General features: G+C 40.8%; 1 protein-coding gene across 2 annotated transcripts; it reads right to left on the bottom strand.

Moving 5' to 3' along the window:
- Positions 1-15,770: 15,770 nt before the first annotated feature.
- TNFSF11 (TNF superfamily member 11) lies at positions 15,771-48,678 on the bottom strand. Of its 2 annotated transcripts, XR_008374606.1 has the most exons (6): positions 48,300-48,645; positions 41,379-41,546; positions 23,913-23,958; positions 23,736-23,834; positions 16,495-17,315; positions 15,771-16,142 (listed from the first exon to the last, which is right to left on the bottom strand). XR_008374606.1 is itself a non-coding variant. In XM_053563629.1 (5 exons), exons 1-5 carry the CDS (start codon positions 48,525-48,527, stop codon positions 16,894-16,896), a joined length of 963 nt encoding a protein of 320 aa, XP_053419604.1. In that variant the 5' UTR covers positions 48,528-48,678; the 3' UTR covers positions 15,771-16,893. The 2 variants fall into 2 exon arrangements, 1 of the variants encoding a protein (XP_053419604.1); XM_053563629.1 differs by having other exon boundaries at positions 15,771-17,315; positions 48,300-48,678.
- Between the last annotated feature and the right edge of the window lie 23,411 nt (positions 48,679-72,089).

The following is a 72,089-nucleotide window of genomic DNA, read 5'->3' as shown; positions in this document are numbered from 1 at the left end:
GACACGCAGAACTGGGGACAGCTTGGGAGCTTCATGTCGGAAATGTTAGAAAGGTGCTTTCATCACCCATGGTAACAAATGCACCCCCAAAATCAGTGTCTTAAAGCAGTACTTTATTCTCACTCACGTGGTAAGTGCTCCTGACAAGCAGATAGGTTTCCTCTACGTGAATATTTAGGGATCCAAACTGCTTCCTTTTTGTGGGTCTGTTTTCCCTTAGACCAGCAATCCCCCTCTTTGGCACCAGAGACTGGTTACATGAAAGAAAATTTTTCCACAGATGGGAAGGTGGGGGTGGAGTCATTGGGAGAGGATCTGACAGGAGGCAGAACTGGGGCAGTGCTGTGAGTGATGTGGAAGCACCTGTACATACAGATGATGGGGTGGTAGCTGTACATACATAATATGGGGGGGGGTGACTGTACATACAGACGATGGGGGTGGCTGCACAAACAGACAGTGGGGGCAGCTGCACATACAGACAATGGGGGCAGATGTACATACAGATTATGCAGGGCGGCTGTACATACAGACAATGGGGTGGCTGTACATACAGATGATGGGGTGGCTGCACAAACAGACGATGGGGGCAGCTGTACATACAGAAAATGAGGTGGCTGTACATACAGATGATTAGGGTGGCTGCACATACAGATGATGGGGGCAGCTGCACATACAGACGATGGGGGTGGCTGTACATACAGACAATGGGGTGGCTGTACATACAGATGATGGGGGTCGCCTGTATATATAGGCAAAAGACAGCGGTTGTACATACAGATGATGGGGTGCTGTACATACAGATGATAGGGTGGCTGTATATACAGATGATGGGGGTGGTTGTACATACAGATGATGGGGGCAGCTGTACATACAGAAAATGAGGTGACTGTACATACAGATGATTAGGGCGGCTGCACATACAGATGATGGGGGTGGCTGTACATACAGACAATGGGGTGGCTGTACATACAGATGATGGGGGTCGGCTGTATATATAGGCAAAAGACAGCGGTTGTACATACAGATGATGGGGTGGCTGTACATACAGATGATAGGGTGGCTGTATATACAGATGATGGGGGTGGTTGTACATACAGATGATGGGGGCAGCTGTACATACAGACGATGGGTGGCAGTGAATAAAGACAATGGAGATGGCTGTATATACAGATGATGGGGTGGCTGTACATACAGATGATAGGGTGGCTGTATATACAGATGATGGGGGTGGTTGTACATACAGATGATGGGGGGAAGCTGTACATACAGACGATGGGTGGCAGTGAATAAAGACAATGGAGATGGCTGTATATACAGATGATGGGGTGGCTGTACATACAGATGATAGGGTGGCTGTATATACAGATGATGGGGGTGGTTGTACATACAGATGATGGGGGGCAGCTGTACATACAGACGATGGGTGGCAGTGAATAAAGACAATGGAGATGGCTATATATACAGATGATGGGGAGTGCCTGTACATACAGATAATGGGTGGCTATATATACAGATGATGGGTAGTGGCTGTACTTACAGATGATGGGGTGAATGTACATACAGATGATGGGGTGGCTGTACATACAGACGATGGGGTGGCTGTAAATATAGATGATGGTGTGGCTGTACATACAGATGATCGGGTGGCTGTATATACAGATGATGGGGGTGGTGCTACATATAGATGATGGGTTAGCTGTACATACAGATGATGGGGGTGGTGCTACATATAGATGATGGGTTAGCTGTACATACAGATGATGGGGGTGGCTGTACATACAGACAATATGGGTGGCTGTACATACAGATGATGGGGTGGCTGTACATAAAGATGATGGGGGTGGCTGTACATACAGACGATGGGGTGGCTGTATATACAGATGATGGGTAGTGGCTGTACATACAGATGATGGGGGTGGCTGTACATACAGACGATGGGGTGGCTGTAAATATAGATGATGGTGTGGCTGTACATACAGATGATCGGGTGGCTGTATATACAGATGATGGGGGTGGTGCTACATACAGATGATGGGTTAGCTGTACATACAGATGATGGGGGTGGCTGTACATACAGACAATATGGGTGGCTGTACATACAGATGATGGGGTGGCTGTACATAAAGATGATGGGGGTGGCTGTACATACAGACGATGGGGTGGCTGTATATACAGATGATGGGGGTGGTGCTACATACAGATGATGGGGGTAGCTGTACATACAGATGATGGGAGTGGCTATACATACAGATGATGGGGTGGCTGTACATACATATGATGGGGGTAGCTGTACATACAGATGATGGGGGTGGCTGTACATACAGATGATGGGGGTGGCTGTACATACAGACGATGGGGTGGCTGTACATACAGATGATGGGGGTGGCTGTACATACAGACAATATGGGTGGCTGTACATACAGATGATGGGGGTGGCTGTACATACAGACAATATGGGTGGCTGTACATACAGACGATGGGGGTGGCTGTACATACAGACAATGGGGTGGTTGTACATACAGACGATGGGGTGGCTGTACATACAGATGATGGTGTGGCTGCACACAGATCATGGGCGGTGGCTGTATGTACAGACGATTTGGTGGCTGTACATACAGATGATGGAGTGGCTGTATATACAGATGATGGGGACTTCTGTACATACAGATGATGGGGTAGCTGTACATACATTTGATGGGGTGGCTGTACATACATACGATGGTGCAGCTGTACATACAGATGATGAGCTGGCTGTATATACAGATGATAGGTGGTGTCTGTAGATACAGACGATGTGGTGGCTATACACACAGATGATGGGGGGTTGCTGTACATACAGATGATGGGGTGGCTGTACATACAGATGATGAGCTGGCTGTATATACAGATGATAGGTGGTGTCTGTAGATACAGATGATGTGGTGGCTGTACATACAGACAACGGGGTTGCTGTACATACAGACGATGGTGTTGCTGTATATACAGATGATGGGGTGGCTGTACATACAGCTGATGAGGGTGGCTGTCCATACATAATATGGGGGGTTGAGTATACATACGGACCATGCGGGTGGCTGTACATACAGATGAAGGGGGACGGCTGCACATACAGCCTATGGGGTCGGCTGTGTATACAGACAATGGGGTGGCTGTATATACAGATGATGGGGGGTGGCTTTACATACAGATGATGTGGTGGCTGTACATAAAGAAAATGGGGATGGGTGTACATACAGATGATAGGGTGGCTGTACATACAAATGATGAGGATGGCTGTATATACAGATGATGGGGGTGACTATACATACAGACAATGCTGGTGGCTGTACATACAGATTGTGGTGGGTGGCTGCACATACAGACAATGGGGGTGGCTGTGCATACAGACAATGGGGGGAAGCTGTACATGCAGACAATGGGGTGGCTATACATACAGATGATGGGGGGCAGCTGTACATACAGACATTGGGGTGGCTGTACGTACAGATGATGGGGCAGCTACACATACAGATGATGGGGGCAGCTCTACATACAGACAATGGGGCGGCTGTACATATAGACAATTGGGGGTGGCTGTACATACAGATGAGGGTGTGGCTGTATATATAGATAATGATGGGCTGTATATACAGATGATGGGGGTGGCTGTACATACAGACGAGGGGATGGCTGTACATACAGATGATGGGGGCATTTGTACATACAGACGATTGGTGGTGGCTGTACATACAGATGATGGAGGTGGCTGTACATACAGATGATGTGGGGGTCGGCTGGAGGTGGCTGTACATACAAATGATGGGGGTCGGCTGTACATAAAGACAATGGGAATGGCTGTATATACCGATTATGGGGGTGGCTGTACATACCGACGATGAGGGGTTGCTGTACATACAGATGATGGGGGACGGCTATGCATACAGATGATGGGGGTTGGCTGTATATAAAGACGATGGGATGGCTGTGTTTACAGATGATGGAGGTGGCTGTACATACAGACTATGGGGGGGTGCCTGTACATACAAATGATGGGGTGGGTGTATATACGGATGATGGGGGATGGCTGTACATACAGATGATGGTGGTGGCTGCACATAACAGACAAGTGGGCAGCTGTTCATACAAACAAGTGGCAACAACTGCATAACAGCTAAAGCTTCCCTCACTCCTCTGCTGCTCACCTCCTGCTGTTGGCCTGGTTCCTAACAGGCCACAGATCAGTTCCTGTGTGCAGTCTGGGGACTGGGGCCTGAAGCCTTAGACCATGAAAGTCTGCTTCCAGCCTTCGTAGACAGGAAAGAGTGCAGCCGAACCCCCTTGATGTGGAGGTGATGTCTCACTTCTGCTCAGGTTTCACTGGAGAGAACATACCATATGGTTCCACAACATGACTCTTAAGAAATGTAGCCCTTGACTGGGCAACCAGTTCCCAGCAACAACCCCAGAACTAAAAAGCACACACTCTTGATATCTAGTTGAGTATCTCTGCAGCCTGAATCAACCAGAGAAAATTTTTAAAATCCAATTCTCATTCAGAGCCTTTCAACTGACTCAGTGAAATGGTTCAAGGACATACAAATGTGGAATATGTTGCCTACAAAATCCAAAGTGGTCACTGAGCATTGAGACTCTCTGTTTGGGATAGGGAATTTAGGACGTGGCAGTTTTTTTTTTTTTTTGGAGACAGAGTCTCACTTTGTCCCCCTGACGTGGCATCTTGTCCTTAACTTTGAAGACCCAGATGTTTGATACCAGGCACTGTACACAGGATCAAGAATGGAGACTTGACCAATTCCTAGCCAGTCAGAAATAAGAAGATATTATCTGGAATTCTTTAAGGAAAAGTTTCTCTGCTCCCTGAAAGCTGACATGAAATAAAAGTTCTTCTCTTTCTCTCAACATTGTGGTCCCTGAATTTGATGGCCGTGCTGGAGCTGCTGTCATTATTCTGCTACCATCACAACAGGGAAGCTAACACATGAAGGAGAACAGAGCAAAAAGAAAAATAAGAAGCAGATCTGGGGCCCTGACATATCACACTGGTAGCCTGATGGACTGCTGAGTTTCCTATTATGTGAGAAAACAAGTTTCCTAATTTTCTTTGTTTAAGCCATTTTAAGTTGGATTGTCTCTTACTTAAAGACAAAAGCATCGTAAATTATACCTCCAAACACACATGTGCGCACACACACTCACACACACGCGGATCCTTGCTTATCTGAAATGCTATTCCTTTGTGAATCATGTCTTTCATCAGGGAATTTTCTTTCTCCCATAACATGCATATCTCTGGAAGATCCCCTTTTCATTAAAAAAAGTTTAAATTTTGTTGAATAATGTGTTGAGTCTTTAGCAAATGTTAGACACTCCAGGTTAAGAACATGAATTAATAAATGAGGAAGAAGAATTAAATAGGCCACCATCATTTTTTTTTTTTTTTTTTTTTCAGTTTTTGGCTGGGGCTTGCTTTGAACCTGCCACCTCTGGCATACGGGGCTGGCGCCCTACTCCTTGGAGCCACAGGCATCACCCCAGGCCACCATGTTTTTGAACATCCCTCATTTTCATCATAAGGCTCACCACAGACGAATCTGCTCCACTAGGTAGAGAGCAAAGTATGGAAGTGCACAGTGGGGTGGGGGTGGGCGGCAGGATGAAGATGGATTTGGCCCCCAGACTCTAATTCATTGCTACCTAGAGGATGTTTCTACTTTGCAGCAAGGAGAAAGTGATCCATTGCAACTGTGATTCAAGGGTACTCTTTTCCCACCTTCCCCTTTTTCTTCTATTTTAGAAAAAGGAAAGATTAGAAAAGACAAACTCGTTCTCTAGAATGTGAGGCCAGAGCACAACAAGAGAAAAACCATTTGAAATATCAAATCAAAGTAGAATTAATTTGAATATCTGGGTCATTATGGAGAACAAGGCATGAATGGATCTCACTTCCCCCTCAAACCTGCCCCCCCTAAATAATCTCCAGTTCAGAAGGTAACGCCAAATCCTCGGAAATGACTCCTGCTGGTTGAGGGGGTGTGAATGAGCCACAGTGCGGAGGCAGCTCAGGAAGCCTGGAGGTGTTGATCTGGCCTCACATGTGACTGTGACTGGTCTGATCAACCTCAAGTGCATCTTACAAGGGTACATGTGAAACTTAGTAAATGTAGAATATAATTGTCTTAACATAATCACTAAGAAAATGCCAGGAAGGCTATGTTAACCAGTGTGATGAAAATGTGTCAAACTGTTTATAAAACCAGTGTATGGTGCCCCATGATTGCATTGATGTACACAGATATGATTTAATACTAATAAAAAAAAAAAGAATAGGGCTCTAGTCAAGTCACATTACATTTTATTCTCTATGGCATGTTTGCACACGTATTGTTTTACTTGAATGCCCGACAACTTTACAAGATCGGTTCTATGGATAAAGAAGTGGACACCACAAAAGGGTTTAAGGGTTGTACGCAAAGTCCTGAAATTATTATTGAAGAGCCTGGGCTAGAGCTCTCATCTCCCAACATCAAATCGTTCATCCCTTTACTCTGACCTATTTCCTTGATGTGAGATTACATGCAGAGGCACTATTTCTTGAAATGCTCATATGCTACCTTTTATAGAGCCAAATTAAATTGGCTGGAGTGGCAGTGCATGGAGCACTGAAACTTTAAGAAGGTGAGAATGGAGAGAGTAGATTTACTTATATACTTGCTGGGAAGGAATTCACTTTTTGGCCCCTAGAGTCGCCCATAGGGTCTGGCTTCTAATGGAGGTAAAAAAGATAATCCTTATAAGTTCTTATTTGGAATGGACCCTGCTACAAATGACCAAGAGAAAAACAGATGTTTATAAACATGTATATTTTATATATATATATATATATATATATATATATATATATATGAGATACCCCAATAAGGAGTAGTTCTCAAAGAGGTGGCTTGAATTCCAGCTTACATAGCATCTTCAACAAAGAACAATAAAATAAATTTTTAAGGACATGACAAGAAACAGGAGAAAAGATTGAGTCTCTACAGACAGACACTTGGGGGAAAGGCAAATAATGGAAGAGAAAGGCTGTTTAATAATGTTCACTAATGTAAGTTTCTCTGGTATTATCTCTAGGCTGGTGAGAGTCTTAATTTGTCTTCAGTGGTTAATCTTTGTTCTCTTTGGTAGAAAGACAGGCAGGATAACTGTTGTTTTTGTAAATCTAGGCAGATAGAGAAAGGGCCGAGGGCTTTCCTGCTAACTGCCTTCGGTTCAACAATCCTTTATATATTGGCGTGGCATATTCTGATCTGGCACAGAATTTTTATCAAGCAAAAGTGAACCGCTCAACTATCCAGGGGGAGCCTGAAGAATTCCAGGAATCCTTTTACAGAGTGGGATATGCAAGTTTGGGCCAGATCTGAACTGTTCAGGATGGCCACAAGGAGGTTCAATGCCGCCACCAGCAACACCCTTCTCAGTCCTTTCCTATACATCACTCTCCTCACTCCTAAACGAATCTTGAGCAGATAATTTTAAATATTCATGCATTTAAATTGGTCTGCCCCACATGGTTCAGGACCTGCATTCTGACAAACCCAGGACACTGAACAACTCATTCTTTGTAGGAACACCAATGACCACCAAAGCCTCTCTAAGTCCCCTAAAAAACAAGATTATGTCATAAAACAGACTTATAAAAATAATTTAAATACTATAGATGTTAACATTAATAGCACATAATAAATTCAAAAGGAACTTACTGTAAAGCACAAATAAGAAAATTTTCCTAAGCCCCATTTGCTGATTTCCCTCCCCTTAGCTGGCTTTGCTAATTGGAAATCTGAATTCCCAAAATGCTGTTGGGCCAGAGGCTTAACTCCCTTTCTTGCCAGTAGATTTCCTTCAGATATTACAGCTTTCAGGGTTGGACTCTACAGGCCAGTATCTCAAGCTTACAAAGGAATCCCTAGATTTGAAGCCTCAAAGCTTCTATTTTAAAAGGAAGCCTTTTTCATAAACCTTTATTCTATCACACAGTTGACTTTGAGTTCTTTTCAACAATCCATTAAACACACACACACACCTTATTAAACAGCCATGCCACAGTGATACTATCTTACCTGAGCATTTTACCTGTGATGGGGGCATTTCAAGTAATTGATCTCTATCTGCCATGCTTATTCCCTTGTTGATGGCAGAAAACAAGGTGAAAAAGTTATCAAATCCTCTTTAAAAAATTAACTCTGGGCCTCTTGGGTTTGTAAGGCATTTTGGAAACATTTTCCTTCTTTCAAACTGCACTGCTTCCTCACCTTCCTCACCTTCTAGATACAGGGAGCACATGAGAAGACAAGCGTTCAGAGGGACAAGCGTTCAGAGGGGACGATGGCCTGTTGGATGCCAAGCCTGCTCCTGGCAGGGTTGTCTAGCCCCTAATTCTGAGGGCAATCTGCGCCAGAGCCTAGAAACAATGAAAGTCAGGCCTGAGGAGAAGTCACTCCTTCCTCTTTTAAAAAGTGAGCCCCTCATTCCTCCAGCAAAAGCATTTCCCCAGTGCCTAGTGGATTCAATTTCAACAGCATACAGTCTGCAGCTCTGAGCCTGGATTCATTTAGCACCAAAAGCTACAATCTTATTTTTCTATTGAAAAGATCAGTTTTTAATGCTCTTTGTTATTGAATTCAATGGCCATGCAATGACAGTCAGGGAAATTTTGAAAAGAAGAAAATGTCCGTAATCTCACTGCCTTAACACAGCAACATCCTGGTGTTTGTCTGTCCCCTCCGGGAGAGAAATTCATAGATTTGGGAATTTGTATCATTCTGTGTTTTACTGTCAATTGTCTTCTGAGTCTCAGCCACCTTCCTGCCACTCTCTGGGAGCCAGGACCCCCAACGGAAGAGTATCAGGGTACCTGGACCCATTAACAGTTGGAATTGGGGCACAGCCCCTTAGAGGAGGTAGTAAGCTGAAAGGCAACCCCACAAAAATGTACCTATTCCTAAAGCCTTGAACCTGCAAATGAGGTTATATTTGAGGAAAAGGTCACTGGAGATGTAATTAAGGACCTTGAGATAATACCCCAGCTTATCAGGGTAGATCCTAAGCCCAATGACTAGTATCCTTTTAAGAAGCAATCCCAGAAAAGACACACAAAGAAGTGAGGCCACGAGAGATCAGAGTCAGAGGAGGGAGTGAAGCAGCGACCAGGACTCTCAGAGCCACCAGAGGCTGTAAGAGGCAAAGAAGGATTCTCCCTAGAACATTCAGAGGGAGCGTGGCCTTGCCAATGCTTAGTTTCTAGCTTCTTTTTTTTTTTATTAAGTCTTTTGTACATAATACAAATACATTTATGGCAATTTCAGTGTGTTGATTATTTGTACAAATTGGAGTGCTTACATCATACTAATCAGCATAGCTTTCACCTCATTTACCCAATTATAGCATTACGACATTCGTGTTCTACACATGATAGAACCAACTTGTTCTTGCAATGTGCTCCATAGTTGTGGTCCTCCTACTATCCCTCCTACTCCCTCCCCATCCCTTGCCTTCCCCTTCCCTCCTTCATCATAGACTAAAGTTGTGTTTCATTTTTCATATGCAAGTGTGAGTTATTATAAATTGGTTTCACAGTAGTACTGAGTACATTGGATACTTTTTTTTCCATTCAGGGAGCATGTCTGCCTTTCTGGCCCATTCTTCCCAAAGATCATGAGCACTTGGGGTTTCCTTCCACATCTGCGGCTCCCTGGTATCCTGGCAGGGCGCACCACCTGTACACCCCTCCACCTGAGGTCTGCCCCACTTCTGAGCATCCTGCCACTCAGAGATGAATTCCTGTTTGAGAGACCTTGACCACATGCCAGAATTGTTTCCATGTTCTTCAGGCCTAAACTGACATGAAGACTCAATCCCAAGTTACACTCCTGTCTCATTCCCGTATTCCAGACATTCCTTACCACTCATGTATTACTCACATGGGCCTGAACTCAGACAAAACTTGCCTTTAGATTGTGGACCACCTATGCGGGTGATTTGCTGGAAGAGAGGGAAGTGAAGGTGCTGCCCTGTCCTTGGTAGATATTTGATACTGGTGCAAAGGCATCTTTTCCCTCTGCTATTGTAATGTCTTTCTGAACCTTGGCAATGTAGGTAAACTCATCTAATCTTCTGTCTCCTACTTTTTATGACTTAATTCCTCATTTAGGTATTTTTAGAAAGTCCTGTGTATTATTTGTGTTTTCCCCTAGTGTTTGTATGAACTTTTCTCCTTTCATCTTAATGGATGAAAGAGCTTAAGATGTTTTCCTTCTAAATTTGCATTAGCTATTGTATTCCTCACTCAAGTGTTCTTGGTGCAGCAGTGTGGTTAATTTTATGTGTTAACTTTCCTGGGCTAATAGATGCCCAGATAGCTGGTAAAATATTACCTCTGGGTGTGTCTGTAAGGGTGTTTCTGGAAGAGATTAGCATCTGAGTTAGTAGACTGAGTAAAGAAAAACACCCTCCCCAGTGTTGGTAGGCTTCATCCAATCCACACCCCTACTAGAGATCTAAATAGAGATAATTATTTTCTCCACTTGAGCCAGGCCATCCATTTCCTCTTGCCCTAGTACTGTAGTACTGCTGGTTCTGAGGCCTTCAGACTCAGACCTGGACATATGACAGCAACGCCCCTGGTTCTCATGGTTTGGACTGGAAATGCACCACTGGTTTTCCTGGGCCTGCAGCCTGCAGGAGGAGGACTTCTCAGCCTTCATAATCAGGTGAGCCAGTCCCTCATAATAAATCTCTTTCTACATATCTCTATAAATGATATAGATTCAGTTTCTCTGGAGAACTCTGACTAATACCTACAGGTTTCTCTGCCCAGAGAAGTTCAAGACATCTGCTTCAAAGCACCAGCACCTCCACTCCTCAGGCTGAAATTATGGCCTTTCCACTGGTTGTCACCAGAAATGCAATGATGATAAACTCATGAGGATGCTGGTGACTTTACTGGAGATTCCAGAGTCCCAGGTATGCTTCTGTCTTCTCAGCCCCCCTGCCCTGCTGCCATCACCCTCCACATGGCTGCCTGTAGCTCCTGCAGGTAGGCAGAGCACCTTGCTAGTCACCCCTCCTGAAAAATCTCCCTAGGAAAAGCTCCATCGAGTTCGCCTACCCTCCTCTGCACTTGAACTGCATGAGAGTAATGCTTTTTTCCATCTTGTCCCAGAGTAAGGAACTCTTTCAAATCAGTTACTTTTAATTCCTCCTTCTTGAGCAAAATTACATTGACGATTAGAAGGAAGGAGCAAGTACATACCCTGGTAGCAGACACCAGCAGAGCCAGAACATCAGCTGTGGGGCAGATGTGCACGCACAGAGGAGAACTTCCTTGAAGGTAGGGTATAAGGGGGTTGATAAAGGCCTTGTTCTAATCCCAAAATAATCTTATGAAAACCTAGCCAACACAAGCACATCATGGTTATTTGAATGTCATCCAAGTATGGTTTAATTCATATTTTGATGAAAATAAACCCTTACTGAGTTAGGTGAGTCCAACAGCCTTAACATGGCATTTATTTCATTCTAGTTGTTTATGGCTTGGTTTTTTGAAATTTATGTTACTCCTAGGCTCTAAATTTCTTGATATCTGTTCTAGATTGAATACCATTCTCTCCAAATTTATTTCCAACTGGAACATGTGACTTTGACCTAATTTGGAAATAGAGCCTTTGCACGTGTCATCAAAATAAGATCATTTGGGTTTGGCTGGGTCCTAAATCCAACGTCTGGTGTCTTTGTAAGGAGAAAGAGACTTGGAGGCAGAGAGAATGCACAGACACATGAGGAGACGGGCCCCTGTGAAGAGACACAGGGGAGAAGCCACATGACCACAGAGGCAGAAGTTGGAGTGATGCAGCTGCCAGTCAAGGAATGCCTGTGGTTGCCAACAAACACCAACAGCTGGAGAAGCAAAGAGGATTGTTCTCTAAAGTCTTCAGAGAAGGCACTGTCTTGCTGACACCTTGGTTTTGGACTTTTAGCTTCTGTAACTCTGAGAAAATATATTTTCCCAATTTGTTAATGTGTTGTCTAGGCAGCCCTAGGAAATTAATACGACATCTTTCCTAGTATCTCTCACAACACTCAGCACAATACTACGCTTAATGTGGGCCCTGTGTTAAGGACAAGCTATGTGCTTGACCCTGGGTCTGAAGACATAGCAAATAGGCTGGAGCACAGTAATGGTGGCTTCTACTTGTTGAGTCTCTCTTGTGCCAATCCTCAGAACTCTTCAGCACAGACAGGGTAACTTACTTCGAAAGGAAGGAAGCTGAAGTCCGGCTGAGGACCACCTGCCCCACGTTACCAGGCAATAGAGATCAGATTCCAGCCCTGGATCTTATCAGATTTAGGTATCAGCTAGATCCAGGGCTCACATCTCACAAATAGTTTGTTTCCTCAACCTGAGATTGTTGACATCACTCTTTAGAGGAAACGAAGCTTCTGCAGAATCCCTAGGAAAAGGAAGAAAGTGGGTTTTGCCTAAAAGAGTGACATGTCATGATCCTAGGGCCCTTTTAAGGGAGACTGAAGCATCTATTAATATTTTTTGGAGAACTTATTGTCTCTAAAACCAGCTTTGATGCCTTGGTTCTGAGTTCTGAGTGCTGCTAATGGAGTAGCCAACTGGAATAGACAGCTCTACGGTATTTCCTTACACACACTCAAAACCTGTGAACAGCAATATGAATAATTCTGTAACTTGTCCACATCTGATAATATCAAAGAGATTGTCATGACCAATAGCAAGAGCACTGGCCAAGATGCAATAGTGACAAGCCCCTGCAAAGAAAATCAGTCAACAAAGGGGAAGGGAGGCAAGCACAGATGATTAGGAAATAAAAATTTTTAATTACAAGAGTAGAAGAGTGAAAGTATCATAAAAGTGTTATTAATCAAAAGGACAGATTTATGGTTTATAGCTAAAATCTAACACTCACTGTGTACATATTTTATTGTAAAAAGTGACACAAGGCTAAATCACAATAATGTGAATCAATAACTAATTAGCATTTATAAATGCAGCTACTGGGAAACTTCATAGCAAGGAAAAGGGAGAATCAATTAAGCTGAAAGTGAAGCAAGCATGTGCTTGGCCAACCTGGACACGGAACTACAAACTGAGTCAAAGTTCTGCCCTCATAATGTGTAAGTATAACCTCATGTCACTGTCTCAAGCCAAACCAGTAATTCAATGCAGAGGGAAAGGATGAAGCATGCTCAAGTCCCCAGCAAAGTCACTGGGGAAATAGTTCACATCTTCTCCAGATATTTTTCTATCTGGATATTTTTCTATGGACTAAGGGGGATGAAGCAAACAAAAGGAAACAGGCAGAAAGGGGGAAGAAAGCATGCTAACAAGAATGGCTGCACACATGGTGTGTTGGAAAGATATAAGGTTGCATGAGTCTGGTGGCGTTGTAAATGCTCATTCAAGAAGACGGGCGACTTTAAGTTTGGCATGCTTTCCTTCCTTCAGATTTGGCATGTGTTAGGAGGAAGATTGAAATGAAGTAGTGAAAATGAGCAAAGAATTCAGTTTGCCATTGCATCCTCTGTGTGCTGGTTTCCTGACTTCATTTTGTCACAACTCCACACATTTACTTAGCTGTTACTGAGTGTTGACGTGTTTTGGCTCCCTCCCAATCAAACACAGCAGCATGCTGGTTCCTTAAGGGCCACCAGAGAGACTCAATGGTCCTCCAAGGCAAGAGCAAGCATTAGGGGGAAACAGAATGGAAGAAAAAATACCCAATGTACTCAGCCCTACTATGAAACTAATTTATGGCTTTCACGTGAAAGCTATAACCCAGTTACAACCTAAGAATAGTGGGAAGGGGGAAAAGGAGGGGAGGGAGGGGGCAGGAGGGCGGAGGGAGGGAGATTGGTGGGATTACACCTGTGGTGCATCTTACAAGGGTATATGCGAAATTCAGTAAATGGGGAATGTAAATGTCTTAGCACAATAATTAAGAAAATGCCAGGAAGGCTAAGTTAACCATGGTGATAAAAATGTGTCAAACGGTCTATGAAACTAGTGTATGATGCCCCATCATCATATCAATGTACACAGCTATGATTTAATAAAAAAAAAAAAGAAAAAAAAAGACAATGGGGGAGGATCATAAGACATGTGGAAAAGAAGTGGGAAAGGGATGAGTAAGAAGAAAAATCAGCACGTGAGTGGGAAAAGTAGGTGCTGTATTCCGTGTTTTAGACCCCACTGTCAGCAAGCCTTGAGCATGACTAGAAAAGAGAAAATGTCTTATTCCTGCCTCCTGGCATATCCACTTGCTGCCTCCTTCCAGGCACAGATGAGTTTCCACCCAATTTCATTAAGTCCTAGATTCATTTCAACAAAGCTCTCAAAGACCCTGATCTACCAGGGTGCTCATGTACATAAAAATCACATTCCAGTCAGGCTGAGTTACTGGAGTCTTCTCTGGAGGCTCTCCCTTGGCCATGCAGATCATACACCACATCAGCGCCCCATATTGCCTGGAGCCACCACATACTCCCTTGCTGGACCCTGGTGGGTTCTTTCCATTCCTGGACCTTGGATCTTAGCCATCTGTGAGAGTGGTAATGGATAGTCTATATGTACTTCTGGAGCTTTTTGCTCCATTTCCTATCCAACCTGATTTCTTTTTCAGACCACCGTGACTCCCAAGATGGGATTGACAGGCTCCTCTCTGCTGTCAAGCGTGCTCTGCACGCCTGTGCCCTGGAGCTCACCAGCCCTGACAAAGCAGGTTCCACACTAGCACAGAAACTCCTCAAGGCAGTCCTCAGACTGCCATCGTACCCACAGTGCCTGGCACCAAGTTGGTGGTCAATAAATGATGAACAAACAAGCAAATGGATAAATGTTTTCCCCTTTTTGGAAATGACAGAATCATTGTAAGAGCCAGGGCAGCTAATGATGCCCCCTAAAGAACAAGATTTTGTGTCAATGGAGAGTGGAGAAACTCTCTACTTGCTTATCAAAAATAATTTGTCCCAAAACCAAGGCTCAGCAACTACGAGGATAGACCCATGCAACACTGAAGTCATAGTTGGCACCAATCAACCTCAGACTTACTGAGAGTTTTAAAATATGTATTCTGGTCAATGACAGTTTACCATCATAGCTCTGTTGTTCAAACTTCATAATTTCTTCATCGTAACATCTGTTCTTTCTTCTCTCCTTATATCCCGTTACAACCATCTAGAAATATTTACCTACAAGTGGCAAGTGCTTTAAATTATGGTTTACAGTGTCTTCCCAAGCGTCCTGTTTACTTATATCTTTATCAGGAGAGAAGCCACCAGGGAGAGGCAGTTCGCCCACATCAATTCCCAGGAAGACAAGACTCCGAGCCACTGTTAATCCTTCCTCACTGGGGTCAGCTGTCCCTCCAGGTCAATTAGTTGTTCTTTAGGACATTATAAAATTATATAAAGCAGCATTATTTTTCTCACAATATCAACATAATATACATTTTTCTTTTTTGAGCGAAGAAGCCTCTTTGTCCTATCTGGCTACTTTCTTGCATAGAAATCCCTAGCAAATTATGTTTCAAATTCTAAGGTTCATTAATTTAATTGAATCTATTCCTAGTTTTTAATTAAATCTGCATTTCTCCCAGTCACCTTTGGAAAGAGATGGGTGTCACATTACCATATTGGAAAGAACAGGATCACAGAGCAAGACAGACATAAAAGTACAAAATCTCAAAGCAGATTTCCATATAAATTTATTCTTGTACAAAAAAAATAACATTCAAAGGCAATGTTTATATTGTACAGTATAAAATAACTTCTACTAAATTAAAAATTGAATGTTTTTGCTGATAAACCACTAATAACTTTTCCATTTAAAAAAAAAATTTTACAATTTGCAGCACTTGTTGAAAAAAACACCTGTTCAATAATTATATAAATACTCTTGACAGATTTCAGTAGCCCATTATGTATCCTTTTTGGCAATGTCAGCTTTCTAAAGTCAATTAGCTTCTAAATTTGAAAGGCACCTGGTGGCCAACATCCTGTTTATTATTCAAGGCATCCATTTCAATCTTTTTTTTTTTTTTTGCATAGGCTTGAAAAGTCTGAAAAAAAAAATCTTAAGTTAAAAAGAATGAAGAAATATCCTGCATTTAATATTAGGTAACAACATATTTTTTCCTTGTAGCTGCAAGTTTTCCCCAGGGGATTTACAAAGTGCACCAGTTAAATATGTCTGTACATTTAAAACATTAAATATGTCAACAGCAAGACATTTTTAAATATTTCGAATCAAATACTATAGCACAAATATAATTTACAATACTTCGCATGGAAAACATTACATCTGAAATATAACTTTAGAAATTATATAAAAATACATATATTTTCTCTCCTCATTAGAAAACATATTTCTTTGCAGGTTCCAGCATGATGTAACAATTCAAAAGAACTTACCCCTTCAGAGTATCACTCGTCTGCATTAGATGACAACCACCCTCTCCACTGAAGCATAGTGGCATTTAACCAGGGGATAGACCCAGAGAATTAATCCCTCCATAACCCAAATGCAATTTTTCATAGAGCCAACCAATTGGCCCCAATCTGGTTTAATTCTAGGAATTCATTACAAAATTGTAAAACCATTGTGTAGCACAACATGAGTCAAATATCTCCCATTGGCTGTAGATATGCATACTCTCTGCACGTCAAAGGCATGGATAATGAGTCTTGCACCATTGTGGACCATGCCTCTTAGTAGTCTCAGACACCTATATACATCTTTCTGGGCCTTTAAAAAAAAAAAAAGTCTCCGAACATCCAGGAAATATATGATAAGGCTCCATGAAATGGGGCTCAATCTATATCACGAACTTTAAAAGCCCCAAAGTATGTTGCGTCTTGATCTGGGTCCAGTAGGGATGGGTTGGATACCTCAATGCTTATTTCCTCACCAGACCGTAGCTTAAAAAATCCTCCGACATTTATGGAATAAAAATGGAATTCTGAATTTCCTGACCAATATTTGGTGCTTCCTCCTTTCATCAGCGTGTGAGAACTTGGGATTTTGATACTGGTTTTAGTGACATAGACCATCAGCTGAAGATACTCTGTAGCTAGGTCTCCTGAAGTCTCATGATGTCGAAAGCAAATGTTGGCATACAGGTAATAAAAGCCATCTTGGTTAACGATGAGTTTTCCATTGCTAAAAGTCATGTTGGAGATCTTGGCCCAACCTCGGTCATGGTACCATGAAGACAGACTCACTTTATGGGAACCTATGGAGAAGAGAGGCACGTCATTTAAAATCCACTCCTTAACTGAAAAGGACATCCTCGTCATTCCGTGAAGGCACAGAGAAAAATAGGTTTACAGTCATTGTTCCAGTGGGAGAATAACTTATTGGAATTTCTTTTCTAAAAATATGGAAATACACTCAGATGTATTTAGTGCTCTGTTTTAGGCACATTAATGGGTTCGAACACAAAAACTCATTTTTTTATGCCCCCCAGGAAGCCTCTGGTGCACTAGGCATAAGCATGACGTGTGTTCAGATAAGAAGCAAGGCGTGAGCACTAACAGGAAAGGTGCAGGTAATTGCTCTAAGAATTCAAAGGAGGAAGAAATCAAGAATGGCTTTGTAGAGTTGCTATTGAGCCTGAGAACTTAAAAGGAGGAATAGAATTCAACCATACAAAAGCAGAAAGGTTATTCCAGATTGAAGGAAGAGAATAGCTACCCCCATAGAAGCTCAAAAGGAAAATATTCTTGGCATTACACTCCCCAGCTTAACAACTTCAAACAATCCTTTATGACCAAAGTACTATACACCCACCCCCCATTGACCTTTGGCCCATTCTCATGCCTGAAATGAGTTGATAACTGATCCTTTTTGGCCATTTCTCTTTGGGTCTTTTGTCACACCAGAAATGAGATAACAACTGATCCTCCTGCTACTGTTTCTGGAATAGTATACATTCTTTTTCTTGTTTGTTTTCTTTTCCTTTTTTTCTCTTCATTCCAGATTAATGTGAGGGTACAAACAACTAGGTTACAAAGTTTGAATTTGTCAAGTGGAGTCTCTCTTGTAGTTGTGTCCCAAACCCAAGAGGTGTGCCATATGCCTTACACTGTGCCCATTGAGCGGGAGCGCACCCCTCCCCCATCCCCTTCTCTCTCCCCTCCCTCCCCTCCCCCAACTTGACTTGAATGGAGTTTTTCTCTTATGTGGGCATGTATTAGATCATCTACTGGATTCATATTATTACTGAGTACTTTGTATACATGCATTTTCATTCTTATGATACTTTACTAACAAGAATGTAACAGCATAAATTTCTAAAGAATCTTTTAAATCAGCAATGTGCTCAATGCTTTTCATAGTTCAGGTCATTAGTGCATTTTACTGGGTCTTTAAAAATTGTCAATACCTCTATGATAAACCTAACTAATAAACATTTGTATTTATGTGGACAGATATTTATTATTCAACTAGAAAAGATAGTAACTAATGGGGGAGGGGGCAGATTGTAATACTATGGAAATTCCAAAACCATTTTTCCTCCAGAGGATTTTGTAAATACTTATGCTAAGATTGTCACCTGTTTAGAATCAATAAGACAAAACAGAGGGGAAATCTCAGACAGGATTGGGCTTCGTTTTTGCAGCCGTAGAGAAGTTCTCTGTTGCCTGTAATGCCTGCCCACAACCTAGGTCAGGTCTTGAGATGCTGAGGGACAAAAACCAGCCCAGAGACTTAGACTTGTAGTGGATTTCAAGGATCCATCAGAACCAACAACTCTCTGGTTGGAGTGACTCCTTAGGACATCGGAGAGCCTCCCAGAAGACACACTGGCTACCTTCCCAGGCTAGCCTGAGTCCTGGGAAACCTTGAACATCTACATCTTTCTCTAGAGAGCCATAGGTGAAGAATGTACTATTATCTCTTGAAGACCACCAGCAGTCCGGGATGTGATCTGGGGACCCCAAAACCAGGCTGTTTCAAGAACCAAACAGGTGGTTCTTTGAACCACTTTGAAGAAAAAAAATTGCAGCAGGGGCTAAGGTACAGTGGAACAATCCATCATTAGAAGGCCAAGAATTCCATGATTCCAATCTCTCTGTCCTGGGACTGGATACTTACTGAAGTCCACATGCTACCCATATTGGGGCCACAACAGGCACTACTGCCTCCTGGGCCACCACAGTAAGCATCCTTTATTTTCACTGGAGATCTTCAGGCCATCCCAGACTAAAGCATCCCAAATGTAAATACCATCCTTAGGTTCCAACTGAGTCAACGTGAAACTACAAGACTCTATTCATCACTTCCTCATGAATACTAGTAAAGAAATTCCTCTAAGCTGGTAAACAGCCACCCAATCCTTGACAAAACCAACAAAATTCAGGATATTTCTCATATCAACTCACCCCATATTGCCCTTCTTCTTACCCTACTCCTGCAGTCAACCCTTTCTTCCATCAATTATTTGTCTCATAGTTATCATTTAACAGAGAGAAATGGACTGACTTAGGTGACGTCTACTCTCTCAGTGGGACAGATCAGCTAGTATTAAAGCATGGTAGGGTCTGGGAAGGCAGGAAAGGAAAATGAAATAAGAGAAGGGAAAAGACTGGAACCTTGACCAAATACCACTCCCATTAGTAGGTAAGTCAACTGGAAAAAAGTATCTTCATTTCCCACCAAACATCTCTTTATATTTATCCATTAATTCACCCATGCATCCACTGATTCATTCTGTTAATCAGTCATGCAGCATTGATGGGCATTAACTCTGCCCATAATTAAGAATTATGTCGGGCATGTGCACCCTCATGGCATGTACTGCTAGTAGCAGAGAAAATAAGAGATGGGCACATAAACTATGATATCTTCACTTCTGCATGGTGCATAGCACATGGTTGACATTCAGTTACAAGCAATTGGTGAGTGAAAGTTGTAGAAATTCATGGCAGTCAGGAGAGCTCAGCTCAGTGCAGAGACAATGGGGCCAGAGAGCAGCACAGGCTTGGGTCCAACTTGGGTGGGCTGAGAAAAGAAAGTCTGGTCAGTGAGGAAAACTGAACGAAGAATAGAGTGCACGTGCACATACAGGAGAAGGGGAAGGAAGCCAAACAGTGTGAGTAGAGGCCTCATAAATAGACAATTCTGGGAGAAAAGATGAGAAAAATAGGCAGTGACCAGGCCGGAGGGCCTGGCATGGCAACCTGAGTCTCTACCCCTAGTAAGACATGCTGATGACCTCTGAGCCCAAGCTCCCCAGTCCCCCCCAACCCTAGCCTAGGGTCCCTGCTATTAGGTGACAGAGAAGAGGCCTCTGCAAGTAACAGAGGGTGCCAAAAAAATGATACAAATTTTAAGAAAGGGAAAATCTGCATTAAAATTGTAGTATTCAAGTCACATTTGACTTCTACAATTTTGAGAGATACAAGATAACAAACATTATCAGTATATACTCAGTACTACAATTTTAATACAATGTTTTTCTTTCTTAAAATGTGTAACATTTTCTTGGCATCCTCTGTATTTAGCCTAAGCATCCCCCTAAAGAAAGCCATCTGTTCTGACTCATAAAATACTTCCAAATGTATTATATTCAAGAAGATTTGAATAGGCACAAGGCGAGCTCTATGCTTTGGGCCCACTGCAGAGACTGATTTGCTGTCACCTGTGGAGCCCTGACTGAGCCTAGGAGGAAACCAGGCAACCAGTAAAACATGAATAGAAGAGTGGGTTGTTTGGGCCCTGAGGAAGAGATCCACCTTACCAGAGAACCCACAGGGCTCTTTCAACCTCAAAGCTGGAGTCAAAGAAGAGTAAGAGAAGAAGGAAGAGAGAGAAGAAAATACGGAAAGGCAATAAAGAAGAAGAAACCACACAGGAGGAGAAACTAGCAAAAAACAAAACGTCTGGCAACATGAAGACTCAGAACAGAACAACTCCCCCAAGGGATCACAGTGCAGCTACCAAAGAAGATTCCAGCTGTGAAGAAATTCTGGGCATGGCAGAAATGCAATTCACATTACGGACGGCAAAAATGATGAAGAAGAGAAAGTAGAAAACCAGCAAAAGGAAATCTAAAAACACGTCTCAAGAAATTGACAAAATTAAAGACAAAGTCTCCATGGATCTGGACAAAATTGGAAAGGATATAACAGAGCTTAAAGCATAGAATAAGGCAATCAGGGAACTTCAAAATTTAGTAGAAAGTTTCAACAACAGATTAAACCATAGAGAAGCCAGAATGTCAGAGCGTGTGGGTGGCACTTATGGCTCAAAGGAGGAGGGTGCCAGCCCCATATACTGGAGGTGGTAGGTTCAAACCCGGCCCCGGCCAAAAACTGCAAAAAAAAAAAAAAAAATGTCAGAGCTTGAAGACTAACCAGCACTAACCCAGTCATTCAAAGGCAGAGCATCACTTAGAGAGTTACAGGACCCCACGAAGCATGAAAAGTCACAAAGGAACAGTACACGTGAAGCAGATTCTGATTTCTTCCATGTAAATGAGTATAAAACAAGGCTCCAAAATGAATATGCAAAATTAAAGCCACCTGACTTTGTAATATCCAGGACTGGCCAAAACTGGGCAGTAAATGGTCCTCAGCCGAGCAGCAAATTCTATTTTCTTAAACAGAAGCATACTCTAACTCATTTCACTCAGACACAAACTCAATAACTGTCAGAAAATAACCAGGAGTTTTGCCTTGTTTTTCTGGCAATGATTTGATGCTAGGTGCCTGCAGAGAGTTTTATAACTAAAACATGCTTGCTATTGCCAAACAGACTTTGGCACACAGGCTAATGCAATATTTATCATATGCTATTTAAAGCGAGCTAAAAAGATAAATGTATGATGGTACCTTCATAGCAGACACAGCTGATGCAGCAGTCTAAACGTGATCACCTTTGCTAACATGCAAAATAATTTACCACTCAGAGAAATTAATATAGATGCATCAGTATTAATTTGATTGCATTTGCTAACATGCAAAATGGTTTTCCACTCAGACAAAATTAGTGTAGTTCACCATAAAGCACGCATAGAAACAAAGAGAGAAAATTTGTTCCTAAAGCAGGTATCTGAGACCAGATGGTTGTTTGGAAAATCCTCCAAGGAGGATGGTTTCTCAATTTCTGTGCCTTCATTCAGGAAATATCCCTCCATAGCCCATTCTATAAGAAAGGCTTCAGAATCATTTATTATAACTTGGACTTTTTAAGTTCAAGAAAAACTTGCCTAAAATTACTTGTAGAAAAAGTGGAATATGTATAACTATTTAATTATACTCAAATAAAAACGGAAAGCACCTTCACTGAGTGCTTAGTAGATGCCATTTTCCATTCGAGAATGTGAGTACATTGTCTGACTTAATCTTCATAGTTACACCATGCCGTAGATAGCTACTATCCCAGCCCTGTTTTATATACAATGTAGCTAAGGCATAAATAACTCCAATAATTTGTACAAAGTCACAGAGACTGTGAGGAGTACAGTGGGACTTCAAACCCAAGAAGCCAGATTTTGGAGCCCCCCCCACCTTATTAAGTATGAGGCTAATCTACCTTTTACAGGAAAACAGCAATATGAGAGCTTTGAATTTAGATCCCTCTGGCAAAGATAACTGACCACAAGTATCTGGTGTCCTATTTATAAGATAATGGAGGGTATAAAAAGCATGCACTTGGGAACCAACCAGGGTGGAATTCAACCTCTAATCCTACCACCACTGTGACCTTGAACAAATCACAAACTACGTGTCATTTAATTTCCCTCTCTGCAAAGTCTTTATGATACCACCTACCTTGTAGGGTGGTAACAAGGATTAGTGATAATGAACACAGAGAAAAGCGTCTGATGCATAGTAGGGGCTCAACAAGTGGCACAGTAATAATAATGACGATGTTCGATTACCATTCTCTCAGAATGTTCTTTGTAATCTTTTTGGTCCTTACTGATGCGAGGTGAGGGAAGTCATGGGGCTTATGTGATGGGATAGCTGGTACACTAAGGTAGCTGTAGGCACAGAGCCTGGGGTTTCTTCATTTCAGAAGATAATAAGGTCTCTAGTCCATCAAACTACATGGAGAAAATAACACCTGAAGAAGGAAAATAAGACTCATTTTCTAGAGGCCTACTGTTCCCTACCTGGAACTCTGCAGGAGATGGCTGAGTATGTGACTACCTGATGAATTCACTCACCTCTGAGCTTGGAGAAACCACATGAGCATAACAAGGGATTATCCTTCCAATTTTGAGCTCTTCACTGACACTCATTTAAAACAAACACCATTTCTGATTATTTATACGTGAATAGAGTGGTGATGTCCGTTCTGACATTTTTGAGAATCACTGTTCTCAGGATGTAGCTCACCAATTGAGGGCTAATAACCTTTCTTTTGGTTTAGAAGTATGGGCTCTCAGGCCTGGGCATGATGACTCACACCTGTGATCCCAGCACTTTGGGAGGCTGAAGCAAGAGGATTGCTTGAGGCTAAGAGTTTGAGACCAGCCTGAACAATAAGCAAGGCCCTGTCTCTTACAAAAAATAATAATAAAATAATGAAACTAGAAGTAAGGGCTTTCAAAAGTTTAATAATAGGCCAAAAGTACATTTGAGTATGTAAATGATAGATGACTCATAAGATATTTTTCAAGATGGATGCAAATGGAACTTACCTGATGGGATATCAGTGGCATTAATAGTGAGATGTGCAAAAGGTTGAGTTTCAGGCTTGCCCCTCTTCGCCACATCTAACCATGTACTGTCCACCATAGCTGAAGATGAGAGAATCCATATTAGCTTAAAGAGTAGTGACCCCTGGATTTCAAATATTCCTATGGACCCATGCTTACCTTTCTCTGCTCTGATATGTTGTGATCCAACAATATGTTGTAACTCCTGAAAGAGAAAGGAATAGGAATCATTTTCATAAACTCATTTTTCCATGAAGTAGTAAGAATTCAAGACTGTTAGGAACACAATAAATTAACCCTTTTTTCCTTCCAAAGATCCCATAAATCCATAGACAGTGAAATTCCTCCATGTTCTAGGTAGCTGTGAAGGGAAGTTCATCTCAGAGAATTGGATGCTGATGTGCTTAAAAATTAGAGCATGCACACCATCAAACAAAATACTTTGGACAATAAAAGGGAGAAAAAGACAATATAATTATAAAACGTGGAATAATTAGACATAATTAAGAATTGGTAGCAGGTACACCAAATGGAGATGAAGTTAACTTGGAAAATAACAATTACACAAAATATATGACCCTCTTAAATCTTCTGGGAGGCCCTTTTTATCTCTATTTCATTAGTGAATTCCTATTATAATACTCAGCTCACAGGCAAGAATGAAACCTACCCCTAGTAGTTACTTTTTTTTAATTTTAAAGTCATAGTACATCTAAATTATATGGAAGTCTAAAAGTCTTTGAAATACCAATAGCTAGCTTAAAATGTTGCCACAAATAGAGGTTTAGAAACACAAGCCAGAAAAAGAAAGAACTTGAGAACATAAAGAGCATAGGTAATTGCATATCTCAATTACCTGAGAATAAAGGTTCCAACAGGTACCCTTGCATTATGCACCATAGGTGTGATCCCACCATTCACCCTCCCTCGATCTGACATCCCCCTCCCCTCGCACCTCCCCTCCTCCCTCCTTCATCCTGGGCCGTAGTTGTGATCTATTTTTCATATGAAAATGTGAGTGATTGTAAATTGGTTTCATAATAGTACTAAGTACACTGGATATTTTTTTCTTCCATTCTTGAGATACTTTACTAAGTAGGATATGTTCCAGCTCCATCCATGTAAAAAGAGGTAAAATCTCTCTTTTTAAAGGCTGCATAATATTCCATGGTATACATATACCACAATTTATTAATCCATTCATGGGTCGATGGGCACTTGGGCTTCTTCCATGACTTGGCTATTATGAATTGAGCTGCAATGAACAATCTGATGCAAATATCTTTGTTATAAAGTGATTTTTGGTCTTTTGGATATACACCTTGTAAAGGAATTACAGGATCAAATGGCAGGTCTACTTTTAGATACCTGAGTATTCTCCATACTTCTTTCCAAAAGAGACGTATTAGCTTGCACTCCCATCAGCAGTGCAGAAGTGTTCCCTTTTCTCCACATCCATGCCAATATCTGTAGTTTGGGGATTTTGTTATGTGACCCACTCTTACAGGAGTTAGATGATATCTCAAAGTGGTTTTGATTTGCATTTCTCTGATGATTAAAGATGATGAGCATTTTTTCATGTGTCTATAGGCCATGCGCCTATCATCTTCAAGTCCCTTGCCCACAATGAAATGGGATTACTTGTTCTTTTCTTATTAATAAGTTTGAGTTTTCTGTGGATTCTGGTGATATAAGCGTTCTTAATTCTATATGAAATCAGCACATTGTACCCTATAAATGCATTAATGTATACATGATCTATGTGTTTATGATTTAATAAAAAAATTCAGATCAATTTCACACTTGTGATCTCTCAGTATGATAATACAATTTTTTATAAAGGAAAAAGGATCAAACAGGTAACCACATTCCTGAATGAATCTAGACATTAGCCAATGTTAAATGTCACAGCTTAGGACATGATAAAGTGGAATGAATGAAAGCTCAGGCTTTCATCTTGATTCCAGGTCAGTCTATTACCGATACCTCTATCCCTGAGTGACAATGAAAGGATATGGAGCTTGTAGGCACTCTGCAGGGGGTGGGATACAGTCCAATATTTAGATACCAGAAACACTATGGAGAGAGTCCTAATTTCTCTGTTACTGGGATAGCCATTCATGGTAACCATTCCCACCCCATGATCTTTAAAACATAAGTTAAATAGCTTAAGTTCTTTTAGTACTTGGAGAAGAGGTCTTCGAGATAGATAGATACATAGATATTTAGATAGATAGATAGATAGATAGATAGATAGATAGATAGATAGATAGATAGATAGGTAGATAGATAGATAGATGCAATAAATAACACCAACTGGTTGCTATCAGCTGGAAGGGTTCTAGAAACAAGATAACATTGACTCTTCTCACTGAGGACCTCCAAGAGAGATGAGAATCTGTTCTATCTTTATGGACTCTTGGAGGAGACAGCACAGCTATCTTCAGTTACCAATTCTAAAATCCTGAAGTGCTAGTTTGACTAAATCTTAGAAAAAAAAAACCATAGGGGTTTTTTAATGCTCTTATGCTCTTTCCTTGACCCAGGACACTGCAAGGCGCAGCTCTGCAGGAACCATTTGCAGGGAGGGTATTCTAGACAAATGGTGGCCCCTTTTGAGTTGAGTGGCCAATACTAATCTGCTTCTCTTCCCCGCTCCTGCTGGACTCTGGTCTCCCAAGTTTTTTCCAATACCTTCAGATTCTCCATGGAACTCCCCTTTTGGAATTTCCTCATTTTGTCTTTCCTGCATTCACAAGAGATTTACATATGCAATGATCTTTGTACATATTTATACATTTATATATACAATGTATCTTTATACACTGTAGATATCTTTATGTATGTGAGTATATATAATATATATGCAGTTATATATACACACACATAAACCATGTACATTGAAACATTGTGTATATCTTTATATACTTATATATAACAGTGTATATTTACCTGCTTAACTGGCTCTGAAGGAACAGTGGTTCTCAACCTTCCTAATGCTGTGACCCTTTAATACAGTTCCTCCTGGTGTGGTGACCCCTCCACAGGTGAAAATAATTTTATGGTTGAGGGTCACTACAACATGAGGAACTGTATTAAAGGGTCGCGGCATTAGGAAGGTTGAGAACCACTGGATTAGAAGAACCGTGGTGATAGAGTAATTCAAAGATTTAAAGCTACCTCTCATTTTCCGTCTTGCTTTGATCAGCCTCACCATCAGAGGAGGGGAAGGAGGGAACAAGGAAGTGGAGCTAAGTTTGGCATATACCTAAAAATGCCTGTTTCATAATTTTTTAATTTTTTATTATCAAGAAAAACAAGGAAAATGCCTTTGTTCTCATTCATTAGTTCTCAAATTTGAGCATGCATGCATCACCATCTCCTGGAGGGCATGTTAACTTACAGATTACTGGGACCTTATTTCCAATCCAATATTTTTGGAGCAAGGCCTGAGAATCTGCATTGCTAACAGGTAAGCTGGTGCTGCTGGTGCTGCTGGGCTGGGGCCTCGCCTGAGAATGAAAGTTTCACAGATGGGCAAACAGGAGGTTTTCATGAAGCCTCAGACCCAGGCCAAAGAAGCAGCAGATTCAAGCCACCAATTAAATGGGCAGGAAACGCGTCTTCTCCTCCCACCTGGGAATGACTTTCTGTTGCCCATTTAATCAGTAGCTTCCAGGTCAGCACTGCCACAGACCCAGTGTGTCATAAGCAAACTCAATTACTAGCACCTCTCAGAAGCACTTTCAAAGTCTGCTTAAACCAAACCAAAAGGCTTCATGACCCAGCCTGAATTAAAACTCTACACTGACACCCAGGGGGGTGACACTGCTGCCGTGTTGTACCTGCTAGGTGTCCAAGAATCGCAGTTCCCCTCAGGAAGCCTGAAGGGAAGTTTTAGTGGGAAAGGGGCACATATCATGTGTCTACAACCTCCTTGGGTTACAAAAAAAAGGGATTCCCAGTATCTGTATCTGTCCATTTTTTAAAAAAATAAGAACAGGGTCTCATCATCACCCAGACTAGAGTGCAGTGGTGCAATCACAGCTCACTACACCCTCCAACTTCCAGGCTCGAGTGATCTTCCTGCCTCAGCCTTCTGAGCAGCTGGGAATACTGGCTTGTGCCACCATGCCTGACTAATATTTTACTTTTTGTAGGGATGAGGTCTCTCTATGTTGCCCAGGCTGGTCTCAAACTCCTGGCCTCAAGTGATCCTTCTGCCTCAACCTCCCAAAATGCTGGGATTATAGCATGAGCTACCATACCCAGCCCATCCCAGATTTCTGAGCACTAAGATCATTGTTATTCATGTGTGTAGATATTGATCATAAATACCACATTCTTCTAAGACTATACTTTTAGGGTATCTCCCAGCCATGAGCCACTCTGTTTAAGTCATTTTCTCAGAGATCAGAAACGTTGCTATCTACATGCCAAGCATGGATATTTTTCTTGAATGTCCTCTAATATTTAGAATTACAGGAACCCTTCTGAAGATGCAGCCAAGCTTCACCCCAACTGACAATCCCATTCATTTTCTAAGCTTTGCAATTACACTTATTTTCACCCACATTAGTCCTCTACATCTGTCAGATTTATTAGAGTGCTTTGAGATGTCTAGAGTTCTTTATTCCTAAATCTGACCGTGTAGACATTGCTTCTGGTTTCTTTGAATTCAGAAAGTTCTAATAAGCTAATTTTGAGAAAACCACTACAAAAGGACATCCTAACTTCTTTTCTTCTGAACAAATTATTCAGATGAAAGAGATCTTAAAAAAAAAAAAAGGATGTGTTTTGTCTTACTTTAAGCCAGCTGTAAATTAATAAAAGCCAGTTAGTGAAATGTCTGAATTGACATCCAGTGCAATCCTATGCCTCCTGCACTATGAGGAGGCCCACAGATTTGCATAACGATATGCAGGTAGCTTTGACACACCTTCAGCAAACCACCTGGAACAGAAGCCAGACCCACAGAGGAAACTGTCCAAAGGGTGTGCCCTGAGTTCTTCCCTTAGCTAAGAGCCACTAGCTCTATCTTAAAGAGATCCCCCATTGATCACATTAATGTACACAGCTATGATTTAATTAAAAAAAAAAAGAGAGAGATCCCAGCAGCCTGCTCCCCAAGATCTGTGATCTGCCTTCTCAGAATACAGCATATTCATTATCTGTAACACACAAAGGGCAAAAGGAATTGCCCTTCATTTTCTATAAACTACTCATGACAACTAAGATCATTACCTGCAATGTTACTAAGGTAAAAATCACATGAATGAATAAACTTATTAACTTATTTATGGCTGCACTGTAACAAGTAGGCCTTTCAACGAATTTATGCATTTTTAGTTAAGTATAATTGGAGTCTAAATTATGATAGCTTCACTTAACCCTTCAAAACAAGACAAAAAAGGAAAACCTTACTACTACTGGTAGGCAACCAAAGAAATCTCCACCAACTCAAGGATAAAAGAAACCCTCTGACATACTGCCACCTAGTGGATATTGTCTGACATTGACCAACCTGGGACACTGCCGCAGCCAGCCTTTGTAGATTCGAAACCCCAACGTAAAAACAATAAAGATGAGAAAATTACACAATGTGTTTTTATCTTCTCATTGTGGATTTTTTCTGTTTATACTGCATTTACTTTTCATCTTTCCTGTCAGAATACAGTTGAACAGACAGGAAAACAACTGATAGGATTTTGTTTTAATGGCAACCTTTACTTAACTCATAGAAAAATGTTGGGATTACACAATTTCTCCCCCAGGAAACAAAGTACACAAAAGATCAATGTGATTGTGTAACTGTGGCCTTTCGTATTGTGTCTCGTCAACTTCTCCTGAACTCAACATCCAAGAAATGCAATTCCCAGGAGCACAGAGGAAAAACTTAGAGAGTGGAGTTCTTGTCTCCGGTCGGGTGGAACTGAGCATCTTCAGACACTTTAACATCTTTTCAAACATTTTCAAACATTGGATCTTTGCCAAATAGAGAGGGAGGAGACATCCCAGAGGGAGCTCAATCTTGATAAATCGGGGCCCCTAAGGATAGACTGTACTGTAGAAGAATAATAAATACAAACGTTTGTGAATACTTTCAGCTCCTTCCAAAAGTTGTAGGATTACTCAAGGTAATCTAAACATTTACAGAAAATTTGCAAACTCAGCTGAATAACTACCCTTGAATAACTAGTCTTGAATAACAAGACTTTGACAACATTCCTATCCAGGAGTGAATGTTTTGAATTTGGTCTCCAGTTTGTTTTTTTTTTCATCTTACAAAGTAATAGAAATAGATTTAAGTTTCAACGGAGGACATTCACAGCTAACATTCCCCTGAAAAGGTCAAGTTGCTGGAAATCTGGGTTTATGAGACTGAAAAATCCCACCTGCGCATTGTGCTGTGAATCATATGATCCATGTAGTATCTGTCAATCAGAGCATGGAAGAAGGAATTTGTACAGCCAGATGCTTTGGAAATCGCTGGCACCAGCTCATGGCTGGGGTCTCAGGTGGCTGCCTCCCTCTGCTACACCAGCAAGCAGCTGCAAAGACATCTGGCTGGTTGAACAAGGATTTAACACCCCGTTTGCCAGATATAATACAGGGTTCATACACTTGTTAACATATGTAATGCATTCATTTTAACATCTTAATGATACCCTTCATGTAATTCTTCTCCAACCTAGTTACAAGAATAGCGCATTCATCAGCCCAGTTAGCACATGAATGCCACACATGGGTTATTTCTGAAGAAGAATAGTCAGTTTCCAATTCCTGCAGAGCAGTCCTGCAGACTTCCACCTTGTAAATAGCTGAGAGATCCTTCACCCACCCACCCCAGCCACTGCCTTCCCTCAAGTTTTCATCATTTCTCTTTAGCATTATAATAATAGCTCCCTCCCTCCTCTCTTAGTCTCTGGCTAGGTTGAGTATCATCCAGTATGCAGAGGAGCCTGCCCCTTTTCTTCTTAAAATCTTCCAGGAGCAAACTGCAGACTCCAGAAACAAGTCCCTGCACTTTACTGAGACATAGGCCTAACATGACTGGGCCACTGTGACCTCATGAGGCAACAAAAAATATATAATTGATCTTTATCCCAGGTTTCTGGAACAGATCTTCTAAAACCCTTGGAATTTCCTGATAGGTGTGATAGAAGCATCCTTTGTTCTTTATAATAAGCCCCTTCCAATCTTACCCAAGTTTATGCTAATGGAGTGACTGCAAAATGGGACTGGCTGCCTGAGGAAACACCCATGTGATTAGAGGATTGGAACTCCCAGTGCCCACACCCACCCTGCCACCTGACATCCCACAGGAGGGGAGGGCTGGAGATGACTCTGATCCCCAAGGACCAGTGATTTAATCAGCATGTCTGTGTAACAAAGCCTCCAGTCTATGTAATGAAGCATCTACTAAACCCCAAACAACAGGATTCTGGGAGCTTTGAGGCTGGTGAACAGCTCAGGGCTCTGAGCAGGAGGAAGCCCTGACAGGTGCTGGTCCACAGACCTCCTGAGCCCACACCTTGCCCTGTACATCTCATGATAGTAGGGAGAGTGTTCTGCCATTCAGCAATATTACTGAACCAGAGGAGGTGGGCAGTGGGAACCCCAAATTTGTAGCATGATTGTCAGGAGCACAGATAACAACCTGGGACTTGAGACTAAGCATCTGAAGTGGAACAGTGTTGTAAGACTGAGCCCTTAACCTGTGAGGTGTGTGCCAACGCCCAGTCGCTACTGGCATAACTGAATGGTAGAACCCCCAGTTGGCATCCAAAGAGTCAGAGCACGGCTTACCATGAGGAAAACCCCACACACTTAGTGTCAGTCACTTTTCATTCAGCCGGGTTACCCCTCCAGGCTCTCCTGCTATCCCTCCCCTGGACCCTCAAATCTCATCACCCCTAAGGATACTCTGGGACGCCACAGGTTCCAGCCACCTGGAACTACTGAGACTTCTACCCGCCAGAACCCAGCCCTCCCATCCATGCAGACTTGTGCACGCGCGGCTCCATTAGAAAGATGCCTTAGTGTTTGATTCATATCTCATCTTTAACTACAAAGCTTTGATGTCCATGGTATACTTGGTTTACAAGGCACAGAAAGAGTAGCCATGAGTTGTGGTTGTGCAGTAGCTAACGAGATGGGATACAGAATTGCGACTCTCATTGTCCTCCCTCTCCCAAAGCTCACACTGACCTCCGAGTCCCAGGGGGAACACTTTATATGCATGCTGATGGAGCAGGTGATCCCCAGAGTTCCTTATTAAGAGTCAGTGGTGGGCGGCACCTATGGCTCAGTGGGTAGGGCACCAGCCCCATATACCCAGGGTGACGGGTTCGAACCCTGCCCCAGCCAGCTAAAAAAAAAACAGCAGTGGCAACTGCAAGAAAAATAGCCGGGTGTTGTGGCGGGCACCTGTAGTCCCAGCAACTCGGGAGGCTGAGGCAAGAGAATCACCCCAGCCCAAGAGCTGGTGGTTGCTATGAGCTGTGACGCCACAGCACTCTACTGAGGGCAACAAAGTGAGACTTTTGTCTCAAAAAAAAAAAAAGAGTCAGTGGTGACAACTTAAAAACACCCCAAAGCAAAGAGCTTTAAGGGTGGGAGCCTGAGTGATCTGCTGCCTAAATGCATGTTATGCAAGATCACAGAGGGACGTATCCTTCTCAGCCCAGGTTCCTTAAAGCATAGCCTGCAAGGCACCAGGAAAGGCCAGGACAGCAGCCCTGGAGAATGGGAGAAGACAGCTCCCCACTCCCAAGGTAGCCAGTGGGGATGTGTGTGAGGGGTCCAGGAGAGAGGGTAGATAGGGTATAGACCCCACTAATCTTGAAGGTAAAAACAACTTGAATTTGTAATTTTACATTGTGACCCCTAATTCTTTGGGGTTTCTGTATAAAAAGTCTTCTGCACACAGACTGTACAGCACCAGCCCACTCTTCACCTCCTGAGTCAGCCACCACCATCCCATCCCACGTATGAAAATTCTCAGTGAACAACTTTGCCAAGATGTAGGTTGTGCCACCTCCCTCTGCTCCAAATGCAATCACTGGTGGACCACTCCTTCCAAAAGAACTTTGCTGACTGGAAAAGACATCGCTTTGCAAAGAGCTAATGGACTCTACCCGCCAAAGGGCTAAAAAATAGTCTGCCCTTGTTTTCATAAAGCAAAGTAATGCTTTGCCTGGTAGTGTGATGAGGACACTGGGAATAGAAAATTAGTTTTTATTGTTTAACCTTCATGGTTTAAATGAGGAAGCTTCTGTTACAGTTAAAGGTCCTCTTGGGTTTTCATAAAGTAGTCTTATGACAGCAATATTAGTCTTCATAAAGAGCCCGATTAGAAAATGTCTAACACTACACTATTCATTAAAAAAGTTTCATCTAAGAGTTTGGCAGAATAACCGCAGTGTGGCATCGTGGGCTGACTGTACTATTTACCATCTCTCTGCTTTCCTCTGCAAGTTGAAAAGGAATGATGCCACCTCACACTGGCTGTGCTTTCTACATTTACAAAGCCTCATCTCCTCTGCTAAGGAGGAGACCCCAACGGGAACAGAGGCTGTGAACACATGAGGCCAGGAGGAGAAGGGCCCAGGCTGCCAGTGAAGAAGGACTCCCAACCCCAAGGTCCCTAATGTCTTCATGCTCCAAAGAGAGAGGAGGCCCCTCTCCTGAAGAAGCAGGAGAGCACCACCTTTGCAGGTGACCTCCAAGCACTTATGAATTTCTGACTTCATACTGGGGCTAGCTGCTGGCAGTATTAAACACCTAGCCACCCTAGGACACCAAGGACAGGGACAGACACAGATCACTTGCTTATTTCTCAAACTTGTTCTTTATACTTGTCATCCATCCACTGCATCAAGTCTATTGTTGAGCACCAGCTATATGCTGGCCATGGGGCTGGAAATGGAATACCGCACAGTCGCAGCTGCCCCTGGAAAGCTCGTGTTGAAGAGAGTCCAGCCCCAGGCCCATGAACTTAGTGCTATTACCAGATGCCCTGGGTATGCCCGGGAGGGATTCCAACCACACAGTCAGGCAGGCCTCCGTGGGGGACTCCTTCAGGAAGTAAGGCCAGAGTTGGATTTTGAAAGACAATTTAAAAACTGACTATGCAAAGAAGAGCTGGGATTGACATCTAAAGGGCTAGACACAAAGACTCATAATCCATTCATCCATCCACTGCATCAAGTCTATTGCCAGTTGCTGGGGTCAGGCCCCCTGTGGTTGCTAAGGATGCTGTGTTCACAGGACAGATATCCCGTTGACCATAGCAGTGAGGCAGAGAAGTGAAAGAGTACAACCCGGTTGGAAACGTTCACGTGCTGCAGAGCCGGTGAGCACAGGTTAACGTGGGGCTGAGGACATGAAGCCTTCAGGTAATGACTCTGCAAAGCAGGGGTTAGGATGAGGCTTTCTGAAGACACAGAGGACTTTGTGAGCGTGTTCAGCAGCCCAGACTTTATCCTGATGACTGCAGGGATCCACTAAAGGATATTTTAAATGAGAAAGTAAGCGACATATTCAGGTATGGACTTTTGAAGTCACTCAGCTTTGGAGAGAAAGAACCACAGGCGGTGAGACTATAGACAGGAGGGCCAGCTGTAGTGATCCAGGCAAGCGATGATGGAGGCCTAAAGTAACGTGACCACCATGCTGAGCAGAGTAGGAGGAATAGTTGAAGGTTTTATAAGGAGGTAATTCATAGGATGGGTAAGGTGACCTTATTAAGTAGAGGTACAAGACCACCTTCTGGCTTCCGGTTTGGGGCGGTGGACACAATGGTATTGTCATTCATCATGAAAGAGCAGATCAAATGAGAAGTAGCTGTGGGCACTGAGTTCCAGGTTCACTCACACTTTCCTATGAATACGAGCCTTCGGGTATAATTATTGTTTTTACTGCTACTATCACCACCATGGCCACCACCATTACCTAGTGCTCTTGAAAGGTTGAAGTTATGAGGACACTAAGTGAGGATGGGACTCCTCCAGACCCTGAACTTCCAAAAGTTCAAGCAAACATTTCTTGTCTGGTCACTTCAGCCTCTACAATTTCCAAGACTCACCTTTGCCAAGATCTTGCTTTTCAAATACGGTCATTTCATTCATAAATGGCTTCCTGTCCATCAGTGGATCCCAGCTCTTCCTAGGATGCTCTTGAGCAAGCAGAGGATCCCCTCCTGAATTACCAAATCACAAGCTCCAGGGAAGCATCTAAGAGCCCTTTTTTCTTGTTTTCCTTTTCTTTTATACAAGGGTCCCAAGTCTTAAGAACCAGCAGGTTTGGGAACACTGCTCTAGGCACATTCTCCTTTCCAATGTCACAGGCTGGGCCTCTCTGAGGACATCCACTCCCAGCAGAACAACCAGGTCTGTTCCTGCTCATCGTGCTCTCCAACAAGTGCCCTCAGTTTCATTTACTTCTGGAATCTTAGTCCAAGATCTCAGGCCACATAATTAATACTCTTTTTCAGACACACAGTTCTAGCTCACTGTTTCTTTAAATTTGCCAACCCAGAATATCCTTTCTTCTATTCTGGGGTACTTGTAGCACAGAGATAAGCCTACCCAGGACATCTTCACTCACTGGTAACTTCTCTCTTGCAAATCCTCCCACCTCCTACCTTCTTCCCTGAGCCTCCCCTGAAGCGGAGTACACAACCAAAAGCTTAATGTTGGGCAAAAGACAGTAGATGGCCTTGGTTTTGTAGGAAAACTCTGTGGGTCTTACTTCAGCTTTCCCATAAAGACAGTTTTTATAAATGCTAAATATGATTGGGGTTGAATTCAGTTCCCAAAACTGTTATGGCAAACAGAGATGGAATCCTATTGGAAAAACACTACATGACTAACATCTTGACTTGGGAATTCGGGGTCCCCCAAACCCAAGACTCCTGTGGGTTTATGAGAAACTTTCTTGGGACATATACTCTTGCATACAAAGATAATGAATGGGGTTTAAGTATCTCTTCCCTTTTTTAAAACTAAAAAGCAAATCAGAAATAATGGCAATATAACAACTTCAATAATTCCAATTTCACAAGCAGTTATAGAATACTTAAATTTTAATTGATTTCTTATTTAGTTTCATTTAAAAATGGGAATAGGCTTTTTTATAATAAAGAAGATTAGAATTCTAAGGGATCAGCTTTACATATGTAAAAAACACAATCACTTCATTGATGAACTTTCTGATTTTTAATTAAGCTCTTGCATCTATAAAAACTAGCAAAAACTGCAAATGACAAGGTTTATTCAATGATCACAGATCCATATGTCTAAACAGACCTTTAAAACTTCCTCAAAAAGATGAATGATGTAAAGCTTTTAAATCAATCTCTCTCTCTCTCTCTCTGGCAATCTAAATAATCTTAAAGTATTTTAATCTTTAGAAAATACAATCAAGCCTATTGAGACTTTTGTTGTTGTTGTTGTTGCAGTTTTTGGATGGAGCTGGGTTTGAACCCTCCACCTCCGGTATATGGGGCCAGTGCCCTACTCCTTGGAGCCACAGGCGCTGCCCCTATTGAGAGTTTTTATAGGCTTGCACATTCTCAGAGTTAACTCCTGCTCATTTAGAGAGCCCATGTTCCTAACTAAATAGGGTCTAGTTAATGTTAATAGGGGCTGGCTGCTCATTCATCCTTAAGATCTGTCCTCTCTTCTCCCCTACGAGTTAGAGGCCACCTCTTTCTTCAACCTTTGTGGACAAATGGCCACTCTGCTGGAGACTAAGTTGTCCATCCTGTCTTGCAGCAAGATGTGATCTTATGAGTAACTTCTAACCAGTATGAAGCTCCTGGAAGTTATATCTCAACTCCCAGGCAAGGCCCTCGCCTTTTCCTTTACCCTCCCCTGTCTAGAAATGACAATAACAGCGAAGCCAACCTGGACACAGAGATGAAATGCAGACATTGAGGACAGAGGACTATCCCCACCAGCCCTGGGCAGCTCACCTGTGGATTATTATGGGTAAGGGAAAACCCTTCTTATTTAATTCAATGCATTTATGAGTGTCTTTGTTACCCAGTTCAGACAACACTAACAGTGGATCAAAGCACTGCAAATCTTTGGGCACACCATCCTCAATATCCAAAGACATTGTTAAGTTACATCATGAATTCTGAAGGAGACGAAGCCCAATATCTACTGATTCTCCAAGAATTAAAGAGAATTTTAGGTAAGAATGAATCATTTAATAATTATGGCTCTCTGCTTTCCTCACCATTTTCCAGTAAGTCTTAGAGGCGCAGAGGCTTACATGCAAGGAACTGGCTTGTCAAGGATATGTCAGCAAGATAACTTACTGGTAGCCATTACAGTGTCACCATGGCTTTTCATATTCTCTGCTGAAATTAGACAGTTTTATAAAATTGAACTTGTATAAAAAGCCAAAATAATGTTTTTTAGTTCACATTATAAGCCAGCCTCTAGATCATTAACAGGCTATGGAAAGGCAAAGATACCTAAAGAAAATGTGACTGAAGGTGGAAGTTTAGCTGGAGACAACTTCTAACAAAAATTAATTATTATTATTAGTAGTAGTAGTAATGTATTGAAGCGTTATTGCCTCGGGTTACAAAATTCATGTTATCAATTGTAGCACTAGTAAGACATCAGATAAATGACAGCCAGGTTCATAAGATTCTCAATGGCTTGATGAGTTGGTTAATGTCCCATGTTTATTCCAAAATATTAGTTGACAGAGTTCAATGTCACCAATCATGCATTTGTTCCTTTAATCATCAATTTCTGAGACAAAACTAGATGTGGCACATTCACATGTGTGCAAAATGGCCACCACCCTTGTCCTAATGGAGGTCGATCCATGACCTCAAACATTTCTGTGAGCCTCTCGTAGGGAAAAAAAATTAATGCTCTCAAAAGTACATATTTATGTATTTGAATAAAATCACTTCTGTATGTTATGTACATTGCAAAATATTAAATATGGCTAAAACATGGCTTCTAAAAGCTAATTTAAAAAATAAATACACAGGTTTGTTCCCAGGCTTCCTTCCCATATCCTAGGGGGATCATTTTGAAAGCAGCGAACATCCCATGTTGGAAAACGAAATGATGTGTGTCATTTGTATATTGATTTCTCTCCTACATTGCATTCTTTCAAATACCTTAGCAAGTAAGTTTCGGGAGTTTTTCACTAACAGGTATATGATAAGAAATCAATCAACTGTCCCTGCAAAGTCAAATGGAGTTACAGCTGGAGTAGTCGGAACCCATGGGTAATGCATAAACCAGTGGCTTTCCACTGAGACTGGAGGGGAGGTCTGGGGGCTAAGTGTGCTCCCTGCCACGTGGGGTAGTTCTCATTAGCGCCTGAGCTGTTCCGTACTCCCTCAATACCCTCCTGGCTGGCAGGAGCCAGGGATGCTGCCAAAACTGGAAACAAGAATCGCTTTATAAATCAGACACCATATTTGTACTAGTGTTTTCTTTATTGTTACAGACTGTTATGATAGACTTTATAAATTGTGGTTAGTAAAGTGGATCGCTGAGAGGCTTTCAGAGTTCTGTGCTAAAGGAGGAAGAAAAAAAAAGCCAAGCAAACTCAGCCACAAACAAAAAAGGGGGAAAAAATAGCATTACGTGTCTGACCAAAGACAGGCTGGGTAAACACCACTTTTTGCACAAATATAATGCGATATTGTGCTTATGTCTGGTATCTGTTACCACTGGATGGGTTGATCTCTCAATAATGATTGCAACCACACATGTAATTTTGCTGTATGAGTTCACTCAATACCTATATTAGAACTAAAACTAAGATACAGACCTACTTATGAATGCCTAACGCATCTATCCTATTTTCAGCACTGGCAAGAGAAATGAGAAACCTGATTATTTTGGCAAGATGTGTACAACGTCACATTAACCAATAATCCTCTCAAAGGATAACACATTTAGCAAATCCTTATTTGACTAGAGTAAGAGAAGCATAAATCCTTGGGTACAGGAGAAGATATGGCAAACGGCCTAGCACAGTGTGTGCACTGAGTGGGCACGGTTGATTCTAAGGATAAGGTATGCCTAAGCTCGTCTCCTTCCTACGGGCTGGTCTAGGGGGAAGAAATGGCATCTTTCACCTCCGAATACACACTGGTATACTTTAACAGCCCCTTATTCTTAAAAAAGAATTACTTGTGTATAATATTACCCATGCAAAAAGGCTAAGGTTCAATAACACAGTGAAAGCAAATGTGAAATTAATGAAATAAAGTCCTACTCATCCTGTGAGTCATAAAAATCTATTAGTATTAAGACTACTTGCCTTTACTAAGAGTCGTGGATTATTCTTGCCTGCCCACAAATCTTTTTTTTTAACCCATCGGATACTGAATGTCTCATTATTGGTGTTACTCATTGGGAATGAGGTTATGTATCCAAAAGTCTCCTAAAATAGTGAAAACCATGAGTAGAATCTTTCATTCATGTTTTCTAATTATTGTTTGAAATGCGGACAGCTAGTGATGATTACTTATTAATTTTTACGTACTGATTGATTTGATTTTGCCTATAGCCTTTCACTTTTCCTTTTGTATTTCATTCTCTTGTGTAATCACATTACCTAGCACCTTCAGAACAATGTTAAATAATGTGGATACAGTGGGCATCTTTGTATTTTTCCTGACTTTAAGAAAACTTTTTCATCAGCAGCTAACTTTTAGTTTGAGATCTTTGTAATAACATCAAGAATCCACCTGGTTCTCTTTTCTAATTGATTTTAAACATCAGAAATAGATGCAAAATTGTCAGTCACTTTTCAGGAGATCCATGAGATGATAATAAGTTTTTCTCTTTTGGTCTGTTGGGATTGAACCATTTTTGCATGCTAATAGATAAATGTTAATAGTACCTGTTCTTAGTATTATTCATTTTCAAAACTACCTTGACTTGTCTTGCATACTTATTCTTCCACAAAAACCTCAAAGGATAATCTTCAAGAATTGATACACCAATGAAATTAAAAATTGGTCTTCTCATCATAATATAAGCCAATCTAAACATAAAATTCTGACACAATCATTTACCCACCCAGAATTACCTTCATAAGGGATTCAGTTTTGAAATAACAGATTACCCCTGGAATACATAAATTGTTATTTACAGATAAATTTACTCAGAGATTACTCAGTATTTGAGAGATAAGCTTTACAAATGGGGTAAAAGGCAAACTAATGGAAATGAAATACAAAACAGAACAATGAAAATGAAGAGATCAGCAGAATTAGTGTTGCTATATTCAAAATTATAAGATAAAAAGACTATTCTGAATGTAGACTCACATTTTAAAATATACATCTACTGCATAAAGCTAAGCACCTATACACTGACTATAATGAGAAAGTAATTTTCATAAGCAACTTACTTTCTTAGAAATGTTAGAGTAATACATACTTGATTGATTCTGCGATACACATTATTTTACATTGTAGTATTTCTGAAATTAAGATACAACTAGAATCTATGATCATGTTTAATGTCTTAGTCAACATTTTTTTCTTTCTTAATAATACATGAAATAAAAAAAAAATAGGCTAAAAATCGGTGGTATCATAGGCCAAACCTCCACATTCACCCTTATTAGCTGGTTTTATAAAACAGTTCCATCTCCCTACCTCTACCTCTGACACACATCTTCTTTTTTTAAAAACTGCTATCACTATATGTGGATCTCTAAAAATTAAACTAAATGATAGTTAGATTTAAGGGCTTTGAGAACTTTGGGATTTGCTCTGGAATGACCAGATACTGTGGGGAGTTGCCAAATAGAGGCTGGGATGTATAGGTGGACGGGAAGATGCCTGAATGCACGCAGATGTGAACGCAGTGGTGCACGCAGGTGTGCAATGTATACAGGGGTTTTGCCCTGGAGTCACTGTTTGGCGTGTACCCAGTTTTTGGTGGAGTCTGTAAGTAAAATAATTCCAAGGCTGCAGAATTGTCAGATGGCTTTGCCCAGGAAAGTAAAATAAGGGCAGTTGTTACAGTGTTTTTCCTCTGCCTCTCCTCTCTTGTCATCCTTCTCTCCCAGAAAATGAGAAAATAGACACAGAATTTCCACCTGACCCACGACATCATTTCCTGCTCTGCTTACTTACCTCCTGACTATAGGTGACAGCAAAAGACCAGTCACAATTGCTTCTCAACAAAGCCCTAGAGCAACAGTTGTGGAATAAGGGATCCTACCATTACAAAACCAAATGTTAAGGCAATAGCTCCCAGAAAGTCCTATAAAATGAGGGCATGGTTTTCAGGTCAGGAAATTCAAACTAATAAACGAACCTATAGACAATCCACAGCCACCTTTGTCCTCCTTTTAAGTGTGAATTTAAATCCATCTTCTTTAAAAGAAAAAAAGAAAGGGAATAAAAGAATATTTGCGAGAACTTCTCAGGTCACCGGAATCAACCACCACTGCCTTCAAAAGAATTCTGCGAATCTCTTTAAAATATTCCCTTTAGCTCCTTTACAAATTATTAAAATAAAAAGAACAGAGTCAACAGCACTTAGCCAGTTTTAATTTTCATTATTGGTAGAGTCAGCAAGGGCCCTTGACTTATAAACCTCAGAGTGGACTTACCTTTTGCACAGCTCCTTGAAAGGCCTGTTTAATTCTCCTACAAGAGTCAGGTATTAATTTTGTGTCTTGACTCTCCAGAGTTGTATCTTGCAAATCTGTATTTTCATGGAGTCTCAAAATTCTATAAATGCAGTTAGTGCCATCTTCTGATATTCTATTAGGATCCATCTAAGGGAAAGGGGAAAGTAAGGGTATTAGAGTGGTTATCATTACTCATTTTGCTATTTCAAAAAATGTGACTTGGCTAGTGCAGTGGTTCACGCCTGTAATCCTAGCACTCTGGGAGTCTGAGGCATGAGGGTTGCTTGAGGTCAGGAAGAGACCGAGCAAAGTGAGACCCCACTCTTCAGGAAGAGTCTGAACAAAGTGAGACTCCATTTCTGCTAAGAATAGAAAAATTAGCCAGGTGTTGTGGCAGGCACCTATAGTCCCAGCCACTCAGGAGGCTGAGGCAGGAGGATTCTCTTGAACCGAGTAGTTTGAGGTTGCTGTGAGCTAGGCTGAGGCCATGGCACTCTAGCCTGAGCAACAAAGACTCTGTCTCAAAAGTAAATGAATGAATAAATAAATAAGAATAAAAAAGTGTGACTTAAGAACACATACAGTAGAACCTCCATAGCTGACTACCTCCCTACATTGACCACTTCCTTAAGTTGACCTAATTTTGTAGACAGGACATCCACCTCGTGTACTCAAGGGAGGTTTCTTATGTTGACCACCTTTGTATGTTCACCAGTTTGTTACAGTCCCTGGGATGGTCAACTTAACAGAGGTTCTATCGTAATTCATCTTACAAGTTTTTATGTCCCCGATGATCAATAGATAATACAATTATTCTCCAGTTGGTGGAAATACAGTAACTCTCCAGTTGGTGGAAACATTGACATTTTCCCCCTTTTTATAAGGTGCAAGTGCAATTAACAGTCAGTTCTGTGGTGGGTTAACAACAGAAGTGTACGTGTTAGATGTATGGGGCAGGATTCTCAAAATTGGCACCGGGAAAGGACATCAAGAAAGTCACTTGTGGTCACTGCATGTAAAGAAATGTTTTGTGTTTAAGTCATGTGTAACTTGCTTGATGGGATTATGAAGCACACTTGTGGATTCAAAGCATGAAGCCTGTATAAATCAGGCGAAACTAGCATCATCTTTAACCACCATGTTTGCCTAGCCTTTTCCCTTAATCAGTGTATATTTTAATGAGCCAAAGAAGAGAGACAGAAATCCATTTCTTAGCTCTAAACAAGATCTGGAGCCGAAAGCATGGGTTCTCTTTCTGTTGAATTTCTCATCAGAATTTCTCAACTGACAGTGGTACATCTGTCAGGGCATTTGGGAATGTGTGCAGGTCATAGTTGGTATCGCATCGGGATGGGCAGGCTGCACAGGCAGGTCATACAGGGATGCTGAGACTCTTGGAATGTAAGGTATTGTCCCATCCCAAATGTCCCCATCAAGTTAGCAGCTGGTTGCCTGGTTAGAACACGTGTCCATCATGAGCATTTCTGCATTCACTACTCTATAAGTTGCCTTCTCTCCCCAGGGTTCTGACTTTGTAGTTGTTTCAGCTGCCAAGTAAAGGGTAGCTATAATTAGCTATCAATTTATTTTAATAATAATAGTTTAATTTGTCCTCTTTTCTCAAATATTCAAGGTACTCTCTGTACATTTGCTTAATAGTAGGTACAGCCTAGATGGAAAAAAGAAAACTACATAAGTTTGCAATAACCAAAACTCAATCCAAATTAATACCAAGTCTCTCTTTCCTTGATCTAATGATCTTTTAAAAAGTAATCAGAAAGATGTGCTGGTTCATTAACCAACCACTGGAAATAAATGAGGAAGCAGCCTATTTATCAATTTAGCTGAAATTCTCAAAATGTAATGAAAGCCTTTTAACAAGTATGTACCCACTGATATAAATGTTATATTCCAGTCTAGCAAATGTAAGTATTATTAATAATCATGGGACAGGTACTACCATAAAGCTAAACTATTTGCAATCCATATTTATGTTTCATATTTTCTTGAGAATAACTAGTACAAGGCAGAATATGTGTGGTTTTATCTAAGGAGAACTTTCAATCGTATTTTTTTAAAGCTTCACTTACGCCAATAAGTTTCCCACAAGACCAGAAAAACCCAGGCAACTGATATGAAGGGTTACTGGGTTCAGACCTCAGCAAAGAAAAGAAATGCAGAGGCCTCAGTTGGCTTGCCACCAGAAAACCGCTGAGCTAAAGGAACAATGTGGCCTTAGTAGGGAAATGCCTGGGGACCCTAAAATTGGTTAAGATGGCATTCTGCCAGCAAGCCAAGAGCTAACAGAAGTAGTGGACCCCTATATTTTTGGTATTCAAAGCACTGTCTAACCAGCAGCATCATGAGCTCATTGCAAGCTTGTTAGAAACATATAATCTCAAGATCCACCCTGACCCACTGCCTAAGAATCTGCATTTTAACTAGATCCCAGGTGGTCCTCATACACATTAAAGTTTGAGAAATAATGCTTTAAAATGTCAACTATACAAATATGTAGATTTTCTGCTATTAAAATTTCTCCAAATTTCCCTGGACACCAATTTAAAAATTTTTTCACAAGTAATGCCAATTAGCAGAAAACTACTGCAGTTAGTTAATGATGGTTAATGATTTGATGCAAATAACTACATGCAGAAATTTTCATCCCTTTTCTCTTAAAAAAAAATGCCCATGAGCAGATCTCACGCCCACCCACCCCCACACCCTGACACTCCCCACCAGCCAGTTTGTTCAACATCTCTAAGGATAGGGTCCAATTATTGAATCTCTCCCAAGCACTTCAAATGCAAATGCGCAGTAGAGAACCACTGTTTGGGAAGGCAAAGCTAAAAACCTTATCGATTGTTTTTCCCAGAAGAAATTAAGAATGCATAGTATAATTAGTTTTAATATGCTCATTTATTTATTTTTTTTTTTTAGAAATTTATTTTTAACCTATGAAATATCTTTCTCATTCTTGCAGCCCTTTTTCCCTGAAAATGGAGACCAGGAGAAAAGGAAAGAGCAGAGGTTTGGTGGGGTTGCAAGGTCAACCACACACACTGGAACATGAGGACTTCCGCTGCTACAGGGTGTATGCTGAAGAAACTGCAGAGCAGGGAGCCAGGCTGATGCTGGACGTTCAACAAATGCTCATCAAGTGACTGAATGATTGTATCTCCTCCCTAACAACCTATCTTCTGGCACACAGCAATCTGGCTGGAGGCTTTGAATGACTGAAGAGTTACACTATTTTAGATACTATTTAGATAATCTACACATTAAAAATTAGAAACAGAAGTATTTGTAGAGCTGCAAATCATTTTAAAAGGCCTTTTCAGTACATTTAAGCTTCTAGGCATCGGGCTAATGCTACAGGTAAGGTAGTAAGCAAAGCAGGCAGGGCCCTCATGCTGGGTGCATTCAACTGAGGAACACGGAAATTCACAAAAAAATCACAGTGATCTGAGTGATAACATGGATTCACTGTACCCAGGCATGTCTGAAAACACACTTCGGATATACGCTTTAAAAAGCATTCATCAGTTGATGTAGTGCCTCTGAGACAAACTCAATCTTTTTTTTTCTTAAACTTCCTTGAAACTTAATCATGTGTGGGGTTAACTGCAGCAGGATGCTTGACATTTGTGCTACTTTGTTATCTGTTTTTTCAAACAGGCAGCCTGCACACCTCCACATCTGATTCTCAGTAGTGCCTACTGGAGTGGGTAACCAACAGCCAGGGAGTTTGGTTGTGCACACTGAGGAATTGAGGGAAGAACTTAAAAGGGCAAAAGATCTTGTGTTTTCTGAAAAGCTTATCTTATAGCTAAACTCTAAACTTTGAATATGGTTATACCAATGTTAAAAGCACACACATTTTACAAACAACTTTTGAAAGGGTTTTTTTTTTTTTCTTTGTAAACCAAAGTATGAATACTATGTGGTAAATATATAGCACAAGCCACATGCTGTTTTCTCTTTGGCAGGATGGTAGAGAAAAAGCCAATCTACACTGGGTCTAGTACATATATTTTTTTTCTTTTGAAAAATCTAGGCACAGAGAATCTGCAAACATTCAAGAGGCCGATTCATTTTTAACTATTCAAATATAAGTTGAAAAGGGAAGAATGTTTTTAAATAGTCACTGTAATTTTTACACTATGTAGAGCATTCTTCTAAATGCATTTAAAACTGAATTAAACTGCTTTTTCTTCAGGATTTACATATCTTTTTTTCCCTCTTCCTTAAACAAAAATAATAAAATGGCTTTTTTTGTTATTTTTTTAACTATAAACTACAAACATGTTACCTAATACTATTTTATTTCATTCTCATTCAAGTGCATTCAGAAATCCCAAGCAGCTGGTCCATCATTTTAGTGGAAATCAAACAACTGCTGTTTCTTATGCTACTGAGTTCTAATCCAAAGGAACTGACATAAGTGAAAATGGTACATCAGTGGCAGGTCAAATTCAATCTATTCTCCTAGCTAGACTTGAAAGAAGGCCTCCAACACATATCAAAGAAGAAAGAATTGCAGAAGGAACTCCCATACACCCATTAGCCAACTTTAACTATCATCAATATTTGGCAAATCTTGTTTCATCTACCACTTTCCCACACCCTACACTCCCCATTAATTATTTTGAAACAAACTCCAGACATCATAGCATTTTACTTATAATGATTTACAATGTATCTCTGAATAATTAGTGTTCTTTTGGGTCACAAAGGATATAATACCTGATAAAATGTAACCAGATCTAGTGGTATATTCACAGGAATGCTTAGCTTCTAATATTATTTATTTTTTACTAAAGAAGATGGCTCTTAAACATGCAGTGCAAATTGAGTTAAGAAAAGGCTGAAATATTCTGTGCAAGTCTTAGGAGAAAGCCAATTTTCATGGTATTCAGAAAAATTGTAACGAAAAATCTGATGACACTAAATTCTCCAAATAAAAACTTTCTAGGGAGGCTTATGAACTCATATGTTTGTTTGCAGAAAGGTTTTGAGTGTTTCACTATTATCCATGTGCTAAATGATGATTGACAGGCGATCATCAGAAGGCCAAAGCTCTCAGCTCATCTGACCATTGAAAAGTTCCTCAGGAAAGCTGAACAACTGTAACAAGAGCCCTACAGGTCACGGTTGCCTACATGGCTATGCCACCAATTTACATGACCCTGCCAAGCTAAGCTCTTCATAGTTCCTAGAACTTCTTCCTTCCCTACTGCTCTTTAAATGCTGAACATTCACTTCACTTTTACCACAATGAAAATGCCATATCTCCAAGGCGTTAGAAAGAAAAGAAAAAGCAGAGAACTACTACTGCATCTGTGTCCATTTTCTGAATGCTGCTCTCCTGTTTAATTAAGGACAATCTTTGGTTAGAGGCCCCTCCATTACTTGGCACCACTTACATAGTAAGTGGACACTGAGTGTTGGATAAATAGTTCTAAACTCCTATTCCACGGCATTTCATAGTGCCATGCACGCATTCAACACACAAGCATTCGATGGGATTATTAACAAAATGCTGGATGGGAAAATGGACAAGCCACATTTTTTACTGTCACACAATCTAACGAAACAAAAACATTTAGTCACTTTCACATAGGTTGGTGTAATCTAAGTTGCAAGCAAACCGCTCAAAAGATGTCTCTTTAAAAATCTTGGGTAGAGACTATTCTTAGGTGCAAATTTTCTGAAGTACTGCTCACAGAACTTCTACTTTTAGTCAATAATCATACGAGCTCTATGAAATGCAAACTAATGGATAATGAACACGTAAGGAAAAGCCTGGCTGGCACACATCAAAAACCCAGACAATTCAAGTAGCGCCATGTTTTGCTGCATGCAGTTGGGGTTAGTAATCACCTTTGAGTCTGAAAACGAATGAAGTCCAAACCCAACTTTCTTTTCCCATAAAAAAAAATATGCACAGTCAGCCCCCCACTTCCTCTGAGAAAGAGTTCACAGCACCAGACAAGAATATTTGAATGAATCCAACCAACTGCACTGCAATTTCCAAGAAAACACAAGAGCATAAACCACCAGAAAGCATAATATTACAAATTTACCCCTTCCTTTCTACTATCTCCCTGCAGTTCTGAGTCGTCCTGCAAAACCTCTTCATCTTTTCCAAAGTTTGCTTTTTTTGCTAGATTGTAGTAGGACTGTGCTAACACCACACACACACACACACACACACACACACACACACACACCTTGCTTCCTTCCTCCGCCCACCTTCGTGGAAGGCACGTGGGGCCGTCCCTGTTCTGACACCGGAGCCTCACAGGACAACTCAGCAGCAACAGAACTCCTGTCCCCAGACCTGGCACCTCCGGTCGCGCTATGTCATCCTGCCTGTCGGGCGTCTGGTCATCGAGACCGCTTGCACCGACCCTCCGCTCTACGCGCCCCTCCAGCTCTATGGCCCAAAACACAAAAAAAACACAACTGCAAAGTAGCCAGGCCCAGACACCAAATCCCTCATCTGGTGGGCGGGAAGGGAAAGAAACCTCGTCGCCCAAGTGAAGGTGGCGCTCACTTTTTTTCCTACGGGAATGTAAGTCGGTTCTAAACTTTAAGTGAGAAATAGCAGGCGGTAGAAAGTATGTGATCACTTCCAGAAGAGGCGAGCGGCCAATGCTGTTCCTGGGCAGGGGGATTCAAACCCGTCCTCCGGCCGAGGGAGCGGAGCCTCAGCGCGCGGCAGGCAGGGGTGCGTGCGCCGGGAAGGACCAGCGCGCTGGACAGTCCCGAGCCCGACGGCCCTCCCTGAGAGTCACTTTCCCCTCCCGAGTCTGCAGGATCTGGGGAGCCCCGCGGCCAGACTCGGTTTCCTACAGGTGCGGGAGGCGCGAGATGGGTAGGGAGGCGGCTACTCACCTGCGCTCTGAAGTAGAGAAACAGGGCGACGCTGCACACTACCTGGCCCAGCCCGAGCCCCAGGAGGGCCACGAACATGGAGCGGGAGGCGGCGGCCGGAGGGTGCGGCACCGGAGGCGGGGGCGGCGGGGCGTGCAGGGAAGCGTCGTGCGGGGCTCCGGAGCCGCCGCCGCCCATGTCGTCCGGGCCGCGCAGGTACTTGGTGTAGTCTCGGCTGGCGCGGCGCATAGCGCTCGGCCCTCTGCCTGGGCGCTGACCTGCCTCGCGCTCCCTCCCCGTCTGCTCTGTCCGCGGCCAGCTCCACGGGCTGCGGCGGGGCCGGCGCGGGGCGCTGACCGGGAGCCGGGAGGTGGCTTGTGGGGCGTGCGGGAGAGCGGGCAGGGAGCCCGGCAGCCCCAACTCTTATAAAGTGCGCGGAGAGGGGCGGCCCCCGGAGCCAATCAGCCCCGGGCGCGGCTGCCGCTTCCACTCCCACCTCGGGCTCCCCTTCCTGCCGCTAGCCCTCCCGCCCCCGCTCTGTCACTGCAGGGCCTACTCCCCGTCGGGGCCCGCGGAGCAGGAGGCCGTGCGTGGTCCCAGTGGTTCCAGGCTCCGCTCCCCACCCTCAGCTGCCTTCCTGGAGGTCCAAGGAATGGGCTGGGGAGCGCGCAGACTGAGTCCGTCAGTGCAGGGGAAGGGATGCCTGGCGGACTCTCCTCGGGGTTGTTCCTGTCCCTGAGCCTCAGATTCCTCCGTAGGGTTTAGAAAGTTAAATTGGACAATCCCTGAAGACGCTTTCTAACTAACTGCACGCCCACACACCCCCGCCAAAAAAATTTCAGCAAGGAGCATCCTCAGGCATCTTAGGGGTTTGGTCTCTCTCTGTCCCAAATATAGTTTCCCAAAGTATTTTGAAAGACTTTGGGAATTCCAGATCCCCCTTCCCAGATTCCTTTCTGCATCTTCAAAATGGCTTTGAGTGAGGCACGTGCGGATGGACACCACCCCTGACTTGATAAAAAACAAAAAGCTACAGAGAAGAGGGTGAGGGAGTATGCAGCCGGAGGAGGTAACCCAGGACATGCTACACGCGGCTGACGAGGAAGTGAAGTGCTAGCTTCACTTCACTGCTAAGAAAACTTTTAAGAGTTTGTTAAAAGCCCTTATTCAGAATTGCGGGCCTTGGTGACAAAATGAAAATGTTAACATTGCTCACAAATTCTGATACCGTCTTCAGAAGGAAGGAGGGGAGGCACTGGCCAATTCAAACACCCATAAATCTGAGGATGTTTCCACTTTTCTCGTAATACAGCCTAACATCCATCTGCAGCCTTGGGTTCAGCCAACCACAGATCAAAAATACTTGGGGGTGACCCGGAGCCTGTTGCTCGGTGGTTAGGGCACCGGTCACATACACCGGGGCTGGCGGGTTTGAACCCGGCCGGGGCCAGCTACAAAAACAATGACAACTGCAACAACAACACCAAAATAGCCGGGGGTATGTCGGGCCCCTGTAGTTCCAGCTGCTTGGGAGGCTGAGGCAAGAGAATTGCTTACGCCCAAGAGATTGAGGTTGCTGTGAGCTATGACGGCAAGGCACTCTACCAGGGTGACATAGTAAGATTCTGTCTCCAAAAAAAAAAAAAAAAAAACTTGGGGAAAAAAACGTATAGTTGTGCCTGGACTGAACAGGTATAGACTATTTCTTTCTTGTCATTATTCCCTAACATTACAACAATTAGTTACATAGAATTTACATTGTATTAGGTATTATAAATAATCTAGAGACAATTTCAAATATACAGGAGGATTGCATAGGTTATATGCAAATACTATGCCGATTTATATAAGAGACCTGAGCATCTGTTGATTTTGGTATCTGAAAGGAGGGGAGTTGGCAGGGTCCTGAAACCAGTCCCCATGGACACCTAGGGACCACTCTTACTTTTTTTGTTATATCTCTTTTCTGCATAATTCTCTAATGAGCATTTCTTCAGGCAAGACTTCTCAAAAATTACACATCTCTGAGTTATTAAAGCATGTGGTCTAAAGTGAACATTTAAATCTCTCCACATGTTGAATAAAAGTGACTAGGTTGGATTTCTTTTAAAAGCACCCATTAGGCTCGGCACCTATAGCTCAGCGACTAGGGCACCAGCCACATACACAGGAGCTGGCGGATTCAAAAAAATGTCCGGATGTTGTGGCAGAAGCCTATAGTCCCACCTACTTGGGAGGCTGAGGCAAGAGAATCACTTAAGTCCAAGAGTTGGAGGTTGCTGTGAGCTGTGACGCCACAGCACCTAAGCAGGGCAACATAGTGAGACTCTGTCTCCAAAAATAGAAATAAAATCACTCATAAAAGGAAATGATTTGTTCAAATGCAGAAACACCATTAGCGTTTGTATATGAATGAATATCTAGTTTGATAGGGAGAGAGAAAATTTTTTTCAAACTCGAACATAGAAACAATTAACTTGAATCATCTGCTCTAAGCAGTCTTTGGCCTCTTCCCACTTTTTGTTCATTAACTTCGAGAAATAAGTTGGTCTTCTTCTTCCTCCTCTTTTTCTTCAGGAAGCAATCCTGTGTTTCTTCCTTCTTATAAATATTTAATAGGATCAAAGATTTTTCAAATGTATTATAACAACTATACCCATAATGGCTTCACTATAGTCCCCTCCATTCTTCGTAGTGAGATCTTTATGCACCAATGTTTTATACATGGTTTCTGGTCTTTGGCATCTTGATCTTCAGGTTATAAGAAGATCCCTCAAGTCTCTGAATCATGTCCGTGTATGCTTGACCCAAGAGCTTCATGTGTGGGACTATGTGTTACATTCCTACGGAGTTCTTTACGTGACGTCCCTGCTGCTTGGCAGCTGTTTTTCATTAGTACTCGAGTGCTGCCATGCCACTATACTGGAAACTCCATTGATGGTCTGCTTGCTGCTCCTTCAATATACCTTTCTTGCTCATTTATTTATATTTATTCATTTGTTAACATTCCACTCCCTAGTTAATTCAAGAACTTTTTCTTTATTATTCACCTCTGTAACTTTTACCATTTCCTAGAATGTTGCCTGGTATAGTAGGTGCACAGTAAATACTCGCTGAATATAAAGTGACTGAAGGAATCTTCAAAGCCTCTGCCCCTCTCCCAGTCCAAGCCACATTGTTTCTGTCTGAATTAATCCCATCTGCCAACTCATTTCACTCCCTCCAGTCTTGCCCCTGAAGAGTTTGTACACACTGATCAGGATCCTTTTTTACAAGCCAACATGTATATAATTGCCATACTCACAGTCCTGTAAGAGTTTCTAATTGTGGTTGGCATAGTCTAAACTCTGGAGAGTAATAACTTCATGTGGTCCTTCACAAGCTGGCTCCAGACTCCTTTTCCATGTCAGCTTCATGCTACATTTAGCTGGAGAGCACTTCTCTCTGTCTCCCACGCCTGGACAAACCTCCTACTCATCCTTCCTCTCTCAGCTCAGGTGTTACTTTTCTACAAATCTTCCTGTGCTCCCTTAACCCAGGGTGGTCCCTCTGCTTTATGTCCCTATGGCACCCCTAAGTTCTTCTGTCATGATACTCAAGCATTTCTTTTTTTTTTTTTTATTGTTGGGGATTCATTGAGGGTACAACAAGCCAGGTTACACTGATTGCAAGCATTTCTTCATGTACACATACATCAGTGAGAACCCTTGTGGACAAGCCCTGAGTGGGGTCCTCGGAACTTGGTGATCAGAGTAGAACATGGGCTTAGACTTAGTGGGAAAAAATATTAAACAAATCATCACACAAATAATTAGCAAAACTACGATGAGTACTTTGAAGGCAAAAATGCAAGTACAATGAGAACCTTATAGTAATAGTGGGCCTGAACCTACTGGGGGGAGTCAGAAAAGGCTCTGAGGCAAAGATAACAGTCAAACCTAATTCCAGAGGAACAGCCACCGGAGGAGAAAGGGACTAGGGGTCTCCTGGAAGCACAGGGTGATAGTGTTATTATAATGATTTGATTAAAGTGCCTTGCCAATTGCATGTGTCTGTCTTATTTACTATAAGTTCATTAACATATTTATGATCTTAATAATATATTAATCAATTCATTATCAAATCATAAAACAGTTAAGTCAAAGCCTAATAAACTAATAGATATTAAGAGTTTTCAAGACCCAGGACATAACTGAAGATTCAAAATTTATATCCATATTCAGCTATAAATAACACAATGATTGGATCAATAGTTCTTCCACTATGTTTCCTGGTTTCTTAGTGTATTAATACAGAAAAATTCTTGTGGACTCAAGCTACAATATATTGGTTCACATAGCTGAAAATATATAAGGTTAGGTCTAGATGCAGGTATTGCTGGAGATAAGCCTAAATCAAATGCCTGTCCCTTGAGCCAGGGCAGTAAGTTAACCCAATGGGTACTTCATGAGCTGAGAGGATGGGAATGACAGTACATAAAATTAAAATGTGGATAGGAGAAAGATGAGGAATTGATGCTACACTGCTGAGCAGGCAAAATTATAATTGTTTACTATCAATAATTCTGCTAGACCAGCCATATCAGAATATTTTAGTCTTGGGACCCCTTTACATTCTTTTTTTTATGTTACACTCTTTTTGTTTATAAAATCATAACTGTGTAGATTTATGGGGTGCAGTGCACTGATTTGACATCCAATGTGGAATGCTTACATCAACCTGGTTAACATAACCATTGGACCCCTTTACATTCTTTAAAGTTGTTGAGGACACCAAGAATTTTTATTTATGTTGAGTTGTAATTACAAATATTTGGCATAATTGAAACCTAAACTGAGAAAATGTTAATATAGTAGATATTAACATAACATTAATATAATTTTATAAATAATGTATAATAATTTTATGTAGTTATTTAAGTTTTAAAAGCCAGATTTCCAAGAAAAAAGGAATGTAGGGAGGAGTGACTCTATTTTACATTTTTTCAAATCTCTTAACTGTCTGGCTTAATAGAGCATTATATCACTTCTGGAATTACTCTTTTACAACATTGCATGTTGTGCAGGCGCTAAAATAATGCCATTATACCCTCTTAAAAGAAGGAGAATAGAAAAGGAAATAATGGCTTACTGTTATTATGAAATACTTTTCACGTTGCAGAACTCTGGAAAGGATCGCAGAGATGATTAAGGATTCCCAGGCCTTTGAAAATGTCTGAGTCCAGCATGACCAGCCTCCTGAACAGGTCTATACACACTGATCAGCATTTCCACTGTTACTAGCAATGCATTTTAAAATAAGGATGGTCCCCCATCAGATTAGATTAGAAAATGCTGTTTTTAAATTAGTCATTTTTGGTTCAGTGCAGACCTTTTTAGTGGCATTAATGGACAAGTGGATAATATATTGTAAATTTCTAGAAAAAGGACTTGGTATTCAGAGTTTTCCTTATTTATTTACTTACTTAGCTTCACAACTTAAGGGTTTGAGGGACAAGATTGGTGAAAGCTAGAGCAGAGAGACTTGTAGGATACAAATGGACGATACAATACAAGTGCCCAAAGTGTCATTAGAATAGTAACCAGGGGACATTCAGGGACACAAAAAGCAGGAAGAGGAGAAACACAGGACAAGAAGTAGAGAATGCTGAAGACTGTGACAGCTCAGAGGAAAGCATTCAGATTCCATTCTGAAGTGGTGTGCTGGCCACACAAGGCACGTCCGTGAACGTGGACTTTGCTGTCCCTCACTGAGGCTTACGGAGGCCCTAAAGCGCCCCTGACCCATCTGACCACTCTCTAGCTCCTTGTCATGGCTGTGCCATTTTCTAGTTCTTACTTCCTTATTGCATCGTCTTTCCTCCCTAGCCCCACACTTTTTGACCTATCAACATGGAGCAAGTTGCTTCTCCCATTTCTTCCCTGGATACTCTTGGTCATTCATTCTCTTCTGCCAGGGTTGTCCTTGCCAGACTTTTTGACCTGCTTACTGGCTTATCCTCAGACATTCAGTTAAGGCCCTTTGCATTTATGAAGCTTTTCTTGGTGCTTCTTCCTAGGTTGGGTGCTACTTTTCTATAATTCTTTATTATACTGTGTGCTTCATAGTTCTGACGTTTCCTCTCATAATCTTTAATTTATTTCTTTATTTCTTCTACTAGACTGCAAGCTCCTTGAGGACAGTCATTATCTTTGCATCTCTGTTGTCTTAAAGTGGTGCTTAATGAATGTAAAATGAATGAACAAGGTAAAGAATTAAAAAAAAAAGTTTCTGGCATTCCTATAACAGAAGGCTAGACTGAAGAGAAGGCAGAATGTTAAAGAGGAAAGTACCAAAGTCCCATAATGTCACTCTCTGAATATATTGATAGTCTGACTTAACTTGGAAAACATATAGCAAACTTATGTGTGTATTAAATGTCTAGATAGTAAGGAGGAATACTGCATGTATTGTTAATGTGAATTTGGTAGAATTTTAATCTCCTGCTATAGAACTTAAGAAAACTTGAACGTGAGTGGCTTTCAGGTTTTGTGTAATTATCTTGTTATTTCAGGACCTCTTCACTTTTAAATTGGGAGCCATCAAAAAGCTTTCTAATAAAAATAAATAAATAAAGCTTTCTAACATGGGTTATATCCATCAATATTTACCATATTTGAAATTCAAAAAAAATGTGTTTTACCCATTTGAGGTAGCAACATATAACCATATTTGATGAAAAATAACTACATTTGAAAAATGAAAACATTAATTTAAAAAGTTGCATTGTTTATGTTTTGTACATTCCTTTAATGGAAGAAATTCTATTGTTCTCTCTGATTTTGTGCTAAATCTGTCATGATATATTGTTGTTCCCAAGGTGTATGAAAAAAAGATAGCCATATACAAACATAGAGAAAAGAGAGGAATGTTTTAATTGTCTTTCCAGATAATTGTGGGGTTCCTCTTTTCTAACACCCCAAAATTCAACAATATCACTTCTTAACCATTAGTTGCATGCCAAATCATTGGTGCTGTTTTCCTGCTCGGTAACCACGCTGTTACTCTAGCTGGCTCTTTAAATAGATCTCTTACTCAGGGATGATTTTGCAACTTTGGGCATTGGTCATTTGGAAAATATGGGCTCACCACTGAGTTTCACGGATCTTCCAAATGTTGACATATTTCACTATGCAATATCAAAAACCTTCATTCATTTAATATTGCCACTGATTTCATCAGGAAAATCTTTAGTATTGGGAAGCTAAGTTCAGACTAGCAGGAGTTTTTCAAAATTCTAATCTACTCACTGGATTATACCATTGACAGCAAATACTATCAATTATTTTCCTTAAATTGACAGGATCACCATATTCGTTTTTCAGACAATATCCACCACATACCCCAGTCTGAAAAGTAAATTTATCTGTCTTTTAGTCAGCTTACAAATCAATTACAGTAGTAGTTCTTCTCACAACCACCACCGTACTTAGTTACATAGCAGAAGTGCTTTATTGCATACTTCCCATTTTACTCCACAGAATATTAAAAAGATATGTATTCAAGTATAAATATTTAACAAAAATAGTTTTTATTAATTGTACGTTGAGCTACGGTTTCTCATTTTCCCAACATATGGTGACTTTAGGGGCAACTTTTGGGACACCTAGCAGTTTTTGTGTCATTTGTGCTTGATTTGTGCTATTTTACCTATTAGTAAAGATATGTACACAGTTAAGAAAATCAAATTGTGATCTTAATATTACAATATATAGCTTCAATCTGCTGAATGTATCACAAGGACCCCAAGCATCTGAGGACTGCACTTTGAGAAACACAAATCTATTGAATGAAGGCATTTGGGGGCAAAGTGGTGCACAGCACAGCCCAGTTCTAGTAGACATGGTCAATAGTCAAAAGATGGTCTAGAAGTCATTCAAGTCATTAAGCAAGGAAGAAAATCCCATAGTCCAGAGAAAGGGACAGACCAAAGGGAAAGGAGAAGTGTTAGAGATGAGAAGTTCTGACCATGGACCACTGCAGGTGGTCCCTCCCCATGCCTCATCCTCATGTTCTGTCCCACATACACCCACCATGGGCCTCTGAGATTGCTTCCCACACAGCTCACTGCTACAGAGACTACTGGTACTTTTCTCAAGTACCTTTTATGCTGTTTGCAAATCTCCATGTAGGGATTCCTTAGGAGCCTTTCTTGAACCATCAGACCATCACAGAATAATGCTTACTATTCATGCTCCAACTTCAATTTGGCCAACCAAGTTACATTTTTTTTTAATTTCAGAATAACATGAGGGTACAAATGATTGGGTTACATTGTTTGATTTTCTAAGGTAAAGTTCAAGTTGTAGTTGAGCCCTTCATCCAGGGAGTGTGCTATATACCCTTACATTGTGCACATTAGGTGAGAGCTTATCAGTCCCCATCTGTCCCCCCCTTTCCCCTTACCTTCCTCCCCATGTTTTTTATATATTGTGAGATTCCTGTTAAGCTTTCATTGGAAGAATAATTTCTTTGACCCATCCAAATCAACAAGGATACTATCTCTAGCAACCGCAAAAGTAAAAACAAGTTTAAAATAGGAAGCCACTGCTGGATTTTTAGGTATGGTAGTGGTATTGGATGGGCAATTTAAATAGATCATTCTGGAGGCTGAGTGGAGATTGTGTTTGAGATGGGACCGACTGGACGCAGGTGGACCTGCTAAAAGGAGGGGCAGACATCTACTAAGGGATAGTAAGGGTTAGTTAGTTGGAGCAAAGAGGAAAGTCCTAACCCTGACTAGGGGACATGTGGCCTGGGGAAAGGCAGCCAAGTGAGCTCTACCATACTAACTAGAGCTAGGATGCTGGGGTTCAGAACATAGCTCCACTGCATTCTGTCCATGCAACTGGGGGCTGTTAAATCCTCTGAGCCCTCATTTATAATATAGGGGTGAAACTAAGAGCATCCACATCATTGGATTATGGTCAGGACTACATAAATTAATCCAGGTGAAGTGCTTAGAATAGTGCCTAGCAGAGAGTGCATACTATATTAGTGATTATTATTTTTAAAAGATATGACAGATAAAATGAGCAGAACTTGACAAGTAGATACGAGAGGTGGCCAGTGGGAAGGTCAACACTATGTTGAAATAAAGAACACAGAAAGGCTTGGTGATGACACAGAGGATGAACTCATTAAGCAAAGATCACTCTTACTTTGCCATTTCAGATGTCAGCTTACTTGTAGTATTCTATAATCCATGTAACTCACTCTACATGTTTACTCACTTTTATAAACTTTTATTTTTCTTCTTTTTATTGTATTATTTGAGTATAAATTGAATAAATATCTTTTATCTTTGCAATAAAAATTAAATAATATTTATACAGTAGAACCTCCATAGTTGACCACCTCCCTACATTGGCTATCTCAAATTGACCTAATTTTCATGACCAGACATGCACCACATGTATGTAGTAGTACAGTAAGCCCGGTTCCTTATGGTGACAATTACAGTCCTTTGGATGGTCAACTTACAGAGGTTCTATTGTATATGTACATATTACATACACGTGTATATGTATACATATATATATATATATATATACCATGTACAAATGTGCATATTCTGACAAATGCATCATTAGATGATTTCATTGTTGTAGTTATACAAACCTAGATGGCTCAGCCTACTACACACCTAGGCTATGAGATATGGCCTATTGCTAGGGGGCCACAAACCTATACAGCATGTAAACTGTACTGAATTCTGTAGATAATTGTAACATAATGGTAAGTATTTTTGTATATTAATATATAGACAAACTAAAAGTACAGTAAAAATAAAGTATAAAAGATAATTAATGGTAAACCAGTATAGGACACTTACCATGAGTGCAGCTTACAGGACTGGAAGTTGCTCTGGGCGAGTAAGTCCATGAGTATGAAGGCCTAGGACATCTCTGTGCACTGCTGTCACCTTTATACACACTGTGCACTTAGAGGACACTAAATTTATTTTTAAAACTTTTGTCTTTAATAATAAATTCACATTAGCTTTCTTTAACTCTTTTACTTTGTCAACTTTTAAATACTTTACCTTTTAAATTCTTTTCATAATGCAAACACACTGTAAAGCTATAAAAAATAGTTTATTGCTGAAAGAGCTACACCACAACCCACAACCCACGACCTGCACCTGCCTGGACCTCGGGAAGAGTTGTGCCATGACCTGTGACCCATGCCCACTGGGCCTCTGCTCACCCTGACCAGGAACTCTGGAAGCCGCGCAACCCCATGTCCTCCCTCCTGTACCCTCCCTGCCTCCACACTGGCCCGCTCATCTGGCCAGGGACTCTGGTAGCCACATGCCCTCCGGAGCACTCCCTGCCTCTGTGCAGAGCTCTTCTCAAGGCCAGAGACTGCTGGAGCCATGGGCCCTCTGTGCCAAAGTCGCTGGGCACCAGGCACTCCCAGAACCGTGTGCACCACCCCCCGCCATGTTGCTGGATCTGGGTGTGTCACACTCCGGAGCTGCTCCCACAACAGAACTCCCTGGCTGGGGCAGCCCCAGAGGAGCTACACAAGGTCATTCCCTACAAAGATCCAGCAACAATAGAGTGATCCCACTGGGGTCTAATCTTGGAGAGACACCTCCTCAACTCTGAGGACGGTAAGAGGCAACGGTGAAAAACAATCATGAGGTGAAATCAATGGAAATACTCTGGCAATATGAATAATCAGAATAGGTCAACTCCCCCAAGGATCAATGGGGCAGACATAGCACAAGATCCCATACACAAACAAATAGCTGAGATGTCAGAAATCGAATTCAGAATATGGATAGCAAATGAGATCGAATTAGAATTCCAAGCAGTAACCCAAAAGATGTCTCAAGAATTCAACAAATTCAAAGACAAAATGACCAAAGATTTTGACACATTGAAACAAGAAATTTCAGCCCTCAAAGATCTCAAAACACAGTAGAATCCCTCACTAACAGAATGGAGCAAGCAGAAGAAAGGATTTCTGACATTGAAGACAAAGCTTTCTAATGCTCCCAAACTCTCACCGAGGAAGAGAAATGGAGGGCAAAAACCAATCACTCTCTCAGAGAGCTCTGGGATAATTCGAAGAAAATCAATTTTCATCTTATAGGGATCCCCGAAAGCGATGAAGTGGCTTCACAAGACACAGAGTCTCTTCTCCATGAGATTATGAAAGAGAGCTTTCCAGACATGCCAAGAGATTCTGAATTTAAGATAGCTGACAGTTTCAGAACTCCAGCACTACTCAACCCGAATAAGACATACCCCAGACACATCATAATTAATTTCACTAAAGTTAATATGAAAGAGAAAATTCTGAAAGCAGCCAGACAAAAGAAAACCATTACCTACAAGGGGAAGAATATTAGAATAACTGCAGATCTCTCTGCTGAAAACTTTCAACCTAGAAGAGGATGGTCATCGACTTTTAATCTTCTAAAACAAAATAAATTTCAACCCAGGATCCTGTACCCAACTAAACTGAATTTCATTTATGATGGAGAAATTAAATACTTTAATGACATTCACATGTTGAAGAAATTTGCCATAACTAAACCAGCTCTCCAGGATATTCTCAGACCTATCCTCCATAAAGACCAGCATAATCCTCCACCACAAAAGTAAACCCACCCAGAAAAATTTGATCAAATTCCAACTTCCACAGTCACAAAAACATTAAAAATGTCCACCAGACTCTGAAAAGGTTTATCAATATTCTCAATTAATGCGAATGGTTTAAATTGTCCTCTAAAGAGGCACAGATTGGCTGACTGGATACAAAAACTCATATCTGCTGCATACAAGAATCTCATCTTACATTAAAAGACACATATAAACTCAAGGTGAAGGGATGGTCATCTATACTCCAGGCAAATGGAAAGCAGAAAAAAGCAGGCATTGCAATCCTATTCGCAGATGCAATAGGCTTTAAACCAACCAAAATAAGGAGGGATAAGGATGGACACTTCATATTTGTTAAAGGTAATACTCAATATGATGATATTTCAATTATTAATATTTATGCACCCCACCAGAATGCACCTCAATTTATAAGAGAAACTCTAAAAAACATGAGAAACTTGATTACCTCCAGTTCCATAGTAGCTGGAGATTTTAACACCCCTTTAGCAGTGCTGGATAGATCCTCCAAAAAGAAGCTAAGCAAAGAAATTTTAGATTTAAACTTAACCATTCAACATCTGGACATAATAGACATCTACAGAACATTTCATCCCAACAAAACTGAATACACATTCCTCTCATCAGCCCACAGAACATAATCCAAACTCGACCACATCCTAGGGCACAAATCTAACCTCATCAAATTTAAAAAACTAGAAATTATTCCTTGCATCTTCTCAGACCATCATGGAGTAAAATTTGAACTCAGTCACAACAGGAATCTGCATACCCATACAAAAACATGGAAGATAAATAACCTTATGCTGAAGGATACATGGGTTATAGATGAAATTAAGAAGGAAATCACCAAATTTTTGGAACAAAACAACAATAAAGACAGGTATTATCAGAACCTCTAGGATACTGCAAAGGCAGTCCTAAGAGAGAAATTTATAGAACTGCAAACCTTCCTCAAGACAATGGAAAGAGAGGAAGTTAGCAACTTAATGGGACATCTCAAGCAACTGGAGAAGGAAGAACACTCCAGCCCAAAACCCAGCAGAAGAAAAGAAATAACCAAAATCAGAGCAGAATTAAATGAAATTGAAAACAAAAGAATTATACAACAGATCAATAAATCAAAAAGTTGGTTTTTGGAAAAGGTCAATAGAATAGATAAACCTTTTGCTAATATAACCAGGAAATAAAGAGTAAAATCTCTAATCTCATCAGTCAGAAACGACAAAGACGAAATAACAACAGACTCCTCAGAAATTCAAAAAATCCCTAATGAATAATACAAGAAACTTTACTCTCAGAAATATGAAAATCTGAAGGAAATTGACCAATACTTGGAAGCACGTCACTTTCCAAGACTTAGCCAGAATCAAGTGGAAATGTTGAACAGGCCCATATCAAGTTCTGAAATAGCATCAACCATATGAAATTTCCCTAAAAAGAAAAGGCTGGGACCAGATGGCTTCATGTCAGAATTCTACCAAACCTTTAAAGAAGAACCAGTACCTATATTACTCAACCTTTTCCAAAATATAGAAAAAAAAGGAATACTACCCAACACATTCTACAGAGCAAACATCACCTTGATCCCCAAACCAGGGAAAGACACAACAAGAAAAGAAAATTATAGACCAATATCACTAATGAATATTGATGCTAAAATACTCAATAAGATCCTAACAAACAGAATCCAACAACACATCAAAAAAATTATACACCATGACCAAGCGGGATTTATCCCAGGGTCTCAAGGCTGGTTCAATATATGTAAATCTATAAATGGAATTTAGCACATAAACAAACTAAAAAATAAAGACCATATGATTCTCTCAATTGATGCAGAAAAAGCTTTTGATAATATCCAGCATCCCTTCATGATCAGAACACTTAAGAAAATTGGTATAGAAGGGACATTTCTTAAAGTGATAGATGCCATCTACAGCAAACCCACAGCCAATATCATATTGAATGGAGTTGAATTGAAATCATTTCCACGAGAGAATGCCAGGAAGGCTATGTTAACCAGTGTGATGAAAGTGTGTCAAATGGTCTGTGAAGCTAGTGAATGATGCCCCATGATCATATCAATGTACACAGCTATGATTTAATAAAAAAAAAAAAAGAAAGAAAGAAATCATTTCCACTTATATCAGGAACCAGGCAAGTTTGCCCATTATCTCCATTGCTCTTTAACGTTGTAATGGAAGTTTTAGCCATTGCAATTAGGGAAGAAAAGGCGATCAGGGGTATCCGCATAGGATCAGAAGAAATCAAACTCTCACTCTTCACAGATGACATGATCATATATCTGGAAAACACTAGGAATTCTACTACAAAACTATTAGAAGTGATCAAGAAATACAGCAATGTCTCAGGCTACAAAATCAACACCCATAAATCTGTAGCCTTTATATATACCAACAATAGCCAAGCCAAGTCAACAGTTAAGGACTCTTTGAGATATCACCTAACCCCAGTAAGAGTAGCCCACATAACAAAATCCCAAAACCAGAGATGTTGGCGTGGATGTGGAGAAAAGGGCACACTTCTACACTGCTGATGGGAATGCACACTAATACATTCCTTTTGGAATAAGTTGAAGGAGTACACTCTAAAATAATTATCAAAAATATAGTATAGTAAGTACATAAACCAGAAAAATGGTTGTTATTATCAAGTGTAAAATACTTGATAATATTTTATACTTGATAATATAATTGCTATAATGGAGACTGGGGAATTGCACCATCTACCTTCTGGAAGCTGAAGACCCAAGAAGCCCATGGTATAAGATCCTAGTCGGAAGACCTTAAAACCAGGAGCAATGACCAGGAGACAGTCACTGTTCTAACTCAAGCAGTTCAGCACAATTTAACCTTCCTCCACCTGTTTGTTCTATTCAGGCCCTTGGGCAGGACAAGGGAGTTGAATGAAGCCCACCCACACTGGGGAGGGCCTTCTGCTTCACCCAGTTCATCAACACAAATGCTAATTTCATCCAGAAAATCCTCTCAGACACACCCAGAAAATAGTGTTCAATCAGATATCTGGGCTTCTAGTGGCCCAGTCAGGTTGGCACATAAAACTATCACACGACCTTCATAGAATAGAGAAAATATTTTATAGTCTTAATTTGGTAACGTAAAGTCTATCATCCTGATATTCTCCTACTATATAATTTTTTGTTGGTTTGTTTTGAGACAGGGTCTCACTCTGTTGCCCAGTGTCATCATAGCTCACAGCAATCTCAAACTCCTGGGCTTGAACGATCCTCTTGAGTAGCTGGGGCTACAGACCTGTGCCACCATACTAACTAATTAGGTCTGGCTATGCTGTCCAGGCTGGGCTACAGAGTCTAGCCTCCAGTGGTCATCCCGCCTTGGCCACCCAAAATTCTGGGATTTCAGGCATGAGCCACTGTGCCAAATGCCACTACACAATTTAAATGAAACATTTCATAACTGTTTAGTTATTGACTTTATACATTTTCCCTTTCTGTATTTCTGTCTATGCGGATGATTTCATGAGCACTTTTTCCTTCAGGGCTAAAGGATTTTGGCTAGATTACTAGGATTTTCCTGTCAATCGCATCTCCACAGAAATATCAGAAGTACTTTCCTTTTCCTGACACTTTATTTCCCTCTAACCATATGTAGGAAAAACTCAGATATTTTAGATCACATCATCATTGAAACGGTAATATTCCCTAACCTCCCCACAACCTAGCTTCTAAGTATGAGAATTCACATTTGTTGTTAGTATCTTTTTTTTTTTTTTTATTGTTGGGGATTCATTGAGGATATAAGAAACCAGGTTGCACTGATTGCATTTGTTAGGTAAAGTCCCTCTTACAATCGTGTTTTGCCCCCAAAAGGTGTGGCACACACCAAGGCACCACCCTCCCTCCTTCTCTCTCTCTGCTCTTCCTTTTCCCACCTCTTCCCCCTTTTTCTCTCTCTGCTGTCACCTTCCCCCACCCCTACCGGGTCCTTGATTGTCATTAATTGTCCTCATATCAAAATCGAGTACATAGGATTCATGCTTCTCCATTCTTGTGATGCTTTACTAAGAATAATGTCTTCCACTTCCATCCAGGATAATACAAAGGATGTAAAGTCTCCATTATTTAATGGCTGAAAAGTATTCCATGGTGTACATATACCAAAGCTTGTTAATCCATTCCTGGGTTGGTGGGCATTTAGGCTGTTTCCACATTTTGGCGATTGTAAATTGAGCTGCAATTAACAGTCTAGTGCAAGTGTCCTTGTGATAAAAGGATGTTTTTCCTTCTGGGTAGATGCCCAGTAATGGGATTGCGAGATCAAATACGAGGTCTAGTTTGAGTTCTTTGGGGGTTCTCCATACTTCCTCCCCAAAATGTTGTATTAGTTTGCAGTCCCACCAGCAGTGTAAAAGTGTTCCCTTCTCTCCACATCCATGCCAGCATTTGCAGTTTTGAGATTTTATGGTGTGGGCCATTCTCACTGGGGTTACATGGTATCTCAGGGTGGTTTTGACTTGCATTTCTCTAATAAATAGGGATGATAAGCATTTTTTCATATGTTTGTTAGCCATTCATCTATCTTCTTTAGAAAAGGTTCTATTCGTGTGTCTTGCCTGTTGATATGTGGGATTATTGGCTTTTTGCATGTGGATTAATTTGAATTCTCTATAGATTCAAGTTATCAAGCTTTCATCTGATTCAAAATATGCAAATATCCTTTCCCATTGTGTAGGTTGTCTATTTGCTTTGGCTGTTGGCTCCTTAGCTGCACAGAAGCTTTTCAGTTCAATTAAGTCCTATTTGTTTATTTTTGTTATTCTTACAATTGCCATGGCAGTCTTCTTCATGAAGTCTTTCCCCAGGCCGATATCTTGCAGTGTTTTTCCTATGCTATCTTTGAGGATTTTTTTTTCTTTTTTCTTTTTTCATTCCTGTCTACGTTAATGTGATCATGGGGCACCATACACTGGTTTTATAGACCATTTGACACATTTTTATCACACTGGTTAACATAGCCTTCCTGGCATTTTCTTAGTTATAGTGTTAAGACATTTATATTCTACATTTACTAAGTTTCATACATACCCTTCTAAGATGCACCGCAGGTGTAATCCCACCAATCACCCTCCCTCTGCCTATCTTCCCCCCTCCCTCCCCTCCCTTTGCCCCTTCCATATATTCTTAGGTTATAACTGGGTTATAGCTTTCATGTGAAAGCCATAAATTAGTTTCATGGTAGGGCTAAGTACATTGGATACTTTTTCTTCCATTCTTGAGATACTTTACTAAGAATATGTTCCAGCTCCATCCATGTAAACATGAAAGAGGTAAAGTCTCCATCTTTCTTTAAGGCTGCATAATATTCCATGGGGTACATATACCACAACTTATTAATCCATTCGTGGATCGATGGGAACTTGGGATTTTTCCATGACTCAGTAATTATGAATTGGGCTGCAATAAACATTCTGGTACAAATATCTTTGTTATAAGGTGATTTTTGGTCTTCTGGGTATATACCTAGGAGAGGAAGTATAGGATTGAACGGCAGATCTATTTTTGGATCTCTGACTGTTCTCCAACCATCTCTCCAAAAGGAATGTATTAATTTGCATTCCCACCAGCAGTGTAGAAGTGTTCCCTTTTCTCCACATCCACGCCAACATCTCTGGTCTTGGGATTTTGTGATATGGGCTATTCTTACGGGAGTTAGGTAATATCTCAAAGTAGTTTTGATTTGCATTTCTCTGATGATTAAAGATGATGAGCATTTTTTCATATATCTGTAGGCCGTGCGCCTGTCATTTCAGAGAAGTTTCTCTTCATGTCCCTTGCCCAGCCTGCAATGGGATCACTTGTTCTTTTCTTGCTTATACGTTTGAGTTCTCTGTGGATTCTGGTTATTACACCTTTGTCGGAGACATCACCTGCAAATATCTTCTCCTATTCTGAGGGCTGTTTGCTTGCTTTACTTACTGTGTTCTTGGCTGTGCAGAAGCTTTTTAGTTTGATCAGGTACCAGTAGTGCATTTTTGAAGCTGCTTCAATTGCCTGGGGGGTCCCGCTCATAAAATACTCGCCCAGACCAATTTCTTCAAGGGTTTTCCCTCACTCTCTTCTAGTATTTTTATAGTTTCATGTCTTAAGTTTAAATCTTTAATCCAGTGAGAGTCTGTCTTAGTTAATGGTGAAAGGTGTAGGTCCAGTTTCAGTCTTCTACAGGTTGCCTGCCAGTTTACCCAGCACCATTTGTTAAATAGGGAATCTTTTCCCCACTGAATGTTTGCAATTGGCTTGTCAAAGATCAAATAATGGTAAGTAGCTGGGTTAATCTCTTGGTTCTCTATTCTGTTCCATACATCTACTTCTCTGTTTTTGAGCCAGTACCATGCTGTTTTGATCACTATCGATTTGTAGTATAGTCTGATTTCTGATAGCTTGTTTCCTCCTGCTTTGTTTTTATTTCTGAGTAATGCCTTGGCCATGTCTTTGTTAACATATCTTTTTTATAATGTGATTTTTGCTCTTCTGGGCATATACCTTGGAGAGGAAGTATAGGACTGAATGGCAGATCTATTATTAGATCTCTAAGTGTTTTTCTGATTCCATATAAAACAAAGTACTATTTTTTGAAGATCTTTAAAGTATGACAGTGGAGCTTTAATAGGGATTGCATTAAAATTGTATTTTGCTTTGGGTAGTATGGACATTTTAACAATGTTCATTCTTCTCAGCCATGAGCATGGTATGTTTTTCCATTTGTTAATATTTTCAGCTATTCTTTTCTTAGAGTTTCATAGTTCCCTTCATAGAGATCTTTCATGTCCTTTGTTAGATAAACTCCCAAATATTTCATCTTCTTTGGCACTACTGTGAATGGAATAGAGTCCTTAACTGTTTTTTCAGCTTGACTATTGTTGGTATATACAAAGGCTACCGATTTATGAATGTTGATTTTGTAAGGTCAGATGCTGCTGTATTTCTTCATCACTTCTAAGAGTTTTGTAGTAGAATCCCTGGTGTTTTCCAGGTATACAATAATATCATCTGCGAAAAGCAAAAGTTTGATCTCTTCTGACCCTATACCGATACCCTTGATCACCTTTTCTTCCCTAATTGTGATGGCTAATACTTCCATTACAATGTTAAAGAGCAGTGGAGACAATGTGCAGCCTTGTCTGGTTCCTGATCTAAGTGGAAATAATTTCAATTTAACTCTATTCAATACTATATTGGCTGTGGGTTTGCTGTAGATGGCCTCTATCACTTTAAGAAATGTCCCTTCTATACCAATTTTCTTAAGTGTTCTGATCATGAAGGGATGCTGGATATTATCAAAAGCTTTTTCTGCATCAATTGAGAGAATCATATGGTCTTTATTTTTTAGTTTGTTTATGTGCTAAATTCCATTTATAGATTTACATATATTGAACCAGCCTTGAGACCCTGGGATAAATCCCGCTTGGTCATGGTGTATAATTTTTTTGATGTGTTGTTGGATTCTGTTTGTTAGGATCTTATTGAGTATTTTAGCATCAATATTCATTAGTGATATTGGTCTATAATTTTCTTTTCTTGTTGTGTCTTTCCCTGGTTTGGGGATCAAGGTGATGTTTGCTCTGTAGAATGTGTTGGGTAGTATTCCTTTTTTTTCTATATTTTGGAAAAGGTTGAGTAATATAGGTACTGGTTCTTCTTTAAAGGTTTGGTAGAATTCTGACATGAAGCCATCTGGTCCCAGCCTTTTCTTTTTAGGGAAATTTCATATGGTTGATGCTATTTCAGAACTTGATATGGGCCTGTTCAACATTTCCACTTGATTCTGGCTAAGTCTTGGAAAGTGACGTGCTTCCAAGTATTGGTCAATTTCCTTCAGATTTTCATATTTCTGAGAGTAAAGTTTCTTGTATTATTCATTAGGGATTTTTTGAATTTCTGAGGAGTCTGTTGTTATTTCGTCTTTGTCGTTTCTGACTGATGAGATTAGAGATTTTACTCTTTATTTCCTGGTTATATTAGCAAAAGGTTTATCTATTCTATTGACCTTTTCCAAAAACCAACTTTTTGATTTATTGATCTGTTGTATAATTCTTTTGTTTTCAATTTCATTTAATTCTGCTCTGATTTTGGTTATTTCTTTTCTTCTACTGGGTTTGGTGTTGGAATGTTCTTCCTTTTCCAGTTGCTTGATATGTCCCATTAAGTTGCTAACTTCCTCTCTTTCCGTTGTCTTGAGGAAGGTTTGCAGTGCTATATATTTCCCTCTTAGGACCTTTGTGGTATCCCAGAGGTTCTGATAATTCGTGTCTTCATTGTCATTTTGTTCCAAAAATTTGGCCATTTCCTTCTTAATCTCATCTCTGACCCAGCTATCATTCAGCATAAGGTTACTTAACTTCTATGTTTTTGTATGAGTATGCAGATTCCTGTTGTTACTGAGCTCAACTTTTATTCCATGGTGGTCTGAGAAGATGCAAGAAATAAATCTATTCCTTTAAATTTACTGAGGTTAGACTTGTGACCTAAGATGTGATTGATTTTGGAGTAAGTTCCATGGGCCGATGAGAAGTATGTGTATTCAATTTTGGGATGATGAAATGTTCTGTATATGTCTGCCAAATCCAAATGTTGGATGGTTAGGTTTAAATCTAAAATTTCTTTGCTCAGCTTCTTTTTGGAGGAGCTATCCAACACTGCCAAAGGAGTGTTGAAATCTCCGACTATTATGGAGCTGGAGGAAATCATGTTGTTCATGTCTGTTAGAGTTTCTCTTATAAATTGAGGTGCATTCTGGTTGGGTGCTAGATATTAATAATTGAGATCTCATCATATTGAGTATTACCCTTAACAAATATGAAGTGACCATTCTTGTCCTTCCTTACTTTTGTTGGTTTAAAGCCTATTGTATCTGCAAATAGAATTGCAACACCTGCTTTTTTCTGATTACCATTTGCCTGAAATATGGACAACCATCCTTTTACCTTGAGTCTATATTTATCTTTTAAGGTAAGATGTGACTCTTGTATGCAGGAAATATCTGGCCTGAGTTTTTGTATCCAGTCAGCTAACCTGTGCCTGTTTAGAGGACTGTTTCAGCCATTCACATTAATGGAGAATATTGATAAGTCTGGTAAAATTTCGGGTATCAAGATTTTCCAATGGACATTTTTAATTCTTTCACCACTGTGGAAGTTGGAGTTTGATCAAAAGTTTCTGAGTGAGTTTACCTTTGGGATAGAGAATTGTGCTGGTCATTATGGAGGATAGGTCTGAGAATATCCTGAAGAGCTGGTTTGGTTAAGGCAAATTTCTTCAACATATGAATGTCATTAAAGTATTTAATTTCTCCATCATAATTGAAACCAGTTTAGCTGGACACAGGATCCGGGGTTGAAAGTTATTTTGTTTTAGGAGATTAAAAGTCGATGACCACCCTCTTCTGGCTTGAAAAGTTTCAACAAAGAGATCTGCAGTCATTCTAATATTCTTCCCTTTGTAGGTAATGGATTTCTTACGTCTGGCTGCTTTCAGAATTCTCTCCATCATATTAACTTTAGTGAAGTTAATTATGATATGCCTAGGGGATGTCTTATTTGGGTTGAGTTGTGCTGGGGTTCGGAAACTGTCTGCTATCTGAATTTCAGAATCTCTTGGCATGTCTGGAAAAGTCTCTTTTGTAATTTCATGGAGAAGGGCCTCTGTACCTTGCGAGGCCACTTCATCACTTTCAGGGATGCCAATGAGCAGATATTACCCTTCTTCGAATTATCCCAGAGCTTTCTAAGAGAATGATCCATTTTTGCTCTCCATTTCTCTTCCTTTTTGAGAGTTTGTGACATTCAAAAGCTTTGTCTTCAGTGTCAGAAATCCTTTCTTCTGCTTGCTCCACTCTGTTACCGATGGATTCTACTGTATTTTTCAGATCTTTGAGGACTCGAAATTGTTGCTTTAGTGCGTCAATATCTTTGGTGTTTTTGTCTTTAAATTCATTAAATTCTTGAGACAACTTTTTTTTTTTGTTTTGTTTTTTTGTTTTTACCTAGAAATTTTATTCTTTTTTTTTTTTATTGTTGGGGATTCATTGAGGGTACAATAAGCCAGTTACACTGATTGCAATTGTTAGGTAAAGTCCCTCTTGCAATCATGTCTTGCCCCCATAAAGTGTCACACACACTAAGGCCCCACCCTCCTCCCTCCATCCCTCTATCTTCTCCCCCCCCCCATAAACTTAATTGTCATTAATTGTCCTCATATCAAGATTGAGTACATAGGATTCATGCTTCTCCATTTTTGTGATGCTTTACTAAGAAAAATGTCTTCCACTTCCATCCAGGTCAATACGAAGCATGTAAAGTCTCCATTTTTTTTAATAGCTGAATAGTACTCCATGGTATACATATACCACAGCTTGTTAATCCATTCCTGGGTTGGTGGGAATTTAGGCTGTTTCCACATTTTGGCAATGGTAAATTGAGCTGCAATAAACAGTCTAGTACAAGTGTCCTTATGATAAAAGGATTTTTTTCCTTCTGGGTAGATGCCCAGTAATGGGATTGCAGGATCGAATGGGAGGTCTAGGTTGAGTGCTTTGAGGTTTCTCCATACTTCCTTCCACAAAGGTTGTACTAGTTTGCAGTCCCACCAGCAGTGTAAAAGTGTTCCCTTCTCTCCACATCCATGCCAGCATCTACAGTTTTGAGATTTTGTGATGTGGGCCATTCTCACTGGGGTTAGATGATATCTCAGGGTTGTTTTGATTTGCATTTCTCTAATATATAGAGATGATGAACATTTTTTCATGTGTTTGTTAGCCATTCGTCTGTCATCTTTAGAGAAAGTTCTATTCATGTCTCTTGCCCATTGATATAAGGGATTGTTGGCTTTTTTCATGTGGATTAATTTGAGTTCTCTATAGATCCTGGTTATCAAGCTTTTGTCTGATTGAAAATATGCAAATATCCTTTCCCATTGTGTAGGTTGTCTCTTTGCTTTGGTTACTGTCTCCTTAGCTGTACAGAAGCTTTTCAGTTTAATGAAGTCCCATTTGTTTATTTTTGTTGTTGTTGCAATTGCCCTGGCAGTCTTCTTCATGAAGTCTTCCCCCAGGCCAATATCTTCCAGTGTTTCTCCTATGCTTTCTTTGAGGATTTTTATTGTTTCATGCCTTAAATTTAAGCCCTTTATCCATCTTGAATCAATTTTTGTGAGTGGGGAAAGGTGTGGGTCGAGTTTCAGTCTTTTACATGTAGACATCCAGTTCTCCCAACACCATTTATTGAATAGGGAGTCTTTCCCCCAAGGTAAATTCTTCTTTGGTTTATCAAAGATTAGGTGGTTGTAAGATTTAGTTTCATTTCTTGGTGTTCAATTCGATTCCAAGTGTCTATGTCTCTGTTTTTGTGCCAGTACCATGCTGTCTTGACCACTATGGCTTTGTAGTACAGACTAAAATCTGGTATGCTGATGCCCCCAGCTTTATTTTTGTTACAGAGAACTGCCTTAGCTATATGGGGTTTTTTCCAGTTCCATACAAAACGCAGAATCATTTTTTCCAAATCTTGAAAGTACGATGTAGGTACCTTGATAGGAATGGCATTGAATAGGTAGATAGCTTTGGGAAGTATAGACATTTTAACAATGTTGATTCTTCCCATCCATGAGCATGGTATGTTCTTCCATTTGTTAATATCCTCTGCTATTTCCTTTCTGAGGATTTCATAGTTTTCTTTATAGAGGTCCTTCACCTCCTTCGTTAGGTATATTCCTAGGTATTTCATTATCTTTGAAACTATGGTGAAGGGAGTTGTGTCCTTAATTAGCTTCTCATCTTGACTGTTATTGGTGTATACAAAGGCTACTGACTTGTGGACATTGATTTTATATCCTGAAACATTACTGTATTTTTTGATGACTTCTAGGAGTCTTGTGGTTGAGTCTTTGGGGTTCTCTAAGTATAAGATCATGTCGTCAGCAAAGAGGGAGAGTTTGACCTCCTCTGCTCCCATTTCGATTCCCTTTATTTCCTTGTCTTGCCTAATTATATTGGCTAGAACTTCCAGCACTACGTTGAATAGTAAAGGTGACAGAGGACAACCTTGTCTGGTTCCAGTTCTAACAGGAAAAGCTTTCAGTTTT

This window comes from Nycticebus coucang, chromosome 15 (genome assembly GCF_027406575.1).
Source record: "Nycticebus coucang isolate mNycCou1 chromosome 15, mNycCou1.pri, whole genome shotgun sequence".
NCBI lineage: Eukaryota > Metazoa > Chordata > Mammalia > Primates > Lorisidae > Nycticebus > Nycticebus coucang.
This window is presented reverse-complemented; position numbering and strand designations above follow the sequence as displayed.

Bases quoted from the DNA above. Each gene is read 5' to 3' on its own strand.
- TNFSF11 (XM_053563629.1), bottom strand. From the start codon at position 48,527: ATGCGCCGCGCCAGCCGAGACTACACCAAGTACCTGCGCGGCCCGGAC. The intron at 41,547-48,299 runs GTGAGTAGCCGC...CCTTTCCCTTAG, and splicing joins TTCTCTACTTCAGAGCGCAG to ATGGATCCTAATAGAATATC. The intron at 17,316-23,735 runs GTAAGTTCCATT...TCTTCTCCATAG, and splicing joins TGCCACTGATATCCCATCAG to GTTCCCATAAAGTGAGTCTG.